The 71334-nt window shown below is 31.1% G+C and overlaps 5 protein-coding genes, 1 long non-coding RNA gene and 2 pseudogenes across 14 annotated transcripts in view; 2 read left to right on the forward strand and 6 right to left on the reverse strand.

Moving 5' to 3' along the window:
• The first annotated feature begins 3145 nt into the window (after positions 1-3145).
• Positions 3146-6406, forward strand: LOC111288041 (uncharacterized). Its single transcript, XR_016329167.1, has 4 exons — positions 3146-3979; positions 4319-4646; positions 5967-6007; positions 6131-6406. It is a non-coding gene; the product is annotated as an uncharacterized LOC111288041 (long non-coding RNA).
• A 2527-nt stretch (positions 6407-8933) lies between these two features.
• On the reverse strand, positions 8934-14057 carry LOC111288048 (short-chain dehydrogenase TIC 32, chloroplastic-like). The gene is made up of 8 exons (XM_022878800.2): positions 13825-14057; positions 12393-12624; positions 12071-12150; positions 11481-11634; positions 10923-11001; positions 10155-10239; positions 9903-9949; positions 8934-9371 (listed from the first exon to the last, which is right to left on the reverse strand). Exons 1-8 carry the CDS (start codon positions 13928-13930, stop codon positions 9213-9215), a joined length of 942 nt encoding a protein of 313 aa, XP_022734535.1. The 5' UTR covers positions 13931-14057; the 3' UTR covers positions 8934-9212.
• A 29253-nt stretch (positions 14058-43310) lies between these two features.
• On the reverse strand, positions 43311-44415 carry LOC111288059 (uncharacterized). The gene has a single exon (XM_022878819.2). The coding sequence runs from the start codon at positions 44219-44221 to the stop codon at positions 43481-43483; it is 741 nt and encodes a 246-aa protein (XP_022734554.1). The 5' UTR covers positions 44222-44415; the 3' UTR covers positions 43311-43480.
• A 921-nt stretch (positions 44416-45336) lies between these two features.
• On the reverse strand, positions 45337-51119 carry LOC111281037 (uncharacterized). Of its 4 annotated transcripts, none has more exons than XM_022868614.2 (10): positions 50881-51119; positions 49270-49443; positions 49035-49171; positions 48799-48843; positions 48657-48710; positions 48336-48440; positions 48014-48217; positions 47713-47798; positions 45952-46994; positions 45337-45857 (listed from the first exon to the last, which is right to left on the reverse strand). In XM_022868614.2, exons 2-10 carry the CDS (start codon positions 49406-49408, stop codon positions 45664-45666), a joined length of 2007 nt encoding a protein of 668 aa, XP_022724349.2. In that variant the 5' UTR covers positions 49409-49443; positions 50881-51119; the 3' UTR covers positions 45337-45663. The 4 variants fall into 4 exon arrangements, with proteins under 4 accessions (XP_022724349.2, XP_022724340.2, XP_089602514.1 ...); XM_022868605.2 differs by having other exon boundaries at positions 49270-49811; XM_089746388.1 differs by lacking the exon at positions 48336-48440.
• Positions 51120-52337: 1218 nt separating this feature from the next.
• LOC111288069 (kinesin-like protein KIN-10C) lies at positions 52338-57153 on the reverse strand. Of its 3 annotated transcripts, none has more exons than XM_089746390.1 (18): positions 56858-57153; positions 56594-56759; positions 56286-56489; positions 56013-56193; positions 55705-55910; positions 55350-55594; positions 55183-55237; positions 54942-54989; positions 54709-54756; positions 54493-54540; positions 54157-54246; positions 54001-54085; positions 53610-53902; positions 53475-53521; positions 53169-53190; positions 53009-53077; positions 52871-52909; positions 52338-52697 (listed from the first exon to the last, which is right to left on the reverse strand). In XM_089746390.1, the coding sequence occupies exons 1-18, from the start codon at positions 57025-57027 to the stop codon at positions 52653-52655; spliced, it is 2061 nt and encodes a 686-aa protein (XP_089602516.1). In that variant the 5' UTR covers positions 57028-57153; the 3' UTR covers positions 52338-52652. The 3 variants fall into 3 exon arrangements, with proteins under 3 accessions (XP_089602516.1, XP_089602515.1, XP_089602517.1); XM_089746389.1 differs by having other exon boundaries at positions 54709-54777; XM_089746391.1 differs by lacking the exon at positions 54709-54756.
• A 1736-nt stretch (positions 57154-58889) lies between these two features.
• On the reverse strand, positions 58890-63195 carry LOC111281068 (uncharacterized; annotated as a pseudogene). The gene is made up of 3 exons (XR_016329168.1): positions 60574-63195; positions 59747-59885; positions 58890-59500 (listed from the first exon to the last, which is right to left on the reverse strand). The product of XR_016329168.1 is annotated as an uncharacterized LOC111281068 (transcript).
• Positions 63196-67186: 3991 nt separating this feature from the next.
• LOC111281114 (large ribosomal subunit protein eL36y-like) lies at positions 67187-68895 on the forward strand. 2 transcript variants are annotated; one of them, XM_022868739.2, is made up of 4 exons: positions 67187-67309; positions 68044-68147; positions 68390-68589; positions 68681-68895. In XM_022868739.2, the coding sequence occupies exons 2-4, from the start codon at positions 68046-68048 to the stop codon at positions 68712-68714; spliced, it is 336 nt and encodes a 111-aa protein (XP_022724474.1). In that variant the 5' UTR covers positions 67187-67309; positions 68044-68045; the 3' UTR covers positions 68715-68895. The 2 variants fall into 2 exon arrangements, with proteins under 2 accessions (XP_022724474.1, XP_022724480.1); XM_022868745.2 differs by having other exon boundaries at positions 67271-67309; positions 68041-68147.
• A 103-nt stretch (positions 68896-68998) lies between these two features.
• Positions 68999-71334, reverse strand: part of LOC111281077 (uncharacterized) — a 5644-nt pseudogene continuing 3308 nt past the window's right edge. The window contains exons 7-10 of the transcript XR_016329169.1: positions 71268-71334; positions 71054-71168; positions 70432-70963; positions 68999-69689 (exon numbers count right to left, since the gene is read on the reverse strand). The exon at positions 71268-71334 is cut by the window's right edge and continues 9 nt beyond it. The product of XR_016329169.1 is annotated as an uncharacterized LOC111281077 (transcript). The remainder of the gene's footprint in view (positions 69690-70431; positions 70964-71053; positions 71169-71267) is intronic.

Genomic DNA, 71334 nt, shown 5'->3' on the forward strand with positions numbered 1-71334 from the left:
CTAGATTTACTAATAAGTTATCATCGATTTATTGTCATTACTGATTTAGAATAAAATTATAATTGAGTTAGCATTAAGTTATCAATAAATTACAACTAAGTTAACACTAATTTATTATTATAATTGATTTATTACTAGGTTTTGACATTACTTTTGCTAGTAACCAAAGTTCAACCCCTAAATTAGTGACATTACTTTTGATAAAAAAGCTTATAATAGATTGATAATTAAGTTATCATTGATTTATTATTATGTTATTAGGTATTTATTATTAAATTATCAATGATTTATTATTAAATTATGAATGATTTATTATTAAATTATCAATGATTTACTACTAAGTTATTGATAGTTTATACTAAGGTATTGATAATTTATTATAAAGTTATAACTAATTTATTATGAAGTTATTGATCATTTGCTACAAAATTATCAATGATTAATTAATTTACTACTAAATTATCATTGACATGTAACTAAATTATAAGTGGTTTATTAGTACGTTATTAGTAATTTACTAATAAATTCAATGATCTACTATTATATTATTATGCATTTACTAATTATCATTAATTTATTACTAACTTTTCAATAATTATATATTAAGTTATCAGTTATTTATTGTTAAGTTATCATTGAATTACTACAAGTTATTTATGATTTACTATTAATTTATCAATTAATTATAATATATGAGAGAATTTTTAAATATAATAACATTATCATTTCATTCGTTCAATCATTGGTAACTTAAAGTATAAAAAAATATTATCACTAATTAACAAATAAGTTATCACTTACTTATTATTATATCTTATCACTAATTTATTATTAAATAATCATCAATTTATAACTACGTTATGAATGATTTACTACTAAGTTGTTAATAACTTATTATTAAGTTATTGATGATTTATTATAAAATTATTATTGATTTAATGTGAAGTAATTGATGATTTATTATAAAAGTTATTAATAATTAGCTAATCTATAACTAAATTATCATTGATTTATAGCTAAGTTATCAAGATTTACTATTACATTATTAGTGATTTACAACTAAGTTACCAATGATTTACTACTAAATTATCAATGATTTATTACTATACTGTTATGCATTTGCTACTATGTTGTCATTGATTTACTTCTGAATTTCAGTGATTAACTACTAAATTATTATTGATTTATTGCTAAGTTATTTATGATTTAATACTAAGTTTATAATTTAATTACCATTAAACTAAAATAGATTTACTATTAAGTTATCACTAATTTACTCATAAATTTTCATTGATTTACTACTAAATTATCAATGATTAATTATTAAGTTACCAATTTTTTATTATCTTTGATTTACGACTATGCTATTATGCATTTACAACTATGTTATAATTGATTTATTATTAAGTTATTATGCATTTACTATTATATTATTATTGATTTACTACTAAGTTATTAATTATTTGCTACTAAATTATCATTAATATGTTATTAAGTTATCACTAATTTACTATACTAAATTATCATTGATTAACCATTAATTTATCAATGATTACTATTAAGTTATATTAATTTACTTTTAATTTTTAATTTTTAATTACTACTAAATTATAAATTATTTACTACTAAATTATCATTAGTTTATTATTAAGTTATTTATGATTTATTACTAAATTTGTCAATTAATTACTATTTTATGTCAAGTTGACTTTTTTTATTAAATGTTTTAACTTTGACACATATTATTTTAAATATTTTAATAAATTAAAATTTACAAACATATATTTAGAAACTACTTCATTTAAAGCTTTTAAAATATATTTTTTCAAAATTTTATCAATAATAAATATAAAATAATAGGTGATTAAAGTTGAAAAAATTGACCAACAAAAATAAAAATGTGACAATTTTATTGAGATAGAATGAGTATTAAATTAAATATTATTTACTATTAAGTTATTATTAGTTTAATATTAAGTTATCATTGATTTATTACTAAATTATCACTTATGTTTTATTAAGTTATCATTAATTTACTATTATATTGTTATGCATTTATAATTATGTATAAATAATTTATTATTAAGTTATTTATTATTATATTATTATATATTTACTATTATGTTATCAATTATGTTATCACTTGCATATAACTATCTTATCAATTTATTACTATTAAATTATTATTTATTTACTATTAAATTATTATTAATTTATTATTAAATTATCCATAATTTACTTAGGGTTGGCAACGGATCGGGTTAGGGTGGGTTTTTGCTCGCTCCGAACTCGATTTGACTTTGTAATCATAAAACCCAACTCGACCCGAATTTTTTTTTATTTTTTTTCATACCCAAATCTGACCTGACTTAACATTGTATAAATCTTATCTGACTCGATCTGAACTTAATAAAATATTATTTTTTTAAATATAAAATTTTATTTTTAAATATAAAATATATAATTATATAAATATATACATAAATAAAAAATTAAATAAATAATTAAAAAAATAATTTTTATATAATATCGGGTCAAATCAAATCGGGTTTGCCTAAAATTCGAATCTGACCCGATCTCAATTTTTTAATAATATTTGACCCGATCTGATCTGAAACCTGATTTAAAAAAAAAATCGATCCTATAAAGTCAAGTCGGGTCGGAATACCAGGAATGGGTTGAGCTGTAAATCCTAAATTTACTATGCAATAATCATTGATTTAGTATAAAACTATTATTAATTTTATCTAAATTATCACTAATTTATAGTAAAATTATAAAAAAATTACTACTATATTATTATATATTTACTATTAATTATAATTAACTTATCATTAAATCCTCTACAATTAGTTTAATTGTGTAAACATATTAATATGTGTTATGTGTTACAAATACTAAAATATTCATATGTAGAAAAATTATTTTAAGCCTTCTTACGATGTTGCTTACGTTAAGCAGGGCATAAATGATTTAATCAAGAAAAATTATTTTAATAAAAAAATAAATAAAAAATAGATAATATTTTAATTTACTAAAAATTTAAATAAAAATAAATAGAGATAATTTAATAAATTATCATATTTTATATATAATATAAATATATATTAAATATCTTTTTAATTATAAAATTTTTTATTCAAATAAGTTATAAAATCTAAAATATATATGTGTGTATTTTAAAGATTTAGTTAAAGGATCCCGAAGGATTCTGAAACTGATAAAATTTTTTTTATCATTTTCATATCTGTACTACTATACATAAAAAGGATCCCGAAGGATTCTGAAGCTGCCATGTATCAGTTTTTGGGTTAGTTTTTCATTGTTTTTTCTCCCATTCTGAACCTGCCATGTTTTTTCTCCTTTCGGTTTTTGGAGTTAGGTTGTAAAGATATCAAAAGTTAGGTGGCATTCACGAAGGGTATCAAAAGGTCATATGGCATTCATGGAGGATATCAAAGGATCAGATAACATTCATGGAAGAAATCACGCCTCAAAATTCATGTGAACCCAAAAATCCCAGATCCCCAAAACCTCTCTGTTTTACTTAGTATTGTTTTTTTTTTCCTTTTGCACTTTTTTCTTGACAAGATTTTTTAAGCCTTCGGGTTTAGGAAATTTAGATGAAAAAAATGTCTTTTTGTCAAGAATGGTGGTGGAAAAAGACTTTTAGGTGGCATTGAAATTGGCAGGAAATGGTGGGTTCAGTGGGAGGTCTTGGCTGGTGACAATTATGGTGCTAGGATTTTGGGATACAAGTGATGCGTATATGGTATTGATAGTGTGTTGTTTGGAGAGATAAGACGTTGCAGGGTATTCGGGTCTTGGTGGACGGATAAGGAATGTTCTTGCTTTAATTGGGTTCTGAAGTGATCCATACACTCCCTAATTCAACTTCTCATAAAGGGCTTTCTTTGGCTTTTTAGATAACCCACAAATTGTTCCATTTTTTTTTTTTCACTTGAAGGATCACAAACAGGTAAGAATTTTATTCTACTTGAACGTATCCTTTGTGTCCCTTTTTTGATGATTTGTATTGATTGTGATTGAATTTATTCATCTTAAATGAGGGGACTTTAAAAAGAATTGTTCTTTCTTTTGTGGTGAAACGGAGTTCGTTTTTGCTTGGAAAACAATAGTTTCATTAGTGAAAAATACAGCTTTTTTATGCTTATATGGAAAACCAGTGATTTTGCCGTTAGTTTTTTGTTTGAAGTAGTGATTTTTATGTTTATAGCAGGAATATATTGCAGCCTGGAGAGTTTAATTGTCTAATTTGGTAGATTTCCTGATTTGGAATTATCTTTGTTTATGCAAGGGAGATTTTATATAAATGGCGACAACACAAGATATAGGCGTTGTAGCAGCAATTAATCTGCTCAGTGCATTTTTATTCTTTCTAGCGTTTTCCATATTAAAGCTTCAACCTTTCAATGATATGGTTTACTTTCCTAAATGGTATCTCAAGGGTTTAAGAAGCAGTCTTTCCAGGTTTGGAGCATTTGTGAGGAAATTTGTTAATTTGGATTTTCGTTCATACTTGAGGTTCTTGAATTGGATGCCAGAGGCATTGAGAATGCCAGAACTTGAGCTTCTTGAACATGCCGGATTGGTTTGGCTGTTTATTTGTGCGTTTGTTTGATAGGGTATGCTGGAGGCTCTCTCAATTTCTTAACCATTCATGTTTTGCTTTACCTTTATTGCTTTGTTGCTTATGCACTAAATGGAAGTCTTACTTTGCATATGCTTTTTATTTTTTTGCCCCCATTTAACTGATCTTAGTAAGTTCAAGGGTTTATATATATTTTTAATTTTTTTTCTTCTTTTCTTGGTTAAGATGAGGAAATTTTTATGAAATGTTAGGCAATTAATCACCGTTTTAGTCTCTGCTGGTGAAGAACTTTGACAGCTTTCCCTAAATGTAGTTTTTTCTTGCAATGGGAATGTAGTTTTTGAAAAAGCAGAAGTGTTGTTCTAATATTGGGTTCGATAGTTGATTATCCATCTTGATCAGCATCCCACCCTCTTTCCAATATGTTATTATTAGATTAACTAGCATTTGTTTACTTATACCCACTATGTGCAAACACAATAGAATTATGTCAATATCCTGTGTTTTATTACAGTTCCCTTCATTAAAATTTGACAAAAATGCTCCAATTTCCACCTTCAACTTGACCAGCCCTGTCAATAAAGTTGAACTTGAAACCCCATATGAAGGAATCCTATACAAATTAAAGGTGGATCTCACTTTTATGAGAGGAGAATGGTGACAAAAAAAGTCTTGATTAGTAGTATTTCTCAATTGTTGATGGGTCATAACTATTGATTTCTTCTTTCCTTTTTTGCATGGTCGTAGAAACTATAAGAAATGGTCAATGGTGGGGGCTCTATAATTGCAATATTTGGTACTGTTGTCGATGGAACTCTGTTTTCAGCCATGCTCGAAAACGAAATCTTCAACCTCTTCAAGTTGTGATAAGCCATTGATCTCTTTATAACTTCATGATTCTACCTTTTTATTTTGCTTTTTGCTCAAATCAATGTATATTCAGATTACCGTGGAACAACAGTTAAGCAACCAATGTTTCTTCATTTTAGTACAATAGGGAGATAATAAATATTTCATTTCTTCTAAAAATTTAATGCAGGTATTTCTAAATATCATCATAAAAAATTGTAGTTTGATAGATTCTGACTTTTTCCTTTTGCTGGAAAAGATGGTTTTGAAATGTGCAACCCTTTGAATCTGGTAATTAGTTGACTTCTAGAATTCCATGTACTTATTTTTAAAAGAAGAAAAGTCAATGATGTCTTTGAATTTTTCTTTTTGGTTCAATGATGTCAAAGGTTATAATAGAGTAAATGATGTTGGAGTTCATGGGAAGTGATTTATTGTTGCATTTGGTAGCTATAAGGGTCTTTCAACACTATTCGTTAATTTTGATGGATCAATTGGCTTGCAGGAACATCAACAAAGGCATTAAAAAAAGGCATGCTGAAAAAGGTACTTTTGTAATTCATAGTTTCATATTGATGATGTGCTGAGAATCTTGATTTTTGTATATTTGTTTCTCCATTCCATTGTGATTTTGGAGAATGGGTAAACAACTTAGTTTTGCTTTTATAGGAGATCATGAAAAAGCGGTGATTAAAAAACTACAGTTGTTGAAAGGATCCGAGATGTGAACATAGTGCCTAAGCACCGATTAATGGGTAATTTTTTTTATCCTATTGTTTTATTTTTTCAGATGAATTTGTGGTATGTGTTAAGTCGAATAAAAGTGGTATTCTGTTTCTCGATTATTGAATGAAGTAGGAATGATTGGTAGCTATTTAATTAAATAGTGTCTTTTTGGTGTTTTTTGGGCATCAATAAATAATGAAGTTAGTGTCTTTGTACTAAGATTTGTCATCGTCTGACATACTATCCAAAAGGGATTAGTAATTTAACTTCTCCCTTGAGATTAAGTGATATCACAATGAGAGCAGATTGTAACAATGCTGATCAATTCAGTATTGAAGATCTAGAAAACTTGTACCTCCCTCATGTTAACCATATATATTGCACTAACTTCTAATTCAATCAAAAAATTAATTCAATAAAATACTAAAAATTAATATAACAAATTGGGCAAAGCTGAGCTTTGATCACTAGTATGTTATGATTCATTGACTTATTGAGTAATAAAAAAATTAATTTAATAATCTTAAGATCTATATGAAATATTAATCGATTCATTTATCTTATTTTTGTATATATATAATTAATTTTATCAATTGAGTTAATTTTTTATCTTAATTGTAAGACTATATAAATAAATATATTTTATTTCACAATCTCATACTTCAAATTTTTTATCATGTGCCTAACGAGTTCAATTGTAAATTTTCTTTTCTTTATGAATTGAAGAATTGGTAGGACATGCATGATTGGCATGTAGTATATTATTAATAGAAGTCGGACAAATTAAAAAATCGCTTTTAATTTGTTTGGAGTTCACACTTTTATACATGTATATCATAGATGATATATGTATTTATGTATAATAATAAACATATTAAAAAAAGTACAAATAATTATTAATAGATACTTTCATGATTAGACTAAAAATCAATGATCATATATTTAAATAATATAAAAAAAACAATATAAAATAAATTATAACATTATTGTTTCAAAGAATATAATAATTGATTAGAGAACTAACAAAGCTTTGATTATTCAATAAAATGGTCATAATTAATCATATGATTAAAATATTTTTCTCTATCAAAACGCAAAAATATGCTAGAGCATTCTTAATTGAAAAAAAAATTATATTATTCAAGAAAAATCATCAAATATATTGATAATAGAGTTTTTAAATTTTACAAATGAAGCTAGTAGCATGAGATATACCTTTTAGGCTTTACAATATATTAAAAAAAGTTAATTGAAAAAAAAAGTGAATTATGTGTTAATTTTTTAACCCGTTTGTAAAGTTAAAAATATTTAACTAACAATATATTAAATACTTTCTCTTTTTTAAGATTAATGTTTCTTAACAATATTAACTTTAGTTTTATAAAAATATATTAAATACAAAATATTTGAAATTAAAAATAAAAAAATATATGGATAAATCGAAATTAACTTAAGTGTAGTATAAAATCAATTTATAGAAGACAAAATAAAAATTAAGTTTAGTAGCAATTCAAAGGTAAGGAAGATTATGTTCATAAAGCAAAGATTTATTTAGATATTATAATATTAAGATGCGATTGCATAGAGTGATTAAAAATATTGTAGTAAAAAAAATCAACCATGATAATCATTAAACATATAAATGTATATTTATTATAAAAAAAAAAATTCAAACATACAAACTTACCATAATATGAATATTACTTTTTCTCAATAGGATAATTTAATTAATAATTTTATATAAACTTTAATTTTAATTGATATAAATAAAATAAATAAAAATATTAATATATTTAAGGACTCATGATATGTATTATTAAAGAAGGTAAAGAGTAAATTAGATTATATCTTGAAAAATGAAAATTATCTATTTTACTTAAGATAAAGTTAAATATTTTTGGGGCATACACTTTATGATTTAATAATTTAGATTAAAACAATGACTAATTGATCAATAGAGGAAAGATTTTGTTTATATTTTATTCAATATCATGAATTCATAGTATGTCATAGCCCATAGGATCATAAATGTGTGTTATATGAATTTGATTGAATTATTGCTTATGACAATGAACAAAAAAGAATTCTAAAAAAAGAATAAATTTGAGTTAATTTTGATAAAACATCCATCATATCCCACAATTAAAATTTTAATACAGTTTAATTTGATATAAATTTTATTTGTAAAATTTTAATTGATTTAAATTTAAATAATTAACGAATAAAAAGTTATATATTTAATGATAAATAATTTTTATTAAATAAATAAAAAATACTAGAAATTGAAAGGTAAATTTGTTATTTTTAAAAATTTATAAAAGTATTTATATTATTCATTTTCAATTCTTTTTTATTTAAATTTAAATAACTAACTAATAAAAATTATATATTTAATATTAAATCATCTTTATTAAATAAATAAAAACTGCTAGAAATTTAAAAGTAAATTTATTATTTCTCAAAATTCATAAGGATTTTTATATGTTCACTTTTAATATTTTTGGAATTCACATATATATATATATATATATACTTGGGCACCCAAACCAAAAGCTTCTTGACCTAGTAAGAGCCACTGTATCATCCGTAGAAAGTCAACATGGCAAATAGGTGTAGGTCATAAATACTGCGTATATTGTATGGGGAGATGCTGCCACTCGGAAAGCAGGTAGAACAATTCCTGTTCGCAGAATCTTTGCTCAAAAATCCCAAAAAAATAGGCTTTAAGTTTACTAGATGTGCATCGTCAAGTAAAATGAACTTCAAGTTCAAGCCCCTTAATTAATTGATTTCATGTTTGTTATTTAATAGAAGCCACATTCAACTCTTTATTAACGTTTACAATATTGATGGAGAATCAGAAGACCCTTGCCAAACCATGCTATAGCAGGCTATCAGCAATGTAATCACAGAACTACAACAGATTGTGCAAAAATTATTAGTTTCCTTGTAAACAGCTTGGCGGGAAGAGCATATTACTTGAGAAAAATGTACATAAATTTGGCTCTGGTATCGGCTGGTTTGCTCATTTAACCATCTTCATGCTGAAATCCCAGAGTTTCTTCGCCAACTCCATATCCCTGCCATATGCACTTGCTTGGCCTATATTACTGTCCTTGAAATATTCACCAGTTCTACCCTTTACTTGTGGATGCAATGCCACGTAGCATGTTGTTGCAGCTCCCTATAATCAGATAAAGGACATAACAAGAAATGTGTTCTCATGTTAAAAAAAACGGATTCCAGCGTTTCAGTGGATTTGAATGAAATTCTATTGCCTTTCAAAAAAAAAAAAAAAAAATATATATATATATATATATATATATATTTCAGTGGATTTCCCCACGGTTAGATTGACAAATATATTTCACACGTTTATGTAACAAAATCAAGGGCAGCAATACAAATAACAGGATTTACAGACATGCTATATATGATAGTGAGCATGTAATAGCATATTATTCTAATATATGAACCCAACAACCAATAACTGGAAATAATGGAAAGTAAAGCTTCATGACAAAATATTATAGTCTTACTTTCATTGTTTATTGCATGAGGTCCATGAGATTAAACTAAACTCTCACTTCAATTTACTACATGAAAGATTATCAAATATTTTGATACTGCATAGTAAATAATAGACTGAAGAATTTATTAGAATTAGTTGCCAATGCATGATCTGAATTGGTTATGCTACGTGAAGAGAGCTCACCTGCTGGACGCTTTTAAGTGCAATCCTACCAAAGATATTAACAAGGCCTGCATCAAGGCCAAAACAAATGTGAGATGCACTCTGCATAAAGTGCAACTATGTCAATAATGTGAAATTCCTTTCAACAAGAGAATTTCATACAACCGGATTATTTGTCTTTCAGCTATTCTAACAGAGGAGAATCATAGTTTTTTCACAACAGGTAACCACTGCCCAATTATAACTAAGAAATTATAGTCATAATAAAATTACCACCAAAAACACCCATATGGCGGAAAATATTGGTGGCAATTGTTCCTGGGTGAAGTGAATTTGCAGTTATATCCACTCCATCTTCCTGCTCAATCAAATGAACATCATTATGCAAAATTCACTTGGCAAGACGTAAATATCATTGAGTGCTGAGCATGAACAAACATCCTGGCAGATAACATGGCATGTTATCATTAACTTACAAGCATCTCAATAAAATATTTGATCTGTTTCAAAAGGAATTTCAACTGTACAAAAGATAGACACAGACAAGTGTAGGCAATCAGAAGAATGACAAAGAAAAGGGCCACAAATTCAAGTATTCAACAACTCAGACTTGGCTTACACGTTGTTACCCCTCCAATAGACAGCCAAGGTCCAAGTTCAACTTCCTGCTCCACCTTGAACTCATCCAAATATACCGAAAAAGGGCTCGGTGTTCAGGTGCTTAGAAGACAAATATTTGATAAAGCACTTATAACATAGAGCCAGGCACCACGAGTTTACCACATTTAGTGCAAAAGATTTGTCCTTTCAAATTGAATTTTGAAAAAAAAAAGAAAAAAAGACATTGCAAGTAGAAGTTGCGGGAACAAGTTCATGACAGGCATAGTGGCTTAGTCACAAGCCAAGATTTGAAATTGACAATAACTTTTGCAATTACAAAAAATAGGTCATTCTAATTTTTTTTAATTGATTAAAAAATGTCCAATCACCAGCAATTTTACTACTGATAAAATTTTCAATGCCATGGAAAAGATCACATACCTTTAGACGTTTTGCTAGTTCATTAGCATGCAGAATATTAGCAAGCTTTGATTGGCCATATGCAGCCAAACTGCTGTACCTGTACATTACCAAATTGAAACAGATGACAAAACCTAACTTTATTCTGCTTGATGGAACTACTGCATCGAAGAGTTGTGCTTGGTTACAAAAATAGGCATCCAAATCAAAGATAACCGTAAAGTCGCAGTATCTTAGAATAAGCATAAAAACATTTCGCATTTAAGAATGACTTAATGTCAAAGAAGCAAATGCTAAATGACATTGATATTAGTATGCTATTGTGAGAAGCATTAAATGTATGTTAACTGAGGGAATAGTCAGCCTGTAAAGGTTTATAATTTATGGCAATCTGTCACTACTGAAAAAATCTGTTGACAACAGCAAGTTTAAGAGCCAATGGTCAACAACTTTTTCAAGAACACACATGTATTTTTTTCAAAAAGACATCTCAAAATTTGTTTTTCCTCAGGATTGCTAATTATTGAATTGTAATAAGGGCATAATTCAATGCAATTCAGAGAGGGTGTTTGGTGTTACCCTGACTCATCATTAATTTTGTCAAAACGAATTCCTTCCTTATATGTGTAACGGTGAGCTTCTGAAGAGACATTTATAATTCTTCCTTCTTTTTTACTTGCACGTGCAGTTTTCTTCATAGTGTCCAGCAAGAGATTCGTCAAAAGAAAATGACCTGTGTAGAGCATTCAAAAGTTTAGAACAGAGCTTTACTGATGGATCAGAGAAACAGAAGAACGATGTCATAATTCTCTGTTTCTTTTCTCCCTTTCCTGAATTGGGCAATCAACCATAACCAAACTCTATCCAATAGGAAAAGCAAACAGCATCTGTTGTGGTAGCAAGCAAGCTATTGTGTAGATTTAGAATTTAGACAATGTAAAGTAAGATGGCAAAAACCATCTTTATCCCAGATCTTCTAATTCCACTATCACTATGAAAATGAGCTGCTTACCTAAAATCCAAAAGAAGCAATAAATACAGTTAGATATTATCAATTTCCATTCCAGAGTTGTCTGTTGATGCTTCAAAATGCAAGAAATAAAAAAAAAGGGAGCTTGTAATTGATGTTTTAAATGAATGCCATTTGGATCAATTTTATGCTAACATACCTATGTGGTTGGTTGCAAACTGTAGCTCTATGTTTTCCTTTGAAAGCATGAAAGGAGTTGCCATAATTCCTGCATTATTACTGACAAAAAAGAAAAACAAAATTACACTCTTCTTGTGTGATTCCCTTGTACTTAGCATGCCTACAAAGACACTATGGAAGGAAATTGTTTATCATGTATACATTGCTAAGCAGACAGGGAATTGGAGATTGTAATCATAAAATTACACATTAATGCAAAGAGATGACTATCATACTTAGTCACTATTCTGGCTGGGAAATGATATTTAAAAGCCTTCCCACTCTTATGCTAGTTTGCTTACATAAGGAGATTCAGTGGGCGACCTGAGGAGCAGAAATCTGAAGCAAATTTCCTCACAGATGCCATTGAACTGAGGTCCAATTCCATTGCATCAAGTTTAGCTGATGGAATTTCCTTGACAATTGTTTCTTTAACATCTCTACCAGCAGCCCTATTTCTGACCCCCATAATTACATGAACACCATGCAGAGCAAGAACACGTGCAGTTTCAGTGCCAATACCGCTGGATGCTCCTATAATCACATTGGCCATGAAAGAGAAACTTTGCTTGTTAAAAAACATAGAAAATTTTTTAAGCAAACAACTTATGCAATGTGTACATGATTATGATTAAGTACCTACCAAGTCAAAGCCAAGACAATAAATCATGGAACATGCCTAACAAACCAAAGCATTTTTTCAGTCCTCACATCTAAATGGCAAGTTCATACTTGCTGATATCCCCAAGCAAGATTACAAAAAAAGCAGCACCATATTTAGTCTCATGACTCATTCCAAAGTTTGAGAAATGTGCACCCAAAAATCCTTCGGGTGCATCCCTAAAATACTGATGTGCTGTCATGAAAGCAATATTTTTTATTACTAGATAACCAAACAAATCAGCGAGGAACAAATTATTGTCTTTGTACTTTACTTCATTATTTATGTCCATAGTCTGAATATGCCAGTGAACTTAGGCGGTCAAATCTCTGGCCAAGCATGGCAAAGACAGGCATTTGGGTCACATTTCAGTGTAGATAGCAGGGGTTTGAAAATGGGAAGGGAATCTTTTCATTGTTTAGCCTACTCATAAGAGGAAGCAGAAGGCACAACCAACATTAAAGGTAGCTGTGAACACTTGAATTCATCTGACAGATGCCTCTAATGGCAATTTCCCCCAGTTTGGATATTAGAATATTTACCAATGGCTACTGAACAAGAATATGGCATCATCATTGAATTATAACATACTAAACGTATAATAATTAAAAAAAAAAGGGAATATTTTCCATTTGTTTATTGCTAAGAAAATTACACCCCCATCTCCATATCGTTTCACTGTTCATGCAGGAATAGAGTAAGGAGCGCGGCCGAAGACAAATATACAAACAAACACAAAATAGGCGGTGGCTACAACTAGTTATTAATCAGAACAAAAACCATAGATTTCTACTTCTCATATTCTCTATCAACATCAAATACATATTCAAAAGTCAAAAAGTAAAAAGCTTCTAAGAAATCTTAATCAGAATTCAGTTAATATCATCAGAGAACTTACAGGAAAATTACCTAATGGAGATATAGAAAATGCCACACTACAACTCTAAATTCACATACTATATAAAAAAAAATGATGGAGATGTGACACTACATACAAACAAGAACATGACAAAAGAATTCACTCATTGCGTGCAAAATTCAAGAAACCAAGCAAGACTCAGATATTGAAAGACCTGTAACAATGGCAGTGAGACCAGAGCCATCAATCCCCTGTGTAACTTCCTCTGCAGTGGAAGATGAAGAGAACCCAGATGACCCTTTTCTGCTAAACAGCCACATGTTTCCAAATACACTGCAAGAGTAGCAGACTCCCTTGCCTCTCTAAAATAAGGAAATGTTAACACACTGCAAGAAATCCCCAGATCAAAGCATTATCCTTTAGAATACAGAGACTTGAAGTATGAAAACAAGAATGGGGGTGACACCTTTAGATAGTGAAACGTAAAGTCCATATTTTGCCAAGCGAGCCAGATGTCCATTATCTTCGGACCCCACAACAACTGGCTTTCCAAATTTATCACAAAACGGCTGCGCTTTATGTGAAAATCCCCCATAGTATTGGTTTGTTATGTGAAATGTGATTAAATGGATTTTAGTTTGGCTATATTCGTTGGGAGGTTATTCGCTGCAATTGAAGGTTTAAATAGCTGAAAATAATTGATACCGAAAAAAGGCGTCGGTGGTTGTTAAGTTCTAATATTAATTATTAAGGTTAAATGTTTAATTTGAAATTAAATATTTGTTTGCTCAATTTAAGATTAAATATTTTAATTTATATAAATAAAAATTAAATATTTTTTATTTATAATGATATAAAAAATTTTTTAAACAAAAACTATTCTGTAAATGATATACACCATTAAGTTTAAAAATCATTACAAATAATTATGACATGAAAAAGCTCTTGCTTTTTTTTTTTTTCCTAAGTTTATTTCATTACCGTTCATTTCTTCTTTATACTTTCTATTGGAAACTTAGAGAGCTTAGGATTTACGAGTTGCAAATCTGCAACCACTCTATTTTCTTCTCGTTTATTAGCGTAAAAAGTTGAAAAATATATTTTTCAAAATAGCATCCGAACACAATATTTTCTTCAAAGATGAGTTCATTTGCAACGTAAATTCAATGTTAGTAAAAATTTTATGTTTTTTTTATGCTCTAATTTGGGTCAAGATTTTTTAAAATTTGTTTTTCAAAATATTAAAATTACAAGATTTTTAGAGGAGGGTCTTATAATATAAATACATAGAAGTTAATTTTAACTAATTACCTTATAAAATATAGGACTTTGAAAGAGATTTTCTATTACCACAATAGAAAGTAGTTAGGAATACTTCATAGATGAATAGTAATCTCGATATAGACGAATAGTAATCTCGATAAAAGATTTTATGGATACCCACATTATCTGATAAATTTATTAATAAAATGTTATAATGTATAGATCTATAGATCTATCACTAGGTATAGATTTAAAGAGTCGTCATAAATATTTTTTGTTTATGTATGATTTGCTATCTAACTAAATTTGTCTGATTTTAAAGAGAAATATAATATTTGACTTAGATATCTTTAAACGATAGATTCTAGTCTACGAAACCAAATTAAAGTTCGAGAGTACGGCTGTACATGAGAAAAGTTATAATACCCTTATAGCGCCCACTCATAAGATGGTATCAGTTTGATTTCAAGTTATTCAAGCCTTAAAACATTTTTATAGTTTACCGAATAATTTAATTATTAAAAATTAATCTTAAAATTACTCTAGTTATTTGGTAGCAATTAAGATAATTTTCTTACCTTAGAAATATTCATAAAAATTAGTGTCTCACTCTAAAAAAGCTCCGTCATTGAATTCATTTAATTTTTGTAAAAACTTTTATTTATGATAACGAGATTTAGAACTAGAACTTTGGTATCGAAAATATTTATCTAAATTCTTAATATGTTGGTAAAATTTAGAAAAGATTTTTTCATATAAGAATTTATATAAAGGTTGTTATTTACAACGCTCTTAGTAATTTCATTATCGGAGATTCAAAATTTAATTTTTATAAAAATTATTTATTTTTAGACATATCTTCTAATATGTTAATAAGATTTTTTGTCAAATATTACCTTCCAATATATTGGTAAGATTTTATGAAAAATTATTTTTTTTTAAATTTAATAATAATGAGATTCTTCAATATGTTGCTAAAATTTTATTTTCCTAAAACCATAAATCCTCCAACAATCTTATAAAAAAAATTATATTATGAAATTCTTCATAATTTGGTAAAATTTAAAAAATTATGATCCCATAAAAATCCTTCAATAATTTGATATGACTAATGAATTTATTTTGAAGACTTTTTTTTTCTTTTAGAAGAAAAAAACAAAAAAATTATAAAAATATCTTGCAAAAATAAACCTTTTTATCTTTTTCTCACCATAATAATTCAAGCAAAAATTTAAAATAAATAATAAAACCAAACAAAAAAAATCTAAAATAAAACTAGAAAAAGAAAATAACATAAAATCAAAAATCAAAGGAAAAAGAAAAAAAAAAGAAACATGTATTGTAGATCGAGTCAGAAGCAACCAGGCACGCGAGTCGTCGTGGGTTCGCCACGAGTCATAACCTTCTCTAAAATGATGTTCTTTTAGTGTTGTATAAAAGCCAAAATCCTTTGTATTTTCCTTAAATCTGTCTTCTTTTCTTTCTTTCTCTCTCTAGCTCAATTTTTTTTAGACTTTTCTTTGAAACCCCAAACGAATTAAACTGACCATTCTAAACCTAGATTTCAGTGTCAGGAAATTCAATTGTCTATTGAAAAATTTAAACTTTCCCAAAAAACTTCAAGAACCCATATTTTGACCATTGTGAAATCCTTTCAGCCATTGTGTATATTGCTAGAAAACTTAAATTTTCACTGAAAAGTTCAAACACGAAACCCAAAAATTCACCCTAATTCCGAAAATTCAAACAATTTAACTAAAACCTGGAAATAAAAAATCAAGAAAATTCCCAATAACAGAACCTAAAAATCAACCCCAAACTCTTGAAAATAATTCAACAATTCCAAAGTCTTAGAAACTTTAGAAAAACTTTAAGATCATATAAAAAAACTAGATTAAAAAAAATCTCAAAATTCAAACCCTGAAAAATTTCCAACATAAAATATTGAACTAAAGCTCAAAAATCAGAATCTATAAATCAAAATAAAAAAATTCCCAGAACTAAAAACTAAATCCAAAAAACTATTATTGCGGGTTTTATTTATGCTTTTTGTCTCTCGTTCCTCCCCATTGTGTTGTTTTTTTGTTTGTTTTATAGGGATTTTAATCCCTTTAATTTGGAAAATTCAACTGAATATGGGATTTCTATGATTTTATTTGATTTGCTTTTTTGTGAAATATTTTTCTATGATTTGGCTTTGCATGAATTAATCCCCCAAGCTTTCCATAAATGTTTTGATCATTAAGCCTTAAAGATTGAATCCAGGAACCAAATCTTGGTGGAAAATCCCATGTTTTTGTTTTTGGGTTTTTTTACTTTTTCTCTTTTTTTTTTTTTTCAACCTTTGACTAAAAAGTAAAATTAAAACTAAAATCAAATTAAAATTTTTGGGCTTTTTTCCCATTAGGCCTAAATCTTTCCAATCAGGCCCAATTTATAGTCGAAGGCTTATTTCAATTTCAAAAAATTTTCCTAGATAAAATAAGGTGTCTACAATTACCCATTTTTGTGCATTTTTTGTAAAACAAAAATTTTACAAAGATTAAAAAGCATCCATTTTGTTTGAGTCAAGAGAATTTGAAAATTCACAAAAAACTCTCAACTTGAAATCCAGAGGTTCACAATTGGGAAATTCAAGTGTTTGTCATTAAATTCAAAAGTTCACAAAATTTAAAAGATTCACAAGGTTTGATAACAAGAACTGAAAGATTCTAACACTTCAAGATTCATAAAAGATTCAAAAATTCACAAAGTACTCAAGATTTGTTAAGATTTAGTGATTTAATAATTCGCCAAATGATTCAAGTTTCACTAAGATTTAAAAATTCATAAAAGATTCAAGTTTCACAAAAAATCAAAATTCACAAAAGATTCAAGATTCCAAAAGGTTTCAAGAATCGCAAAGATTCTAAAATTTTCAAAGATTCCAAGATTTGCAAAGTTTTTAAGATTCAAGATTCTCACAGATTTCAAGATTTGTGAAGGTTCTCAAATTCACAAAAGATTTCAAGATTCGTAAAACATTTCAAGATTCTCAGAGGTTTCAATATTCGTAAAAACTTCAAGATTCACAACATTTCAAAGATTAGCAAAGATTTCAAATTCGCAAGAATTTTAGATTTGCAAGAATTCAAATTTGTAAGATTTTTAGTTTCGCAAGAATCCATATTTGTAAGAATTCAAAGATTCGCAAGACTTTCGAGTTAGCAAGAATTTCAGATTTGCAAGAATTTTAGTTTTAAAAATTTTTTCAAATTTGAAAGAATGTGATTCTCAAGAATTTTAGGTTCGTTTCATATTTGTAAGAATTTTAGATTCATAAAAATATGATTTTCAAGAGTTTTAAGTTCACATTGTAAAGATTCACAATTGTAATTTTTAGGAATCCACAACCAAAAATTTTAAATTCACATACAAGATTCAAAGATTCACATTCAAAAATTTTTGTTAGTCATACGCATCAAAAAATTAAAGTTTCAAATTTGAAAAATTCATGGATTCACATTAAAGATTTCAAAGATCACATCCAAAATACAAAAATTTTCATTCAAAAATTGTAGAGATTCACATCCAAAAATTAAATAATTTCATTAAAAAAACATAAGGATTTACATCCAAAATTTAAAAAATTCACATTAAAAAAACTTTAGCGTTTCACATCCAAAATTTCGAAAGTTCTCATTTAAAAAACTTTGTAATTTCACATCCAGAGGTCTTATAAATCATGGCTATTTTTGAAAAAAGGCTTGTTTAAACCAAAATTCTATAACTTTAAAAGTTTGAAATGTTTTCTTTGTCCAAAAAAATCTTATCATGAAAGATTTTCTTCATTCAAGGATGAAAAAGTCAAACATTTTATCCCATTTCAATCAAAATCTTCTATGCAATAAAAGTTATGATAATAGTGCAAATGCCTTTTAAATGATGCAAATACAACAATCTAGATTATCACTAAATGATGCAAATGCATGTCGTAAACAATAATACAAATGCCACATCATGATTTAAATGCATGCCCCAACCATCATGCCAATGTAATTTTTAAAATAAAGATTCAAATATTCATTAAATTATGTACAAGTACTTGTTCAAACAACAATGTAAACACCGTGTAAGTAATGGAAATGTCTTTAAATCAATGTCATGAAATTTTAACTGTGGTAATAAGGTTTTCAAGACTCCATCATCTCATATATTCCTTCTTGACTACTCAGCCTAACTATCTCAAAACAAATTCCATCAACTGTCATAACGTATTGGTCCTAAGACTCGATCGCTAAATGTAAAAATTAAAAATTATGAAAATATGAAAAGTCGCCACCATTTTTTTAGGGTATAATTGATTATCCAAAAATTTTATCTTTTTAATAAAATAATAAAATAGGTTTAAAGTTTATTAAAAAAATAGTTTTGGTTTACAAAAACGTGATTGAGTTTGGGAGTTGGCTACGCGTAAGGAATGATTAGCACCCTCACAGCACCCATAAACTCAATTAATCATGCATTATTTGTAACTTAGGACAAAAATGGTTTTTTTTATATGAAATTTAATTATAATTCCTTTCATTTTAAAGAAATAAAATCAATTAACAAATCTTTATTTAGAAATATTATGAAAAATTTTATATTAAAGAAATATTTTTAAATTTTTTGACATAAAAGCAGAATTAAAATATAGTTTTTTCATCTAAGATTTATTGCAATATTCCTTTAAAAATAATAAAATGACACTCATTGTAAATGATAATCATTGATGACTCTTCAACATCTAAGTAGAGTATCAATAATTAGATTTCAGAAAATACTATTTTATTTTATTTGTTTAAAACTAATTTTTTACAGAACTTTTTATGCAAAAAAAAAAATGAAAAATGAAAAAATTAATATTAAACATCAATAATTAAAATAAACATATATGTGTATAATAGGTGTAAACATTAACTTAAAAATGAGATATATGCAAATGATGATAAAATACGAATTTTAGAAATCAAATTTTTTTAAATAGAAAGAGACCACATGGACTCTCCAACATTTAGGTAGAGTTTAAGTGTGACTATTTATATTTAAAATTTTATTTTATTATTTTATTATTCTTTATTTAATTTTATTATTATTATTGTTTATGAATTATATGAAATTTTTAATAAAATAAAATTTTTTAAATACCCTATCATTTAAACGACATTCATGGAATAGATTATTTCACGAAAAATTTCTATATAAGTCCTTGAATATAAGATGATTTTGGGGTTTTGGATAGGTTTAAGGATTTGAGTTCCACTTAGGATTTAGAGTTTCAAGTTTCATTTACGGTTTTGATTTTAGGGTTTCATTTAGAGTTTTAATTTTAAAGTTTTGATTTTAGGGTTTTAGTAGTTTATGAACCTCTCCAAAAATCTCCAACATCTAGGTAGACTTTTCATAGCAAATTTGATTTTATAATTTCCAAAAATTAATTTTTATATCTTTATATCTTTATATATTTTTTCTTTTTTCCTTTTCTCTTTTTTTTATTAAGATTTTGTTATTATTTATTTATATACCTTTATTATTATTTATTAGTTTCTCATTTTTAATTTTTAATTTTTAATATTTTAAAGTCTTTTTTTTAAATCAAATTTCTTTTCCTAAGATTTAATTCCCCAACAATTAAACAGAATTAATCTTTTAAAATTCGATTTTGAATCCTTCTAATATTTAGGCAGAGATTTAAATTTTTTTTTATTTTCATTATTATATATTTATTATATTTTAAGAGATTTAAAAATAAATGCAAATAATATGTAAAATGCATTAATATAATTAATGATAACATAAGCATGTCAATTAATAACATAATACATATATAAAACCATTAAACAACGGAGATTAAGCATAAGTTAAAATAATCCTATATTAGCAACAACAATACTAATAAATAATAATAACAATAATAATATAAAAAGCTATTTATTCATATGATCTAAGTTTTTAGCATTACGCATTATTTGGATTTTATGTTTACTAGTTATCATTATTATTATATATATAAAAAATGCAGACCCACGTTGATCCTCATGCAAACTCATGCATTTCCCTATTGGGAGCTCATTGCTCTCTTCATTTTTCCTTTTTGTTTCTTTCGGAAACAGAGGCCTAAACCTGAACAACAAAAGGCTAAGAACCAAGACTAAGAATAGACCCCAAACAACCTAAATTGAATTGGGAGATCAAGTTTTATTGTTTTTTTGTTTTCCAGAATAAAGTATGAAATCCTTCACAAACAGACTTGCACCAGGAAATAAAAAAAGCAAACATTGTACTCTTTCAAAAGGCGGACCTTAAGATTCCCAAATCATGCAAAGAGAGGATAAAATAAAAGCTAGATGGCAAAACGAAATGAAACTCAAAAAGCCTCTCTATTTTCTTTACTTTTTCAGTCACGAACCATCAGTTTTTTTTGCTTCCAAGTAGTTTCCATTTTGACTCCACGCAAGAAAAGAAAAGAAGAAAAAAACAAAAATTTTGGTAGCTTGGTTTATTTTCCAGTTACATTATGCATGCTTTTATATGCATCAGTCAAAACGCAAAACAACATGAACCAGAGAAAGAAAAAAAAATGAAGGCGATAAGCATGTGGTTACCTTCCTTAATTTCTGTTCCCTGCTTCAGAAAAAACGATTTTGCTGATGCTGATGGTTGGGGTCAAAATTTCCTCCTCGTTGTTTTGTTTTCAGGATGTCCGAGCCCTCCTTCTTTTACTGGATTTTTTCCTTATTTTTTTTGAGGTTTTTTTCTCTGCTTCTGCTGGTATTGTTTTCTTGTTTCTGCCAGCTTCACCCTTCACATTTTCTTCTCTGCTGCCATTGTTGTTCAGCTTTGTTTACAGTTTTCTGCTTGTTTTGTTTTCTGGTGCGCCCAGTTTATTTGTTCCAACTCACCCCAAATGCCTTCCTCCTCCTTCTTTTTATTGCCTTCGCATCCTTTTTTCTACTTCAATTTTCCAATCCTTTTTTCGCCAGCTGCGTGCCCTTCTGGTATAGTGCCTATTGCTTGGTTTTTTCTGATATTTCTGCCTTGCTCTTTTTGCGCTATGAGTTTTCACATTTTTCTTCTGTGTTTTCTTGCATTTTTTTTTTTTTTTTTTTGCTGCGTCTTCTCACTGCATGTGTTTTCCGCCGGTTCTTTTTTCTTTTTTCTACTTTCTTTTCCTTTTCTTATTTGCTGCCCTTTCTCCACGTTCTCCTCAGCTTCTCCTCATGCCACTTCTCCACCAGCAGTTTTTTCATGCCGTTTCTTCCTCAAGCCCCCACGTCGACCAAAAAAAATGCAAGCTTCAACAGACCATTTTCATGCACGTATTGTGCTTGCTCATTAGCCTATGCATGCCCAGTTCATGCAAGGTTTTTAAATTTCCTTTGGCAAGCCTTTGCCATTAACTTGGGCTAAATGGTCACATTGTCCTGCAAAAATATTAAACCAGATGGGCCTCTTGGGCTTTAATTATGGGCCTGCTTATAGGCTCCCTTTTTGGCCAATTTAAGCCGAGCTCTTATATTTTTATTTTAAATTTTATTATTATATATTTTGGTTTAATGGCCAATAATAGCTCTTTAAGAATAGGTCTTTATCGGGCCTTTTATCAGGCAATTTTGGGTCTTATACTAAGCATTTAAAAATGATCCATGTATTGAGCTTGAAAAACGAAGATCAAGCTAAATTGCAAAAACAAGCTCGGATAAAAAGGTAAAGTCTTTCGGGCAAAATTAGATATTTATATCAACTAATCTATATTATTTTTCTCATTTGGTCACAACTCACTAGTTATATTGATCAATCCATATTCATCACTAGATCATCTCATTTGACTTTTTCAAATAATCTTATAACATTTCTTTCATTTTTTTATTTTCTTCTTAACCTTGTCATTCTGGCTTTTTCTTCAAACGAATAAAAAAATCTTTTATGAACATTATCACTCACTTATTATTATTCTAATTCATGATAAATAAAATTCAATCATATGTTTTTTTAAGTCATTCAAAGAATGCACATTTAGTAAAGAACAAAAAAAATGAGTATTATCTAAAGGAAGTTTGGTAAAAAACAATCAAAGATGAGCAAATTATTGTAACTATTCAAATGGATATCAACATCTGGAATAATGATTGCTTAAACAATTTTAAACTCTAACTTGTAATTTTTTCTCAAAAACACATTTTATTGATATTCTCGATCTTTGAGCCAATCATTATTTTTATCACTATGATCCTCAAATAAAGCTGATTTTTCAAGTCTTTATTTTTACTTAAATCATACTTTTGGGTTTTTAGTTTAAGTCTTCATTTTCTTTTTTTTCTTTTTTGCTTTGCTTTTTGCTTACACATCTTTTTTTCAACTTTTCTTCTCATTATGACATTTTGATCAAAATCCTAAGCAATCTAATTACAAACATGTCTTAGTTCAATTCGTGATTTTTTAATTCGAGCATTTACATTTGATCAAAATAGATATTTTAAGATATGTAATGTAGGCTAAGGTAAAAAAAGGTTATGAAAGAAATGGATAAAATAAGCCCAAAATATATTTGAAAGGTAATCAAACTAATGATCTTTTTTTTCCATACAAAGCACATTAACATTTTGCCCCATTAATTTCTTATTCTTTTTTCTTTTTTTTCATTTTTCCCTTTTTTCTTTTCATTTTTTTATTTTTCACTTTTCATTATTTTTCAAGAAAGATTTAAATATAAAAAGGGTTTTGCCTTTAAAATCATTAAGGATCTTCACTTTTTTTTTTTTTGTGAACAAGCTTCTCAAACTTTACCTTCCCCAATGTAGGGGTGATCCTTGGTTAGAGTTTCTTGAAAGAAAATATCAATGGGCTTAAATGGGGTAGCAAAGTATAATTTTGCTATTTGTGTGAAAGGTAGAAGAAAGATGATCATTTCTCATTTTAAACATAAATACTCTGAATAAAGAACATTTATTAACCAAAAACAAAGATCATATAATGCATCAGTTTCATTTTCAATGAGAGAAATTTTTTGCCAGATTTGTTTTCTTTTATTCAACAATCTTAATATATTAACAATCTCAATTTATCAATTATATCAACATGAATGATGTTTTCAAATCAAATCCTGAATTGTTATTATGATTGTCTGAACATTCATTATTTAACATCCAGGAATGGATATAGGAAAAGATATGAGAAGGTAAAAACATATAATGATGATTCACATGAAAGAGAAAGTGTCCTAAAAATATACCATATCAACCATTTTTATTAAAATGATGAAAAATAAAATGAAATCCTAGTACATACAAGATATCATTATTCTAAAAAATTTTTAAAATGACAAATAGTTCCAGTAAGTCTTTTTGCATCCTTCCTAAAATTATACCCTTGGGTGATCGGGCAAAAGATCTTTATTGAATTCAATTCCCTTAATTTGTTGAAGTTCACCAAACTTATTCGAATTACACTTTACACCTTGTGCTTGAAAGTAAGGTAGGTTTTTATAGAGTGACCCATATTACCATTATGGTAATCACACTTAGCATTAACATTGTACCATTTGAGATAAGGTGACTTCAATGGTTCTAAATGAATTGGAGATACCAAGTTTGTCTTTACTAGTTCTAAAAATAGCTTGATGTAGGTTTTGGGTATAAGATCAATGTAAACTCTCTCTTGGTTGTGTTTAGATCTTTTCAAACCACTCACTTGGTTGTTAGGCTTTGAAACTAGTATAATGGCAAAGCAAAGTCCATATACAAGTGTTTAAAAGATCGGTTAGTAAGTGAGTGCGTAAGCTGGTTATGGAATAGGTTGGTAAGGGAATTATGTAATACTATAATAGTGATTTAGTAAGTAGGATGAACAAGTTATGGATATAGAGCATAATTTTTAAATTGTTACCCCTCAAAACTCATAACTTGGGCTTCAACTTTTACCTTTTTTGGGCTCCTCTCATTTTTTGGTACTATTGACCTCTTTGTCTTTAAGTTTGTCACTCTTGATGGTATTTTCAATAATCTCTCTCAAGATCACCATGTCAACAAAGTTTTTTTGTTGTGTTCCCTATTATCTTCTATATAATATGATGCCTTTAAGGTGCTAACAAATAGTACTATAGTCTCATTCTCAGTCAATAAAGGTTGAACTTGAATATCCCTCCACCCATTGACCATATTTTTTGAAGGATTCTGTTGCCTTCTTCTCTATGTTTTGTAAAGAAAATATATCAAGAGTCAAGTTTATGATATGCCGATATTGGGTAATAAAAGACTGAGCAAGCTCCTTCTAAGAGTGAATACAAGTTTTATTTAATTGGACATACCACTTCGCAACTGAGTTAGTAAGGCTATCTTAGAACACATGCATCAATAATTTTTCATCATTAGTGTAAATAACCATTTTTTAACAGTACATAGTAACATGAGCTATTGGACATTTTGTACCATTACACTTTTCAAACTCAAAAACTGTAAATTTTGATAGGATTGTAACATTTAAGACCAAACAAAGGTCGGCTAGATCCATGAAGCCATAAAAGTCTATACCCTTAACGACTCATAATCTCTTTTCTAGTAGGTTTATCTTCTGTTGAGACTTTGAGTCCTTTAAACTTTTAACTACCTTCAGTTTCAGCTTCTTCTTCTTTTTTGATCTAAACTAGAGCTGGTTCAATTGCCTTTTTCATGAGGACAGGATTAATAAAACTTTGAAATTACCTTTGAGTCGACACAGAAGGCATATCGGGATAGGTATATCTTGTAAGGAATATAAATGGTTGTGAAAAAATTTCTTGAGTGAACTAGCCTGATATGGACCATAGCTGAAAGGATACAGAGAATCAGTAACATCCTACGACATATGGTCTTTAAGGCTAGCATCTTTTTTTATAGTCTTCCCTTTGTTTAGCTTGCTAAGTGCCTTAAAGATTTTTTTAAACTTTCCATTGAGCTCTTCTTAGGCTCTTTTTATTTTTTCAAAGTTGTTCATGTTCTATTGTTCCATTATTCTAGCTTGAGCTTGGGTGTTATATTGATGGTGAATTAGTCAAACTATCCTTGAACCATGATTTATCATACTTATGGTACATATTTAGAGTGATGTTTATGAAACCTTCCAATTATGCATGAAAATGAATACAAGAATGCATGAATACAACAAGGAGGATTTACCATGTAACAATTGTTAACAAAGAAAATCTTTATTGAATTAATAGTTATTTCTAATCAAATTCAATATTACATCCATGAAAAGTCTAGAATTTATTGAGGAAAAATCCCTGATTTGTCGATATTGACATTGCACTTCATTAAGGAAATCCAGTAGTTCTTGGTCATGTGCTCCCACTAGTGGCACCCTTGTCTTTCATTCTTTAACTTTTTTTACTATGTCCTTAGCTTTGTAAGTAGCCACAATGATTTGGTCAAGCAAGTACTCTAACTAGTTATGCTTTCTCACATATACCTCATTTACTTGCATACATTTTTCATTCACAGCCCCCATTTGTGTTTCAATTTCAATCACAACCCCATTTAACATTTAGATATGCTTTTGTGCCTCAGAGAGTGCCTTCTTACTTTCTTGTAGCTTTACTTGAAATAATCTATTTTTTTAAAAAAGTTGGGCTAGTTCTTGAATGGTGGATGACTGTATTGTGTTAAGATTAGCAAACAAACATTTTCATTCATCTTTTTCTTATTTGAGACTTGTGTTTCCCTTTTTAGCCTTTTGTTTGTGAGTTTAACTTTTCAGACTCCTTTTTCAAGCTAATAGAAAATTTTGCTAGGCTCTCCATAGATGTAACTAAGATTTTTCTTATTAAAAATTATTTGTGGCAATTACTCTTTATGATAAATCTAATGATGTAAATGCATGCATAATAAAAGAAAAGGGTTAGTATACACATAATATATACAAAGAACAATATATAAATGTCCCATCATATGTCTTATTTAGAATTCTCTAACATAAAGGAAGGTAAAACTCTAACCTAGGTTTGCATCCTTAGGGTTTATTTACATGCAAGGTTCAAAGGTTTAACAGTCTAAAGGTTTCCAAATTTTTTCTCATATTATTATCTATTATAGACTTGTAAGGCATCCAAATCTTCGCCCATATAAGCTATAAACAAAAATGGTTCAATTTGAGTGACATAATAAAAGAAAAGGGTTAGTATACACATAATATATACAAAAAACAATATATAAATGTCCCATCATATGTCTTGTTTAGAATTCTCTAACACAAAGGAAGGCAAAGCTCTAACCTAGGTTTGCATCCTTAGGGTTTATTTCCAAGCAAGGTCTAAAGGTTTAACAGTCTAAAGGTTTCCAAATTTTTTCTTATATTATTATCCATTATAGAGTTGTAAGGCATCCAAATCTTCGCCCATCATAAGCTACAAACAAAAATGGTTCAATTTGAATGGGAGTATTTCACTATTCTATGTAGAAACATAAAATCTCACGAAGACATAGGTACTTGACTCTCTCCTAAGGGATGGAGCTCGGTGTAGAGCTCATGTTTGCACATGTAAATGAATGACAAATATGATTAAAAAGATAAATAAATAGAACCCAAACAAGAAGACAAATTCTTAAATTTATTAAGTTAGGCATGGATAATAAGAAGTCATTTATTGGCCTAATGCTCGGCTATTCCCAATAGAGTCATAAAACTATTATAACGTATAAATTTGTAGACCCATCGCTAGACATAGATTTAAAAAGTCGCTACCAATTTTTTTTTTTTTGTTTAGGTGTGATTGGCTACCTAATTGAATCTATCCCATTTTAAAGAGAAGTCTCAAGTTTAATTTAGATATCTTTAAATGATAGATTCTAGTCTATGAAACTATATTAAGGTCTAGGAGTACAATTAAGCATGAAAAATGTTATAGCACCTTCATAGTGTCCACCCAAATAATGGTTCCAATTTGATTCAAGTTGTCCAAGCCGTAAAACATATTTATAGTTTACTAAATAATTTAATTACTGAAAATTGATCTTAAAATTACTCTAATAGTTTGATAGCAAATAAGATAATTTTCTCACCTTAAGGGTATTCATGGAGATTAATATCCTACTCTAAAGAGGCTCTGTTATCGAATTTGTTTAATTTGGGTAAAAACTTTTATTTGTGATAACGAGATTTAGAGCTTTGGTATTGAAAATTCTTGTAAAAAATTCTTTTCTAAATTTTCTAATATTTAGAAAAATTTAGAAAAGATTTTCTCACATAAAAATTTACATAAAGATTACTATTTGCAATACTCTTAGTAATTTCATCATCGTAGATTCAAAATCTAATTTTTATAAAAATAATTTTTTTTAGAATTATCTTTTAATATATTAGTAAGATTTTTTGTCAAAAATTATCCTATAATATGTTGATAGGATTTTATGAAAAACTATTTTTTCTTTTTTTTCCAAAACTTAATAATCATAAGGTTCTCCAATATATTAGCAAAACCTTATTTTCCTAAAACCATGAGCCCTCCAATATTCTTATAAAAAATATTATATTATGAAATTCTCCAATAATTTGATAGAATTTAAAAAAAAATTCTAACCCCATGAAATTTCTCTAATAATTTCATAAGATTCATGAATCTATTTTGAAAATCTTTTTTTTTCTTTTTAAAAAAAATCAAAAAAATAAAAAAAAATATCTTACAAAAATAAAGTATTTTTTTTCTTTTTCTCACCATATTAATTTAATCAACAATTTAAACTAAATAATAACAAACCCAAAAAAATCTAGAATAAAACAAAAAAATAACATAAAATCAAAACTAAAAAATGAAAAGAAAAAAAAAAGAAACATATGCTACGAGTCAAGTTAGAAGTGAGTAGGCGTGGGGTTGCCACTCAAGTTAAAGCCTTCTCCAAAATGGTGTTGTTTCAATGTTGTATAAAAACCAAAATCCTTTGTTTTTTCCTTAGACCTGACTTCTTTTCTCTCACACACTCTCTCTAGCTAAAATTTCCTCTGATTTCTCTCTAAAAACTTCAAACAAAAAATTTACTCGGCCTTCTTAAATCAAAATTCCTATGCCAAAAAATTCAACCGACAATCAAAAATTTTAAATTTTCTTAAAAAATTTCAAGAACCCAAATTTTAACCATTGTGAAACCCTTTCGACCGCTATGTATATTTTTAGAAAACTTAAATTTTTGTCAACAAATTCAAACAAGAAACCCATAAATACAATCTAATTCCATAAACTCAAACAATTAAACTAAAACCTATAAATTTAAAAAATACATATAGAAAATTCCCAATAATAGAACCTAGAAATCAACCCCAAATTCCTAAAAATAATTTAACAATTTCAAAGTCCTAGAAACTTCAGAAAAACTTTAAGATCAAATCAGAAAACCAAATTCAAGAACAATCCTAGAATCCAAACCTTGAAAAATTCCCAACAACAAAAGATTGAACTAGAATTCAAAAATCTAAATCCAAAAATCAAAATAAAAAACTTTCTAAACTAAAAACTAAACCCAAAAAACTATGATTGCTAGAATTTGTTTATGCCTTTTATCTCTCTTTCCTCCATTCTTTTGTTGCTTTTTGTTCATCTTATAGGGGTTTAATCCCTTTAATTTGAAAAATTCAACCAAATCTGGATTTTTATGATTTTATTTGATTTGATTTTTTATGAATTAGTTTTTTATGATTTGGTTTTGCATGATCAAGCCCCCAAACTCTTATAAATGCATTGATCATTAAGCCCTAAAGATTAAATTTGGGATCCAATAGAAAATCCCACATTTTTGTTTTTAAGTTTTCTAATTTTTTCTCCTTTTTTTTTTTTTTTAGCTTTGACTAAAAAGTAAAATTAAACAAAAAAACAAATTAAAATCCAAATCAAATAAAAATTTTTGGGCTTTCATCCCATTGGGCATGATGCCTAAAGCTTTCTAAGCAAGCCCAATTTATAGTTAAAGGCTCATTTCAGTTTCAAAAAATTTTTCTAAACAAAATGGGGTGTTTACATAAAATAAATTGTAATAAAATTTATATTTTTTAACTAAATTTGTTGATAATACTTTGGTGTGATTGCAAGGCATTATTTGTGAATTTCATTTATGGCATGATCCTAAAATTTTTGATAGAGCAAAAGAGATTATTCTAGAACTAAAAAAATAGAAAATTTTTTATATGATCATGTTCAAAGTTTGAAATATGAAGTTTCAAAGTTAAAGAAAAATATTGTTGAAGCTGATGTTATTGTAGAGATTATGTAGCTAAAGAGAGAATTTGGTATTTTGATGTTGAAATTGAAATAAAGTAGTAAAACTGCTAGTGGTGGACATGGTAGAGATGGCAACTAAAAAATAATTATTTTCAATGCCAAAAAGGAAGGAAATTTAGCTTGTATGCTTGATAGTGGGTTAAAGATGTGAATGATATTTGAGATATAAACGTTGGTTAAATCTCTTATTATATCAATGCCAATTGAATCAATGTTATTAGCTATGAATTTGAACTTTTTGGTATTTTATGTTTCTTTGGATGATAGAAAATGATTGTATTTATAGAAGCAATAAAAAATAGTTGCATTTATAAAAGTAATCTAATAATGAAAATGAGTACATTTGTAATATGTTTAACTTGCAATATGTTATGAGTAAAGAAATCTAATAACGATAATGGTTGCATTAAAAATAGAATTAGAATTAGAAAATGGTTGTCAGCAATTTGTTAATGAAAATGAGTACATAAAATTGTTATGTTTCATAAATAAACAATTTGATAATAGTTAATATTTAGTCAATAAATATCCTTTTACACATAACATTCAGTTAATAAAACATTCAAATAAAAGAAGGCTGAATAGAAATTGTTCTTAAAATAGTAACAAAAAACATTAATACAACATAAAAACCAAATATTCTAGAAGGAACGGTCAATAAAAAGTTACAACTGGTCAGATTTTTTATTTTCTTTTATTTCTTTCAAAAGCTATAAATTGACTTTCTTGAGTAGCAGTTACATCCTCAACAATCTTTCTTTTACCTCTACTTATCTCAACTACTATCATTTTTTGACTTGGCAATCCAAGCTATTAGACTACATTTATTAAGTCATAATAGGTAATATTTTATAAAAAAAAAGCATAAATATAAATGTTTGATCAAACATCACTCATATTTAAGATTTATCTCTTTATTTTTAAGTTTGTATATAATTCATAACCTTACATATCTTTTGTCTTGCTTCTAGTTGAACATCCTACAGTGTTTTTGTCATTGCAACTTTCAATACTATTTGCTAAAATGGCTCTTTTCCCTTGGTTGTTGTAGAAGACTTGGACTTTAATAAGGGATTTGGCTTTTCACCAATCATCCTATGAAGTCTCCCATCCTTACTTGCAAAACATCTTTTACTAGATGTTGTTGGCCTTTTGGACTTAAGTTTTGTATTTTCAATGGTAATAGTAGCAATAGCATTAATTGTATTTGAAACTAGATTTGAAACATGTGCAAATGCAGTTGCTATTACAAATGCAAAACCAAATATATTAGCTAAAGCAAATGCAACTGCCAAACCAGATCTAGATGCAGAAGCAAAAGCTAAAGCATAAGCACCATAAGCAATAGCAGAAGCAGTAGCATGGTTGCTTGGACCATTTGTAGTTTTAATAAGATCTATAGTTGTATTTCATGTACTTGATGCACCTTGATTCATGTTTTGGTCTTCAAATCTTAGCACATAAGAACTTTGCTGTCATGAAAAGAAAAATAAAATTGAGTTGATGGGTTAGGGTTTGTACATTTAATAGTCAAATTTAATAATAATAAATAAAAATAAAATAATATGAAATTACCTCTTTGCTTCTCATTAGATAGCCTTTTTTGTTGTGATATGGTTGATGACATAGTTTATATGTCATTGTGATGCCTTTCCTCGATAGATTTATATTATTAGACTTGTTTTTCTTGGACTCATCATGATCTTTTCTTCTATAGGATTTGGGCTTGCCTAATATCTTTCTAAACTTTAGAGGCAAAACCTTTTCTTCTATCATTGGTGTCGTAATGGTTTTTGGGACCGCTAGATGAATTTAGAAAAAAAAAAAAATGGAGTCACTACCAATCTTTTTTTAGGGTGTGATTGGCCACCTAAAAAATTTATCCTCTAATAAAACAATAAAGACATATTTAAAGTTTCATTAAAAGAATAGTTTTAGTCTATGAAAAATAGATTAAGTTCAATAGTCGGTTACATGTGAAGAAGGATTAGCACCCCCACGACGCCCGTTAAAAACGGTACCAATTAATTATGTATTATCTTTAATATTAACAAAAATGGTCTTGGTCTTGGTATTTAAAAATTAATTTCCCTATATATATTTTTTATTATTATTGTTTTTTTAAAACAATTTTATTATTTTTAGTAAACTTGAAAATAAATAAGAACCTTATATTGAAAAATTCTTAAAAATATCATAATACATTGGTAATATTAAAATGAACCATCTCACCTGAGAAATTTTTAAGAATACGAAATTCTCGAAAATCTTATCTTCAACGGTTCATATTCATTTCCAATAGTTATTTAAAAACATAAAGTAGTAAGTAATTTTAAAATAAATAATATTTTTTTGGGACTTATTTTTTAAAAATGAGAAATCTTTATAAAAAATTAATCTAAATGCTCCAATACTCTGGTTACATTTTAAATAGATTTTCTTACCTAAAGATTTCTAAAGAATCACTACTCAGATTTCTTTAGTATCTTATCCTCGGAGATTTTTTTTTGTTTTCAAAAAATTTTTAAAAATCATGTAATAGTATAATAATCCACAAATACATTTATTTTTTTAGAAAGCATTTTCCTATTTATTAAGAAAAAAGAAGTGGTTATAAAATGGAAAATTTTCATATTGAAAAGAAACTTCTAAATATTCCAATACTTTGATAATTTTTAGAAGACTTTTCTCACTTAGAGAATTCTTTAGAATCATTACTCGGACTTCTCGGAGTCCCATCATCAAAAAAAATTTTATTAAAAAAAATATGTAATGCAAACAATAGAGTAGAATATGAACATGAAAAATATATTCATTAGAAACATTCTCTAATTATCATCAAAAATTTGAAAGGAACAGAAGAAATAAAATAGAATTATATAATATGAACAATCATGCATACAAGACAATATATTGATTATGCCTTAATAATCTTAATTATTTCTCAATTAACAGTTTCAGAAAGAACAAAGTAAATAAAATTTATTAAAAATTTTCTTAGATATCCCGATACTTTGATGGTATTTTAGAAAAAATTTTTTACCTAGATATTTCTTAGAAATTTTTACTTGGACTTCCTTATAATCCCATCCTTGAAAAATTTTATTCATTTTCTTCTTCCCTACTTAGTTATATTTTAAAACTTTGATCATATTAATTTCATTACCTAAAGAAATCAATATATATTATTAATAACATCTATTAAAATTTTAGAAAAAATACAAATGAAACTTTTTTTGTATTGAATATTTTCCTAAATACTCTATTACTTTAGCGGTATTTTTGAAAAATATCCTTACCTAGACATTCTAGAGAATCTCTACTTGACTTCTCTAAAATATCATCCTTAAAAAAATTCATTCATATCATTATTACACTACAGGAGTTTTGGTTTTTAGTGACATTTTTTTAACGTTTAGTGGCGTTTAGAAATGCCACAAAAAGATTTGCAACATTTGTGAAAAATGTCACGCAAAGTACCAACTATTCGCACGTTGCAGTAAATAGCGACGTTTTAGAAAAAACTCCTTAATATTAACGATGTTTATATATATATTTTTAATACAAACAAATCTTTTGCATGTCGAAAGGTAAGGGCTTAAAGCTTAAAAGATGACATTTTTAGGAAGCAAAAGCATGCCATTGTCGAAGGCCACTGGTTCAGGCCTTCAGCTCACAAAGCTCCCTCCTTTCATCACCTAGGATCGGCACCATGGTTCCCTCAAACTTTCAGCCATGAGCTTTCCCCATTCCCACAAAAAAAAAAAAAAAAACTCAAGCTTCATGCAAGAAAAATAACAGGAATGCTGGCTGGAACCAGCAAAGGAAAGAACTTCACAAATAAGGGGAAAAAAACAGCCAAACCGTGACTGTCTATGGGAAATCAGGTGGCACAGTTTGGACACTCCCACCTGGTTTTCATGTTTTATTCATCCTAGCTTAAACTAACTAAAAACCATTCATGGAAGATAGAAGAGCATGGACTTTGAAGCAAAGACATAAAGGCAAAAGTGATGCTATATGGAGGGCCGAACAGCCGCTGCCAGGAGAAGAAATAGTAGCTGTTCGACTATTCCAAATGGAGTCCAACTGAAAAAAAAAATAAAACAAAAACATGGAACAAGTAAAGCTTGAAACTTTATCAACCAACACCAAACATAAAGCATGGAAAGAATGAACAAGAATGCTATGCAATAAAGGTCATGAAAAATGCAAAAATGGAGTAAAAGCAAACGCCAAAAATAGCAAACAACTATCCCTTTTACAAGGGCTGCTCACATTCGTAAAATTTTCTATTTTTTGCTCCTCTCTTTTTTTTTGTGTTTTTGCTTTACCTTTTTTTTTTTTCTACCAGAAGCTTCCTTCTATGTTTTTTTCTTCGAAACCCCTCAACCTCCTTAACGGTCAGGTCAGAAAGAAAAAAAAAATCTTGATCTCGATAAACATGGACCCATCCAAAGGTCAAAGCTTGCTCTTTTATTCCTTCAAAGGGCCCATCTTTGACCATTGGATCAGGATCAAATAAAAATCTAATGGTCTATATTAATTACTGCAAAGATGATATTTTTATGCCCTCCAAATATGTGAAAAGACTATTTTACCCTTAGTTGTAAAGTTTTTGGTATTTAGGTCTTTTCCTTAGAAATCAAGATTCTCGGGGTCATTTTTGAGACTTTAAAATACCAAAAATCATGAAATATTATAATATTATGATATGAAAATTTTCATGAAATTTTGAGCTCGAAAGGTTAAATTACGAAAATACCCTTATGAGGGTATTTTTGTAATTTCATACTTTTCGGGGTACTGTTATAATTTCAAATGCATCAAAAATCATGAAGTATTATAAAATTAGGATCTGAAAAGTTTCATGAAATTTTAAGCTCATAAAGGCCAAATTATGAAAATACTCCTCAAAGGGTATTTTGGTAATTTCACACTTCTTGGGATACTACTATGATTTCGAACTCACCAAAAATCACGAAATGTTACAAAAGAGAGATCTGTAAAGTTTCACCTAATTTTGACAAGTCAAATTACAAAAATACTTTTATAAGAGTATTTTGATAATTTCACACTTTTCGAGATATTGTTATGATTTTAAATACATCAAAAATCATGAAATATTATATAATTAAGGTCTGAAAGGTTTCATGAAAATATGAGCTCAAAAAGATCAAATTATAAAATACCCTTATAAAGGGTATTTTGGTAATTTGGCCTTTCTTAAGGCACAATGAAAATGTTAGTGTTTTAAAAAAAATCTCAAATTCAATTTAATAACACCTTGATTTTAATGAGGTTTTGAAATTTTAAAATTAACCTGAACTCTATTCATTTTGATCAAATTTTACATAATTTAACTTTGTTTGACACGCTTTGACCCAAGTTGACTTTGGGTTTTGAATTGATAAATTTATGAGGTTTTTACGAGTCTTAAATGGTCATCGTAAATGGTCTTGGCTTTTTTATTAGCAAATGAGTCTCGAAGCAATCATGTTGAAAAATATTTCAAACAAAATTTGGTGTCTACGCTTGGTTTAGCCCAATCCTTTCTCCTAGGCATAGGTTGTAAAGCATTACTATAAGTTTACAAATACACCTTCTTATACCAACTAAACACAAAATTGTCAACTTGTTCACCTAGATCTCTAATTGCATACATGGCATATGCACATAAGATACTAAAAAGTTTGTACATTTTACAACTATATGTGTTCTCACCAAGTTGAACAATGAACTTATCTAGACCTAAATCTATTTCATATCTACCATCTCCATTAAATGCAACTACACGTTTTGATGTTATCGATGCATTTTTTTCTATGATTTTTATAATGTTAAAAGCAATTACACCACTTCACCAAGAACATTATTTTCTCTTATTCCCAATTATTACCACTAGATTTTTTTTAAGTCTTCAAATAAAAAAATCATTGATTTTTTCCTTGCATCTAGCAATGTCCCATTAAATGCTTCACATAAATTATTGTCAACCAATTCACATATAGAGTCTATGTTGAAGAATACTCTACACCATTGTTAAGGTGGGGGTTTTATTATGTCAGCAGTTACAGTATCATCCTTTTTTTTACAATTTTATCATATTTTCTTCAAATTCTTTGACTATTGAAGACTTAGCAGTTGTCCAAAAAGCTCTTTTCATCTCCTCACCCTTATGTTCTCTCTTAGCCCATTTCACATATATATTCCTAGCACAAAATCTATACTTAGCATCTGAAAGCAATTCTACAATTGTATTATCAAAACCCTACAATTGATATGAAAATAATTAGTCATTAGTTTAACTTAAGTACATCATTTGAGTACATAATTTAATTTAAATAAATATCTAAATATTTACCTTTTGTTGATTTGTCATGATTGTCTAACCTATTCCATTTTCTAAAAACATGATGTCTAATTTCAACAATTCAAGAAACCATTTTCAAGAAGTTGTGCATTTCACTTCCACCAAAGCCTAAGCCACTAGAAACATTTGATTGTTTCCATCTCTACCAACAGCATATAGGAACTTACCCTTTATCAAGCTATTTAGCCAACAGTCATCTAGTCCCAAAAAAGCCTACTACAATCACTCTCCAAACATTTTTTAAATGCATCAAAACATATATAGTATCTTTGAAATATAGGTAGAGAGTTTGGCAATGGCCTATGAACTTACATCTTCACTATGCTGCCTCCATCCCACAAAAATCCAAACTTATCCTTATAATTGCTAATCATTCTATCGACTACCTCTTTTTTTAGCCTTTTTTAAGCCTTTTTTTATCATGATAATATTCACCATAGTATCAAATTCTTTACTAACTAACTCCTACACTTCTGTATTCTTAATAAAATGATCCTTCATAAATTTGTCTGTGTACAACTTGGTCAAAATAGCTTGACTCATCCTAGGGTTTTTAAAAGCCTTGTTGCATCATGAGTGTTATTGTAAATCTTCACTTGAAATAACTGTAACTTTCTGTCATAAGCTATATAAATTATCCAAAGATATTATTTTACAGCACATTTACCTCTAACAAAATTCTTATGGTTCTTAGCCCAAATAATGCCCCTATTTGTTCTAATAGAAAGTAAAGAAACAATATATTTAAATTATTTTGAATTTTCAAACAACATGCTTAACTCAATGTAAGGGGTTTTTACATTGGGATTCTACATTGAAAACTTACTTCTCATCCTAGTAGTATCATCAACTATTTCCTTCTCATCACTAACAGGCTCACCATACTCATTAGAGTTATAGTACTAACTCTCATATCCTTCATCAACATCATCAATATTGTCTTTAACTATTAAGGTTGAATCTGGTTTCATTCTTTTGTTATTATCAACTTCATCCCTAACCATATTCACACTAATTTATACTCCCTTATCCACTTCATTTTTCCTACCTTTGGCCTTTTCTAACATAGCTTTCAGTTTAGATTTAGTAGCAAGTATTTCTTCATCATCATTACTACTTAAATACTAAATTTGTATAAAGTAAGTATGATCTTCCCTTTCACTGCTATTTTTATAACTTGCATCTTTAACTTCTACCCTAGCCACATCTTTATTTTCTATTCTTGCTACCCTATCCCAATATTCATTTCCTATCCTCGCTGCCTAAACCACTTCTTCATTTCTTACCCTTGCTACTTCAACTATATCTTCATTTTCTACCCTTGTTTCTTCAATTGCATCTTGATTTTCCACCTCTTCATTCCCTACTACCTTAGCAACATCTTTTACTTCAGGTCCTGTTAATAATCAAGAGCTAAAACAGCTTCATCTGTACTATGTATTATATATACATCAACTATACCAAGATCTACCATATACCTAATCATATCAAAAGTGCTTCTATCATCATTTACCATAATCAACCCATCATCTAGTGTTTTTTTAGGTTTCAAATATAATATCTGACTAATATTCATATAGTTAGCCTTATTACAAATGTCTAATAACTCAAAGTAAGATATCTTATTAGGATTAACTATCAAGTTTCTACTATCTCATTTATATACATAAGATTATGACCATCACCAACAAAAGCCTCAACATAGTGAAATCGTATAATACAATAATCAAAACTCATAAGCAAAACCAAAAAAATTAAATTTTATCACTATATAATTTATTTACTATAAATTTATTATACTACTAATCTATCCTAAACATATTAAAATGAATATATAATATTCAAATGAATAATTAACACAAATTCAAGCAATGAAGAACAATAGAACACAAAGCCACAAATGCCTAATTATGAAAAACAATAGAACCAAAAATGCTTAAATATTATTCACCTCACACAAATTTATTAACAAAATAATGAAAACTAACCTTCAAAATTTCTCTTTTTCGGAGCTCAATACGATTGCAAATAACTCACCAAATTTGAAAACAAAATCAACGATTGAACAATGCAAGTCTTTGAACAAAATCAACGATTGAACTAAATGATTGGAACATAATCAATGATTGAAATAGAAAAGATATTTAGGGTTAACAATTAACCCTACACCCAAATGTTGTCTGGGTGATTCAAGATAGAGCAGATCTACTCTAAGTTTGGGTTTTTTTGGATTTTTTGGTTTTTTTTTTGTTAATAACTTTTCATTTGATAATTTTTTGACTAAATACTAAAAAAAAATCCAAATCAGCATTAAAGTATTAAATCAATTGGCTTTTAATCTTTTTATGTGTTATTACTGTGCGTATTTTTCACAACAAATTTTTTGTTGAAAAAAATCTTACATTATTACAAGTTAATAACGTTTTATCTTTATTTATATAAATTAAAATATTTAATCCTGAATTGAGTAATTATGTAAATATTTAATTTTAAATTGAGTATTTAGCCATTATTAAGTAATGCAAATTGCCTTTTTTTTTTTGGCTACAATAGTCAATTGACATTAGCTAACTTGTCCCATTTCTTATTGAACTAGTCATTTATGGCATGCGTTTTGCGTTACACTTACATGTTAATTATTTTATATTTATTAAATAATTTATATTTAATAAATTTTGCTTAAAATTTTCTTGATAACTTATTAATGTTAATTTCTTTACTAAATGAGTTGTTTGCAAACAAGGCAATAATAAAGTGTACTCATATTTTGGTAGTGAAAAAATTAATTTAATTTAACTTTGGATTTGATTTCAAATATTTATAATTTGTTTATTATACCTAAAGTTCATCGCATGTAGATCATCAAAACTAACTTACAAAAGAAATTTATTGAACATAATCAAAATATTAAGTATTTTTTATCATTTAAGAACTATAAAAATAAAAGAACTTCAAATCATAATTAATTTTTTTTCAAAAATATTCAAAAGCTAGATGTATTGAAGATCAATGATTTTCATTCTTCAATCTATTTGTTTTCCAGCGTATTGACCAGCTGTTATCTCAGCATGTATTACATTATCCCCAAAATGTTAGCATACCATTATTGTTCCATTTGCATTAAACCATTTAATGGGTCCAAATTCCTTAAAAATTAATATAATTGGACAATGAACTTTCAAGAATCAAGATCAAATAGTAAAAAGCTACAATAAATAATATAAAAATAAAAAATTGAAGCGTAGCCAAAATTAAGCGGAAATGATTAATAGAAAATTGGTATAATCCTAAAGAATGATATATCTTTTAGATTATTTAAATAATGATGACATTACTCCTCAAAAAAAAATAATAAAAAAATGATTTTTTTTGAATAAATAAGTAAAAAACTTAAATTTAGCCAAAATTAAGTGGAAACTAGTAGCACTATAATATTGATAATTTGATAAAGTTGATTAACCCAGTTTAATAGGTTGGCGGAAAAGATTGTTTACAATATTGGCAATTTGATAAGTTGATTAGCCTAATTTAATAAGTTTTGATAAAATTTCATTGCTATTGAATAAATCTTAATAATAATAATATATAAATTATTTAAAATGAAAGTTTAAAAATATTATAAACAGCCATGTTTATTTCGTCAATTTAAAGTTTTTCTATTTTCACGCCTTTATATGTTATTATAAAAAAAAGATTTGGTAAAATGATATTAAAAAAGTTTATCAACTCAAAAATTAAATTAGCATGTCTATAATCAGTTATAATATGAATATAAAGATTATGAAATGATTAATAAAAGAATTTTAAAAAAGTTGTATTAATAGTGAGCTCAATTTCTCAACAAAAAGAAAAATAAAATTGTGGGGTTTTTATTTGAAGAAAAATGGGAAATCACGACCTTTCATAGGAAAAGAATGCCTAAAGCCTCTGATCCAGGTGAGGAAGGAGGGAAGCCCAAAGATAATCAAAAGTTGGGAAACTCTACCCTTCCATCCAAAGTTCGAACCATAACGAACGCCACGTGTCAACTGCTCACCAAATTCCTAACTCCGAACAGCACAACACAGAAACAGTGTTCTGCTTTGTCTTTATTCTTCCATTTCACTTCCATATCTCAATCTCTTCCATTGAAAGGTACACTCTTTATTCTCTCTTTCAACTTGTATTAGTTTCTTGAATTTTTTTTAACTTGAATTCTCTAATTAATCAAGCCACCTAAATTTGATTAAAAATGTTTCCAAAGATTAACAATTCCATAGCTTTTTGTCCAATTTAAATCCTCGGTAGATTGGAAATGGGATTCTGAAGGTTTATTCTGAAACTATGTCATGTTCTAGAGAAAAATTGAAGATATAGAGAATTGATGACTGTTCATGTCAGTCTAACTAGGTAATAATTAATGTTAGAGATTATGTTCGATAAATTGAAGATATAGAGAATTGATGACTGCTCATGTCAGTCTAACTAGATAATAATTAATGTTAGAGATTATGTTCGATATTTTGTAGATGTATAAATTTTATACATTATCATTAAATTAGATGATATTATTTTATTAATGAATAAATATTTGTTCTTAAAATAAATATATAAAAATTAATATTTTTAAAAAATTTATTTATTAATAAAGTGATATCATCTGATTCATTTAATTAATGAGATGATATCATCTTACTCATTGACATTATATAAAATTTATACATTTATAATACATCAAATATAAATCCTTAATGATAATAAATAAGAAATCCCTTTGTTTGGACATGTATCATTGTCTAGGGACCTAAACCAATCAATTGCTTAATTTCCAACTTTTGTTATTTTCTGACTATGGGATTTATCTACCAAAATTCAGGCACGGTATCTGTTAGTGCATTGTCCACATTTTTATGCTTTGCAGACTCAAAGGGAGTTGGGAGTGCAAAAAAATAGCAGAAAAGGTATTGATGTAAACTATAATAGGGTTGGCATTCTTCGTTCCTTCCTCTCTGTATGGGTTCATTTGAACATTCATAAGTACGTGATATGAAACATGCATTCAAGGCCTGCAGTTGCACTCATCTGTGGGCTGTGATCATAATCTCAATCAACACACACATTTACTGTCTTAATTACAGTTTTATTCCCAAGCAAGAAATATGGTGGTTTCTTCTTTGCTCTTTCTCTCTCTTCTTTTTTAAAATGGTTTGGCGATGGTATAGATCCTGCAATGAAGGAGCAACTTGAAAGGTTTGTTGGATATTTTTGTTACTTTTAGATTTTATTGAACTGAAAGTAGGTGCACTCATCTGTTGCTCAAAGAGTACATTTTTGTACTTTAATTTATTCCTGAGCTTTAGGTTGAATATGGTAGCTCGTTCAGGAAACATCAGCATCCTCTGTGTGGGCCTTTGTATCTCTGTACTTGTATCCGTTTATTAGTTTATCAAAGTATTGATTTGTTTATTTATTCCTTCTAGGGCGATGGAGGACCATGCAGAAAGGATGCAAGAAATTTTATCATTAGGCCATGAAAGACGAGTTGTAATGATGCCAATTAATGGCGATGGTCCCATTAGTAGATTAACCTTAATTTGCATTTGTTTGGGCATTCTTCAAAGTCTAGGCTCAACATTGAATAAGATGGGAATTGCTGAATTGGTGGTTGGTGAGGGGATGGGTACCAATATTTGAAATACTGTCTTTAGTTATTAGGCGTAAGAAAAGGGATTCCGAAGCTTGGAACTCAATCCTTCTTTGGATGTCTGCTACACGGATCATGTCTGCTAGCCCCTATTTCTGTCTGTTTGACAAGTTTAAAATGCTAGAGAATTTTCTCTATTAAAATACGTCATTCTTGACATGAACACCTTGGGATAGGGAGGGGCTTAAAATGCCAGATTGCCTGATTAACGCACGAGTTGTATGATGTCGATATGTATAAACAGGTTTGGCAGGAGGTAATAAACAAAGATAAATATCTTATTTTCAAGAACGGAGAGCAGTTTGACTGGGTTTAAAGATGATGCTAACACCAATTTGCTGCAGTAAGACTCTCAGCATTGTGCTCTGTATGGTCTGCAGGTGAGTGTATTTATTTGTTTTACCATCGCCAGTGTCTTTTTTTTAAGAATGTATGTTGGATATTCTTTTTATTTATTTATTTATTTTTCGAGAACAGAAAAGACGTCTCAAATTTTGAGAAACTTGTTCTTTATGTTTCCCTTGTTTGTGGCTTACACCCATTGTTACCATCGCAGAATAATACAATGTTAATACCACAACCCTCTTCTTCGAATTGTGGCTAGTGTTTTGTTCGTAGCATGGAGCTCTTATGTAGTGTTCCTGCAGCTCCCTCATTTGAGATCAATGCTGTAGATTGCTTTGTGATGTAACAGAGTTCTGAGATCCAACATCCAAAATGTAGGATTTGAAACTCTCTCCTTTCCTTATTTGTAACTTCTAGTTCTAATCAAGCAGAAATAGAATTTCAGCTGTAGGCCTGTGAGGAAGTAAGTTCACGCTTTTAAGTGATGAAATTTTCTTGGCATCAGGGTCTTTTCTTAGTGATTCTAACTTTTAGGTCTTGCTGCAGTCATTGCTGACCTTATCCTTTTCATCTTGGCGACGTTTTAAAAGTTTATTTACTGAGATTTCAAATCTCGGTCCCAATCGACTATGGCCATAGAATAGCAACCTGAATTGAATTTCGGAAAAGCTCTTCTTGAGAAAGAAAGAAAGAAAGAAAGAGGGGAAACGAAAATCCTTATGCCAGATTATGAAGACAATGGTGGGGTAAAAAGACATAAAAGGCAAAAACAGAAAAAGAAAAGTTTGAAACCTCAATCATGAAATCAAATTTACACAAACCAGACCACATTAACCTAGTGGGAAGGGAAGAAAGTATAACCTTTCATCTCTGTTCCCTTCTTTGGGTGCCAAGCTTAAGAGTAAAGGCTAAACGGGTAAGGAAAGAAAGCACCTAAGATCGGTTCAATCTTTCACCTTAAATTCAGAGTAATACATCTTAAAAGCTTTGGGTAGATAAACAGGCAACAAGAAACCAAATAGATTGAAGCACCAAAACGCCATATTAACCACAGCAAGGACCCTTCCAACGTACAGTCTCTTGGCAGATCCTGCATACTCGTGATCCACCTTTGAAAACTCGGACTTAAGCCAGTCCACGAGGGTAAAAATCCTCCGCGTATTGTAAAACACCGGAATATAAACACGAACTGGAATTGAAAACCTGTCTGAGAAGGCCACTCCTTCCATGAAAACTTGACTAGCCAGAAGAAAAACATGCGGTGCTGCTGCCTTTATTCCTTCTTTATCACCCTCAAGAATCCCTTCAAAGATGTAAGCCAAAGGGAGATAGAGGCCAATGATAGCACCGATGGTGACATACAAGCGAAGAATCTTGTTTCTTGGATCAAAAACCAAAGAATCTTTGGGAGGAATTTTCCGAGGGAAGGCAACTTTTAAAAGCAAGTACATGTAGATGACAGAAAAAAATACAAAAGCGAAGTCTTCAGGACTCACCATGCCACTTGCAGCAGTGATGATCATAACAGCAAGACAATTGAGTTGTCGAAGGGTGAGAAAACGGGTCTTCGATGGATTGGCAGGATCTGGAACGGGTTTACGAGGATTGGGGTGGGAGTTTTCTTGGTGTACTTCATCATTTGGCAGGCTAATGTCATTACAGGTTGGACCAACCCCTCCTGACATTTTCTCTTCGTTTTCCGAGTTTGTCTATGAATTGGATTTTTTTTGTTTCTAGAAACGAAAGAAAGTGAAAGGAAATTAAAGACTGAAATTTCCTCAAAATTTGCAGTCCAGAATAGAACGAGAGAAAAGGAAACCTGAGAAGTTTTTAGGTTGGAATTGTTCCTAGGAGAAACGGGGAGGGAAGAGGGAAATAGACGTGTAACTCTAGCAGCAAGTCAAAACCTATCAGAAGGGAGTTTTGAATAGGATTGAGCTTGAGGTGATGAGGATGGGCAGATGGCGATTGGAGAGGAGTTTAAGGTGGAGAGATTAAAAAAAAAAAAAAACCCGTGGCCCGGAAGAGAGAAGGGATTGTGTCTTTTGTGGTGTGTGGAAGTTATCTTGGCTTGGCGGTCAGATGATCGATAGTCAGATGTGGGAGCCAGGTTCAACGCCTTTGGATGCGATTCGGTGTTTCTACCTTGTGTAACGTACTATGTTTAAGTTCCAACTGCAGTGGCACGTGTCTTGCTGCATGGCATGTTGGGGAGGCAAACAAAACACCAGCCTTCTCCCAGGAATTGTCACTGCCAATTTCAATCGAATTTTTTTAACCTAACAGATTAAAATTATAAATAAAAAAGCACACAAAAAATTTAGTATAAAAATCAAAATTATTTTTGAAAATTATCAAAAAGGAAAAAGAAATATGTGCTTTGAATAATTTAAAAGAGTTATCCTCTCAAAAAGGATTATAAAAAAAAACAGTCTGTAGATTACTTAGGATTAAATAAAATTATTAATAACACTAATATGTTTCCAAACTGAATTAACATTGCTGAGAATTAATAACAAGAATTGGAGTCCATGAATCATTGGTCTGGACAAAAGTCTCAAGATCAATTCCAAAGCTCCATTGGGCTTTTGGCAAACCAATAAGTTCGGGCAAGTTTAAAAAGGTCATGCAAAAATATTAAAAAGTCCCAAAGATCCAAATGTTAAAAAGCTCGACATATCACAAGTTTCTCCTCATACTCCGCTTGTCTGTTATACGTTTTGTAGGAAGACGAGGAAAAAATCATACTAAGATGTTTGCACAGGATGGAAGTAAAAGAAAACAAAAGATGAACTTCCACTTCGACCCCAAAAAAGACCTTTGAAATAGCCAGAACCCCAATTTATTACAGCAAAAAATTTAGACAATTAAGCCAAAAAAGATTAACACAACAGAAAAAATTTTAGGACTAGTCAAACTGCTATATCACGTCAAGGAAAACGGACGGAATGAGAAACGTTTTCCGGCAAAACTTTTCTTCAATTTTCCGACAGAAGACCACTGGTAAAACTGGAACCTCTGGCTAAGAATTTAATGATGATCCACTAAACTGTGCATATCTCAACACTAAATATTCCCATCCATATCTCTCCGGCTCTTAGGTGGCAGATCTTTGTTTCGTAATGTATTACATCTTTGCAACCTTTTCAGGCTTCGTTCTGAACTTGCCTTTGGCAGCCCCACCAGTAGAAGCCTCAAAAGCCCCCACCTTATCCATCCACTTTTCTGACGAATCATTTTCAACCTCTGAGCACCCTGGCGGCTCCAGGTTCGGGGAGAGAACCAATGTCACATGTCCGCCTGCAATAGCTTCCTTCCACCCTACAAAGCCGATCACAGAGTTTATGAGAGACAAGTTAAAAAATGGACCCATAGCAATAGAGTTGATAAATATTTATCAAACATCCTAACTTACTCCGAGCAAGAAAGGCCTTGGCAACATTGCTGTCAAACTGCAAGCTTCCTGGTTGTACACTTTCCTCAAGTGTTGAAGAAAGATTCGTGCTTACCACACCATCGTTACGATCTGTTGCATATAACCTTAGACAGCTTTCATCAAAGGTCTGGACTCCATCCTTTTCAGCAATCACTTCCACTTCAAATTCTTTAACACCATTTTGGACTGGCAGTGAACTTTGTCCTTCACGTTGGCTCACTGGCCTCCAAAACTTAATGGTTGATCGGTTTGTAACACCCTGAACAGGATCAAGTTGGCTGAACTTCTCCTGAACATTGTTCTTCTTTGGTATTTGACACTCCGCCAGGCACCTGTGACAGGCTTCAGCTAGATTGTTTACCTCGAGATAGCTACAATTTCCAAGCATGACGGATATAGAGCCAATTAAAACCTCATGGTTCTTATTTTGATCCAGTTGATTTGTAGTTTGTTTCTCTTCTCTAATTCTCAAACTCTTCCCATCATATACTGCTTTAGATTTTCGGCTCCACATTTTATTACTATTACCCATTGCAGCAACCCTTTCCCTTTTTGTTCCATGTTTATTCATGCCTCCAAACTTAAGTCTATGGGAATTCTGACTGGCATGGAAATCATTAAGCACCCCTTTATGTGATTTAGGTGGAGTCTGCCATCGAGTAACAACAATACGCTGATGTCCACCAACTTGCTCCATTCGGCTTTCAACATTCTGACTGGTTCCTGAATCACAATATCCATTGCTAAAACCCATCTGAATTTCGTAATCTACATCCTCCTCAGGTTTGGAAATATGAATGGGTTCTACAGATGGGAGAACTTGATAAGTCGATATGACTGGGTTTTGTCCATCAGAATCGAAAGCAGCTAAAGTGCTGGATGTTTCAGCAGGAATGTTAACCTCCAATGAATCATCATTGTTCTGCTTATCTTCTTCCACCTCCCATTGTCTTTGTTCCTTTGCTTTCTGCTCCTTCTGCCTAAGCTTTTTCTGCTTCTTTCTCTCAAGAAGCTCAACTTGCCTACAGTGGAGTATCAGGAAATATTGCCTTCTATAAGATGTTGAAGAACTGTTTCTAAAGAACGACACGCAAGTCATTAACAATAAAACTAAACTTGGGAGTTAGGACCTACCTGTTAACACTGCCAAACCCTACCAAATGGTCAGTTTAGGAACTAAAAAGCCCAAGGTAAGACTGAACTTTAGAAGACTAGAACTGGCATGACAAATGCTAACATTTTTCTTCTCCAATGCTTGTTTCCCAAAGATGTTGATTGTTGACATAGAAAAATGGTTTCTACAATTTTAATTTTTTCATCCAGCACTTTTCAACCTTCAAATTATAATGATTAATTACTTTTCAAGAAATACACAAGAATTTTATACAGTATCTTCTTCCTTTTCTTTCTTCTATATCAGTTAGGGAGGAAAGATTTTCTGCTTTACATCTTTTGGAAGCAAATTCGTAATTATACCACATGCTGTTACTCCAAAGCTCATGGAAAAGAAGAAATTACTCAAGATTCTTTCCTGATCTTTTCCTCCTAGACATTACTCAAAGACAATTCATAGAGAATTACTTTTCCTTATGCTAGTTCACGAGTTTTAACACAATGAGAGGAATTTTTTTAGAAAAAGGGCAAGGATAGGATTTGAAAATGGTCCAACCTTTTTGCACAAGTCAAATATGACAATTTTAAAAATAACTTTGTTAGATATGGAGAATTAGTGATATGCACCTCTTCTGGGCAGCTTCTTCCTCTTCCACTAGCAACTTTTGGCATCTCAAAGCTTCAGCATCCTTATCTGCAAGCCATGCTTTAACCTGAATATGAAGCAGAGACTCTATTGATCATGAAATGATAAAGGGAAAATTATAAAAAGTTGACAAATTCATGTGCACACCTATCCTGCTATCCTACTTCTCGTCCCAATGGTTAGTAATTTAGCATAATACTTGTCCACCAAATTATTCATAAGTGTGTTCATGAAAACTTTAAGTAAATCAACCCTAGAAAGAACAGAGAAGAAAAAAGGTACCAATTTCTGTTCCACCAAGAAGCTGGTACAAGCAACCAAGTTTTTGGTTTCAAGACCAATCTTTCCTGCTTCCCCATCAAAAATGTATTTTTGAATTGAAACAGCCACACCAAAAAGGAAAGTCCTTTCACTTGCATCATCAAGGATACTAAATAACTCTTGTGAAGATACCGGAAACCTTGAAGGTCTGGCTTGGACGAGGTCCTGCAAAAAATAAGGACAATATGACATCCATAGAATAAGAATCCATAGAATAAGAATGTATTAGAATGTTTTTAGATCTATAGCACAACACCTAATAACAAGAAAATAAGTTCCTTACCAGAAGAGCAGAACCTGCCCTCAAACAAACTAGTGGCAAAGCAGAAAACCCTGGTCTCTTTAAAAGTGCTGTCAATGATTTTATAACTGAAGATCCAGGGACTTCCTAGAAGGTATGGTTAGAAAGAAAGCAATTGTTTAAAAGGACACAAGAACAAACAAAATCAATTATCCATGCAATATGTGCAAGTATAACCTAGTGAGAAAAAACCATTTCGATACAAGATAATACCACAAAAGTAACTAGTACAATATATAAACCAGATCCAGGTGTCACTTGAATGTTACTAAATGATGTATGTGAGAAAAAAAAAACAATTACCTCCAATGACACATCCTTGAATGATATGACTTCCTTTGCCTCATCCTCTGACAGCTGTAAGTAATATAAATGAGAATGACAAGAAAAGAGAGAGGATAACCTAAATGAATAAGCAAGAGAGGAAAGAGGGAGAGATAAATACCTTGTCCCAAAATGCTGCTAATAGATCCCTATTTTTGGCAGAGTCCTACAATATGTTAAACAACATCACTTAGAGGAGTCCTAAGAGATGTAAAAAACCAAAAGTAGCTAAGAAAATCTAAAATTTCCAAGTGGCTAGGATCTTAAAATGCATTAGAAGGAAAAGAAATTGCAGAAAAAACTCTCTAAAAATATCAACCTAATAGAATAATCATGTTTCAAAGACAGTAAGAAAACCTTATCAAGTTTTTTCAGCCTATGGTGTACACGTATATGCCTTCTATAGTTAATGGGTGAACAAAATTCTCGCGAACACTTATCACACTTTTGCATCTGCACCTTCAGAGGAGTGAGTAAAGGCCAGCCAGGGATATCTGTCAGAGATATAGGCAAGAAAATCAAGATATAATGTAGCATTAAATATAGTATTTTCCTATACAATGATTTGAACCATCAAATAATTTTAAAGTACCTTGATGATCTAAGGCATGGAGCAATTGAATCCATTGGACTGGGTTGTCCCCAGCCCTTGAGAAGGAAAGGAAAGATTCTTTTCCAATAGCTTGCCTGATGAAAGTGTCCAAAGAATCATTTGGCTCCTCCGATTTCATTACATGTGCAGAATTGCCAGCCTTGAGTTTTGCAACTGGCATTTATGTACACAAACAGAGCACAACCACTAACTCAAAGATGCCACTGCAACTAAACGGGCTCAAGGGGGGGGGGGGGGTGAGGGGAGGGGAAGAGAAGCAATAAAGATCTGAAAACAGCTTACTTTACATGACTTTGTTATTGAATCACAGTACTAGAAAATGATTCAGGAAAGAATGCTACTCCAAGCAATCTATATAATAGCCAGTAAATGACATAGATAGAAGGATTGTTAATTAACCAGATAATAGTACCACTCATTATCCAAAAATGCAGATTTTATTCTGCATCTAGTTCATTTTACTAAATCTGGAGCACTGAACAATGTTTTAAATGGATGCAACCCTCCAACCCCCTGTCCACCTGGAAAAAGAAGTGTCGAAATAAAATCATATTATCATGCGCCTTGAATGGACATCACTAGGTGTTCACATGTTAGCAATGCAACCAAACATCCTGAAGGATCAAAACACTACACACCCGCCTGCTACAAAAATCTTCAAAATAAGAAGTCAAGATGTGTCATCGACCATTATCTCACTCTAAAATACCTAATACACAAACATGTCTTGTGTGCCATTGTAGTAAACCTAGAGACAAATGCAATAACTTTATGGTCATGCTTACCATTTCTGAAATGAAAACCAAATGCAAAGATCTAATATAGAAATATCCTGAGTAAATTAAATTCATAAAGAGAGTGCATCTATTCTAGAGAACATTGAGGCCTGAGGACTTCTGATTGTAACACTTACGTCCAATCTGAAACCAAGCACTACTAACCATCCATAAAACAGCGGAGAACTTATGCCAACAATGCCAGCAAGTAAAATTTCTAGAACTAAAATACCAGCCATTTAGAACAAAGATTCATTAATGGAACTGACTACTTGTCCTATGGCAAAATATTTCACAGCAAAACAACTAAATAGTTAACCTACAAATTAACATTAAAGTCCATATGAAGGTAGCAAAATTTTAAATTTTAATTACAAGAAACGATTAACCATATCAAAATCCAATAACAACGATAATCAAAGATCGCAGAAGAACAGCGTCCTATCAACTCTGTCTACATATACAAAAATTAACTTTTTGAACCTTCATCTGTCCATTTGGAGCAAAAATAAACGTATTTTCTAAAACTTTCTTCTACTGAGCCACAATATAACCATTGAACTTAGTTTTGGATATTTTCAATCTTCACAGAACTAAAATTCAAATTCCGACTTTATAGTTCCATTTTTTCACAGCTTCCAGATAAAGTAACAAGTAACAACTAAATTCCATAAGAAAATAATAGATAAATTAAACAAAAAAAAAAGTGGTTAGGCCCTCACGCCACGTGATCTGCTATCAAGGCATGTTATTGAACGTAAAAAAACAAAAATAATATATAAGAAATAACAAGTGAAGTGATCGGCTAACGTACCCTTGAATGAGAGAGAGAGAGAGAGAGATCGGTTTCAGGAGTGACAAAATATTAAGCGATCACAAGGATTTAGAGTCGACGAGAAGAGGATTGGGAAGTGTTTGGCGGGAGGAAAACTCACCAAGAAAAAGCAAGGAAATGATCGGCCGAGAAAATTGTAGCGGAAGAAATAAAGGTTGTAAAGAGGGTGTAAGAGAACTATACAAGGTGGAAACCGGATTCCCGGAACCCTCTTCAGCAGGAAAACTATTAAAAAAATGGAAAATAAATATAAAGTAAAAATGAATATGTACATGATTCTGACGTGGGAGATTTTCGTCACAACGAGATGTTCAGGGATGTAAACTTAAGAAATGAAGCAGTCCAACTGCAAAGGCCCAAATCGAACTCTTTTTTTCCCTCTTCAAAGAAAGGCCCACTGATTATTGGGCTTTGCTACCTTCTACGAAAATAATCTGAAACTAAATTTCCTATGCAACATGAACGACCTCATTGCTTATTACAAAGGGTTTTTCTAACGATACCCTAAGGAAATTTTTTTTTAAGTCTCTAATTTACTTTTAAACTATTTTATTCAATTACATATTTGGTTGAAAATGATATTATATGTTTAAATTTTTTTTAATCTATAACTTTCAAATATCAACTCTAATGATGTCAACTAATTCAAAAAATAAATGATTAACTTTTTCAAAATTACTATATTAGTAATTTAATTTTTAACATATAAAAATTTATATAACATTAACTGTTATAAAAAATTTACTTTTAATGTACTAATTTTACTAAATTCAAAAAATAAATAATATAGCATTATTTGTTTTTTTTAAATATTATCTTAAAAACTTTTGATGATTCAGCAATGGTACTGAAATCCCTTGAGCTGTACATGAGAGTATAAGCTATTCTTTAATCTGTTGTGGTGGTAGAATAGGTATGAAGGTTGGGCGGACACGGTGAAGGCATATGTAACGGAAATGAAAACAAGATAAATCACAATTGTTGTCGTCACTCTTGATTTGCCTGATCAAGCAGGTAATACCGTGGCAAGTTAGTAATAACACTTTCACCCCTAACTCAGTATCCGTTAATCATTAAGTTGGCCACCAAGTCAACTAGTCCTATACTTAGACTAATATTTAGTAAGTCTTTAATAAAAAAAAATTGTTAGTAAATCAAACCGATAAGTCAGCACATATTCATTATAAAAAATAAAATTAAGATTACGTGTTTCATTCTAAACTTCTTACTTTCATTCCATTTATTTACTTTTTTTTCTCTTTTTCTTCTCGTTATATTTCTTTACCTATTATATTTTATTTATATAAATGATTGTTTAAAACGATATTCATGTCTCTCCCAGGGATCCGAAAGTGAAATGTTCTTTAGACCGTGTATGTGCGCACAAGACGAGCACAATTTTTTGAATATCTAACTGTGGAAGGATTGTTAGCCTGTGTGGAAGATGAACAAACTTTAATTTAAACTTAAAAATGAGAAAATTTTGAATACAAATCAAGAAAAAGTAACAGAATAAACATCTAACTACAATGCCAAACAATACTGTATTTTGGCCAAAAAAAAATGCATAACAGATCATTTTCAGGTCAGAAAGCAATCAAGAAAAAGAATATCTGAAAATCATATAGTTAAAAAAAAAAAAAAGGAAAAAAAAGAGGCAAATAAGACATTTGGCAACTTCAGGTTGCCTAGCAAGCTAACATATTTTCTCATTGGATATAGATTCTTCAGTATCCATCCTCTTTAAGAGGCTAATTGAAGAGACCTCCAATTTCCTTTGTCATCATTCCTTTGATCTGAAGATGAAATGAAAAAACCAATTGTATAAATTCAAGGTGCTGCAGGACTCAACTTGCAAACCAAAATTTGGGCACAAAACAACACCATAAAACATGCTTTGCATTGCAACTCAAGATAATAATCTATAAAGCCGCCTCAGAACATATATTGAAATAACAAAAACAGATACCTGCTTTGCTGAAAGTCCAATTTCCTTCAAATCATCAAGCTGTAAAATCAATTTTAGCTATTAGTCTAAGTTCTCAAAGGCAACCACTAAACTACTTAATAATATGGAAATTCTCTCCATGTTATTGATGGTGCTTACATTCTTAAAAGGTTCTGGTGATTCTTCACGAAGTTCAAGAATGTAAGTAGCTCTCTTCTCTCCAATTCCCTGAATAAAGTCATTTATTTACTTCAACTGTTACGACTTATTGACTTATGACAAAAGAAAATACTAAGAATGTTAGTCACATGCTCCTCACCTTTAATCTTTTCAAGTCTTCTCTGTTGGTAGGAAAACGAGGAAAAACAGAAGATCATTAGAGCCATGATGATGATTGCGAGGTCAAGATTATGATAAAGGAAAAAGCATTACTTCATGCATTACATCTATTATTCATTTCTACAAGTCATGCATTCGCATAGTTATTTATTCAGTTAGAATTACATTTTCCATTATGCTGCTTGGTTATTAAGGTTCCATCTTTCTATATTCTCTAGTGAAAGGAACAGAGTTTAAATTAGATATGAACCATAAATGCACCAAAAAATGTTGAAAGTGTACTTACTTGCTAGCTCTATTTAAGAATTTGATGTATTCATCAACGAGAGAGTTCTGCAATAGGGAAAGATGATTAACAAACCAGTCAAGTAATTAAAATTAAACACATAGGGAGATTTTAGTACGGTAGATTAGAATCAACCTTCATTTTAGAACTACGTGCACTGAATGCTTGCCAAGGACTGCAATTGATATCTGCAATTTCCAATTTATCATTAACTGGAAAACTGGGTTCAGGAGTTTTTGGCTCCAAAATTTCAGTAGAGACTTGACCATCAAATGAAACATCAGTCTTGGGTGGTATCTCTATGCATGACGGAGTTGATGAATAAAGCAATTTCAAACTGTTGGACAAATCTTGCAATCGTGCACTAATTGGTGGTGATTCATTCTTATTGACTAGGAAAAAGTTGTTCTCCCTATCCAATGGTTGATCTGTTCAAAAAAAGAAATGGAACAGTTCATGAATAATGTTTAATTACATGTCATATCTTTCTAATAAATCTGGGTTTTCGATTTGACATGCCGAGTACCTGCTTCAACAAAAGAAAGTGCCTTTGCATTGCTATTGATATTTGGGGTAGCTTCATCATGATTATCCGCATTAGTCACAACAACCTTAAAAATAAGTTAGCAACTTCAATAAATAATTGAGCTCCTCAAGCATACACAAAAAGAAGGTTAATCACCTTATCTAGCATCTTTGTTTCTTCTGTACTAAAAGCCTTAATTGGCAAGTCAGTTTCTTCTGCACCAAAAGCTTGCAAAGAGGAAGGTTCCTGAAAAAGGGAAAAAAATGAAACCATTAAACATGAGAAGAAGAAAAATAGAATTGCCATTGAAATACACCGGAGGTTATTGTAGTACTGTATAATCATTTCCGACTTTTTTTCTTCCATTCTGATATATACATTCTTTGAAGCAATCAGTGATGGTGTGCAAGAAATAAGATTTGACCTTGGTAACACTTTTGACTATAGTCTAAAAAACTAAAAGAGGGAGGATTAAAAAAAAAAAGAGTTTACCTGTACAAGAGGTACTGTTGCATCTGAAATAACTGAGGAGTTCTTTTCCTGCACATAACGATGGCAACTTCCCAATTATAAAAAGTTTCAGAGACTAATTTTCAGTCTAAGATAAATATTCATTATTCACCAGAAAGAATAACTCAATACCACCCTGTGCAAGGAAAAAAAAATAGTACAATACCACAACAAGTTATACAAAAAAGTTAAGTTTACCTCCATGGTATGTTCGATGGTTGAGTCAATTTCTAATGACAAGCTTTCCTGCATTAAAATGTTTGAGTCCTATTATAGGATGAACATACCATAATTGTTTCAGAGACTAATTTTCAGTCTAAGATAAATATTCATTATTCACCAGAAAGAATAACTCAATACCACCCTGTGCAAGGAAAAAAAAAAAGAATAGTACAATACCACAACAAGTTATACAGAAAAGTTAAGTTTACCTCGATGGTATGTTCAATGGTTGAGTCAATTTCTAATGACAAGCTTTCCTGCATTAAAATGTTTGAGTCCTATTATAGGATGAACCATAATTCTTTACATGATACTCAATGTGTTATTTTCTTTAACTTTATGCAAAAACTAAAAACATTGCATTTATTCATGCAAACTATGTAAACGAGATTGGAAGAATTGCCAGAATGCTTTATGCTTTATTTCCTGAGAAAATAGAAAATTGGATACCTCCTGAGATGCCTTCTTGGATTTGGTTGAATGACATGCTTCATCAAAAAGTTTCCTTCAAGTTTGAAAGAAAAAAAAATTATGGAACATTTTGCCATATAGAAACAGCAATAACAATGATGAAAATGTTATATTGCTTTACGCCAGTAGAAGCCGTCAATAAATACCTTCCTTTGATCGCAGAAGCCTTAACGTTGGCTTCGTTTTCTGGAAACCACACTCGTGTTCCAATCTGTTTTGTCACAGTGGCAGAAACACTCCCAGGTATACGGCTTTTGCATGAAGAAAGCACCATTGGTCTTACCTTGCTTTTGGTTTTCTTTGTAGAGTCGGGTATAATCCTGCTGGTGCCTTTACAAGAACGAGAAGCTAAATTTGCCATGTACAAGGAATCTTGACAAAAGGATGAATTCTGCACTCGAAAAAATTAAAAATCAACGTCAATTGAAATCAAACTTTAGAAAAATAAAAAATAAAAAAAATAACAAACTCTTGTAAAAAATCTGAAACCATTAACCTTACCAGGCAGGTGACCATCAAAATCTTGTTTGTCCCTCCCAATGAGTCGCGCAACATTCGAGTTAGCTTACTTTCACGATATGGCACATGGCTTTCATTGGCATTTAAAGCATAAACGACATTCTGTAAGGCATATATGGACTTATTAATTTTATTATTATCTAGAAGAATAACACCATCAGTGCTTTTCTTTCTGCCATCTTCATAACCTGGTAAATGCAAAACCAGTAAGGGGGTAAAAATGGATATTTTTAAGCCATAACAGAAAAAATACAGAAACAAAACAATTGACTATAATTAAAAATTGAAACCTGCCAAGTCAACAAGGTTCATCTTCCCAAGAGGAAGAGCATCAGACTTGTCGCCATGAAATACATGAATGATTAAGCCTTTGTGGCTTCTATGTTCAGCCATTATATTTTGAGGTTGTTTATATGAATTTTGACCGGAAAGATAGAGTTTCTGAAATTCTTGAATGGACTTCACAGGAACCTAGAAAAGAAATTAATCAATCAATGAAACAAAAGGTCAGATAAACAAACTAGAGAAGCTTGTGTTTTGAAACAATATAGATTATAACTTGCCTGAGAAAGTCCTTTAAGTTGAATTTTACCGCGAGCAACATCCTCCCATACCAAAACTTCATGCCTTTCTGGATCTAAAAGATCATAAGCATGGTCTCTCGAAATCTCATAACACGATATGGCAATCAACTTGCCACTTTCCTCTGCCATAAAAAGGATTTTTGTCATGGCTAGAACTGCTAAACCTGGTTCCTCCTCCGAACCCTTCAAAAAATTAAAATTTCTTCTCTTAATAATTACATTACCCTTTTTTTTTCTCAGAAAAAAAATGCATAAACTATTCCCGAGAGAAAAAAAAAATAACTGACCTGAATTAGAAAAGTCTTTCCGCTGCCTCTTGCTCCATAAGCAATAACAGTGGCATTATGGCCATTAAAAACATCTTCAATCAGTGGATTTACTTCTCTTGAAAAAATCAAAGAATTTCCCTCGTTTCGATCATAGCAATAATCCAATTCATATGAATCTTTACGACTGCAATTATTTTTATGAAAAGAAAGGTAAGTAAGCTTTCTTTTCTACCTTCCTTAAAATCAAGAACGATAAATTAAAACAAATTTATTCTTTATTACCTTGCGGATTGGTCTCCAAAAGAGACGGTGACGATCTCGGAGTCATCTCCCTTAGGCTTGTGAACCGAAATCCATTTTCCGGAAGCTTCGTTGGCGGACTCCGGTTCCTGATCTGTGAACCCTTTGATTTTAGCTATCACTCGAGCCTTTCGACCATGGTTCGGCCTCATACCAGAAGATTTTCTTCCTTGTTGAAACTTCTCTTTTTTTTCGAATTAGAATTCAACAGCAGAAATTTTGAGTCAAATTTCTGGCAATAGAGAGAGTAGCCACTATGAAAAATATAGCCGTTAGGTTTTATTTTGTTTTCAAATTGGTTGCCCTGGCGCTCCCCTTATAGGACTTTTCTCGTACGCTTTCATTGCTTAAACAACGCGTTTTATCCTACTTTAGACGAGTCAGGGCGACGTCGTCGTTTAGCGTCTGAAAATGGAAAAGACAAAATGACTGTCTTAATGTCTCCACATTTTTCTTCCTAACAAAGCTATGAATTATAATTGGTCAAATTTTCAATTTTATACCCTATAATGTACACAAGTATTATATTTATATACAGTATTTTGTTTTTATTTGTAGTTTATAATAAAATACATTAAAAAAAAAAAGAATCATTATCAATGGAACCTTCGTCTAGATTAATTACTTAGACTTTATCTAAACGTATAACGTTTGTTGAAGCAATGAAATGATACTGCTTATGACTGAGTAAAAAAATGCGCGAGTTCGTGGCCCTCTTTGCGTTCAAGTTTGATCATACCCTAATCCTTTACCAATGCATTGCAACATGAGCTTTTCTTCCTGCCGTTAATTTAACTTAATTAGTCCCCCTTTTGTTTGGCCTATTCAATGGGGGAAAAAACAACTCTTCATTTCCATGTCTAACAATTGGACTACAATGGCAGATTAAGTAACTTAGCATCCATTTTATGGGGATTGCAGTCGGTTATTTTCCCCCATCTAGGCTCATTTTCTACTTGACCTGTGTTTAGCTCTCAGGGTTCCGACGTAAAAAACGTTATGGGATGGGAAACGAGTACAAAGAATCAATGAATGTTGTTCATCACAAGCACCATTTTTAATCTTCTATGCATGTTATCTCTGAATTTACATCTTCAATCATCCCTATATGATATTTTGAGCACCATGTACCCAGATTCATCTTTCTCAAAAAGAGGCTCTATCAATTCATTTCAGCTTTTTTTGTTTTTACTTTTTTCCAATGATCCAACAAAAAACACACAATTAAACTTATGTGAGTTTTTTCTGTATTTCAATAAAATATTTAAATTACGATCATGGATACATTTTTTATCACATTACGTTTATCACGATTACGGATATAACGAATATCATCGCGATCATTATGATTATCGCGATTGTGATTTTTTTTCAAATTTGCACAACTTATTATAAAGCATAGTAATTATAATTATACTCATAAAAAAATTTTTCATGATTTTTAAAGTAATTAATGACACTTATTTTATTTATATAAAAAAATTATTTACAATTTTTTAATATTATAGTAAAATATTCACATTTAGAAAATTAACAACATACAAATATTAAAATAATAAAAATCATTAATAAAATCCAAATAAAAATAAAAATCAAAAATCAAATTAATATATTAATCATTTAATATTTTATTTTTTTCATCTAAATTATAATTTAATATACTTTTCAAATTTACATTAAACTCTTTCATCTCAAATTTTTCAATCAAATTTAATTCTCAAACTTTTTTAATTTTAACTAATTATTTCTTCCCAAAATTTTGTCCTTAAATTTATTAAAAAAAAAAAACTAATTTTTGTTTGATCAAGCATTGATCGAAAAAGAAAGAATATTCCAAATTAGCAAGATGTCGTTCTAAAAGTTGCCTCTCCTCTTTACTTTAGCCAAGGCTTACAACTGCCAGACTTACAACTGCCAGAGCTTTTCCAAAACTGATCCCAAAGAAATATGATTTGCAATTCCACCCATGTTTTTCTCATTTCCATGACTTTACCAAGCAACTTGTTAAAGATCATTTCAATCCTGCAATCGGTTTCCTTATTGACAGGTGCCCCATCAAGTTTATATAAAAGGCTATTATCTCGGACCTTATGAAGTGGAATAGAAAGTTGCCTAGTCAGAACTCAAAGATGATTGGCATGGATACCAATGATTACACTGCCACCAAGATTCACAACAGCAAGTTTATCCTTCTTACCCATCTACTGAGTATAAACTCCTCCTCCAAGTCGATTCCTCCCTTTTTCTTAAAAAAAACGGAAATAGCATTAATTGTGACCCGTTATTGCTGCTATTAGCTGCTAAGGAATTTTTTTGCGGCAACAATGAACTATTAAAGACGTGAATTTTCTTCACATCCAATATCAGTTGAATAGGGGTGGCGGTGGGTACCGATTCTGCTAAATAGCGGCCGCGATACCACTATTGTGCAGCTATTTGAATCCATGACTCCAACTAATCAAAAGTTCCATATGAAGAAGGTGAATAAGCACGGGGCACTGACAGTGTAGCAACCCTTTGGAAAGCAGCTTTATATTCTTCACTATGTTCTCTAGCCAAAGTCTCCTGTCGTTCCATTCTCTGTTTTGCCGGGCTCTCCATGATCCGATCTTTCTCCAGCATTAACTAAAGCAAAATTGAGAGACAAAGATGTGGAGGTTTAATTTCAAAAACTAGTTTGGAGAACAAGTTGCTTAGGAAACCAACCAGCAGAGAGACTCACATAAGGTGTACTAGGAAAACTCTTGCCTAAATATTCTCTAAACCATGTACAGTGCTATATATGCATTTATTTCATCAATTCGCAGTGGCTCCATTTATTAAACCATTACCACTAAGAAAATATATAGGAGAGAGCAATGGCTGTTAAACCTGATTACACTTGAAAGGCTTTCGATCAACAATGTGATAGAGCCAACCAGGTGCATACAGCCTCCGTGGATCTTTAAGCATCTTCTCCTCTGGTATACAAGTATACCTCATGCATCTCAGGCATAGTAGGCATGGCAAACTATTTAAAAGGAGAAAGCAAAATTTATCAATAGATAAAAAAATAACACCAAAAGGGAAGATAACTTGATTTGCAAGAATGGTGCAGCTAAAACTCTTTTTTTTTTTTTTTTTCATGTGCCCGTTAACTGTTATGTATTGGGAGAAACCAAAGGACCAGGCCGTACAACTAGCTTTAGAAAGGATGTTAACTCAAGCTCCAGGAGCCTATCATCTGTAAACAGAACTATAATTGAAATGGGTGATAAAATCTAACAATTCCAGAAAGAGTGACTTGAAAATGTCTTCCAAAGGTGTGGCTATTCATGGCAAGTAGTCATCCTAATTCAGCATTAAGCACAATTAATACAAAATAATAATAATAATAATAATAATAATAATAATAATGATAAAAATATAATAACTGATAGATTGGATATCTAAAATTAATAAAAAATCAAGACAAAATGTTGCAATTATTTGACAGAAATCAATTACTATAATTCACAAATATAATCTCATCCAGATGCTTTCAACATTAAGTGCTACTATCAGTGTAAATGTGACAAGATCTTCTACCATTTACAAAGAACATGCATTTTAAGTTTTGCACAGCTACTTGTATTCATAATTTCATATCAGACATCTGACCATAAAACATAACAAAATTCCTTTTGCTGTCTATGCCATTGTATTAGACATTGTTGCACCTAAAAATGTACTTTAGAGTTTAGATATCCATTAGACTACTCCAAATTCTAATTTTCCTTTTCTTTTTGGCCTTTAATGTCTCTTGAACCCCGCGCAGTTGCTCTTCAAGGTAAATGTCAAGCACCTAACCTTCTTCAAGGACAAGAAGAGTGCAGTTACAGCTGATTCTACTGACAGATAAGATTTAACTATGATGATGTGATCTTTGAGGTACTTCCTAAAAAAGCTTCACCTTAAAATCGAGCATTTAAATCTTCTATTACACCTTATGGGGACTCCGCAGATGCTGATTCCTCATTCTCTGTCATATGCTTCTTATCTCCCATCAGTTAGTTCATGTTCAACAGAAATCACGCATCTTGAGGTGCACTTATACTAACCATTCTTCTTTGAAATTAGAACTATACTTAATAACCACCATTGGAAGTTCCTTTGCCAGAATTCGCACCTTGCCATGAACAAGTCCTGCATAAGCATGAACCTTCCCCACTCGTCAAGCTTGTGAAGAATTACAACTGGACATAAACTTTCAAGTGAATGAATAAGTGGAAAAATATTTCAAAGTTTTCAATTAAGCTCATTGTTAAAGAACTAATCTCTAGGCTCCAGAAACAATTCATACCTTTGCTCTCTTAGAACATTTTTTTTATCTTACTCATGGCTCATATCCCATATTTCTTAGTTAAACAACATATAGCACAGCATGATTTAATACTACAAGTACTGCAATAAAACAATTACAACGCAGTTGAGGGACTTCTTCAGATGCCAGTAATATCACGATGTTTATATCAGATGAATTGATAGTATCATTCCTAACCAACAATAAGGCCAAACATTAATGGAAAAAATTAATTTGCCTGAAGCACCACAGAATTGATGACATCTGCATATCTGGCCGCCAAATTTAGTGACACGCACCTTGCAGGTGCAATAGCAAAGCACCTGATCCTCCTCCAGTCAATATTTCCCTGTTTATCCTGATGTCACACAACCACCAATGCCTACCTGGATGCTACACCTGACCCAAGAGAATGTCCTGCAAATGTCAAAGTATAATTTGGATACCTCTCCACCAATTCCTTCAAAACTTCACATTCTGCATCCAAAACCCATCCAGCAGCCTTAATAATTCATTATGAACATAGCCACCATCAAAATTCTTTTTCCCCATTTTATTATCCAAAATCACTTGGTAGTCACTCTCCTTTGCCAAATTAAGACCTCTAATGGCAAGGACCATATCAGCATGATCATGATCAAGTTAATATATATGACGGAGCCTGTCCTTGAGTGCCTTCATAAGTTTTGCTGAGAATCAATCAATCTGGATTGATCCCATAGCCTCCAGGGTGTTCCCAAAGGGGGTGTTAGAGATCTTCTTCATAACAGCTAGAATGTAGCAGCATAGTCAAGGGACAGGCTCAAATTCTTCAGCAGTTGCAAGGCCCAATGTTTCACTGTCATGGCCAGCAGTATGGAGGCATCTTTTCCACGCCCAGCGTGTCCATGCCAGACAGTAAACACATTCAAGAAGTAGATGGCCACATATAATTGACATTGATGCCTACCCCTTAAGTACGACAATGTAGATCATAAAACATGGATTATGCATGTAAATGGCGTAAAAACAAGGGAAATAGTCCATTGATGTAGGAAACACCATACAGGAACTTAGAATATGGAACTTGATTAATGATTTGAGAATTGGATGAGATACCAAAGTTCACATCTATTCAAGCAGCAGTGAGTAACCGAAGAAATTGGAGAAATCGAACAATGCACTTTGAAGAGAAGGAAATATAACTTGTTGAGTTTTTATTATATATATTTCAAAAATAAACAAAGTATTTGTGTCAGTATTCCAATTCAGTAAATTGATTGACAGACAATATGTAAACCAAGGACTCAATAGATCAAGTACAAAAAAATGATTAAAAGTATAGGATTTTGAACCGAAGAGAAGGAAATGATGAATAGGACTCAAGAGGATGATTTTCACTGTTCTTCTAGGATGCACTATCAACTGAACATATACCAAAAGAGATATCAAGAATGGATTCCAAAGCAGTCAAAACAGGAGCAAAGTCAATAAATTGGAATTGCTGAACAGCACAAAATGAGGAACAGTCAGAAATATGCTTCCCCACCTTGTGAAGGGTCAAACACAGCACTCACCAGAGATAGGAAACAATGGTTGTACAAAGAATTGCAACTCAAGGTGATTCATTAATTGATAGCCGATCTGGGTCTTCTACCAGTAGGGTTTCAATGTCATAAGCTGCTGAGTGATGACAATTTTATGACTAAAATATCAAGAAAGAGAAACCAAGAACCAGCAGAGAAAATAAAAAAGACCCAAAGTAATAGATTTCTGTCTGATCAACAAAAAAAGATTACAGCAAAAAAAAAGAAGAATTCATAGTCTAAAACAAATGGGATTCCAATATTCTAGTACCGTGGATTTGATTTTCCTCATATGGAAATCTTCTTTGAAAAGAAAATTATTAGAAACAAGTACTTTAGTCGATGGGGAGATGTTCTGAGATTGGGTTAATGCTGATATGCAGTATAAAGATTTAAATTGACAGGCAGAAGGAATTAGAATAAGACAAGGACGAAAATTTACCAGGTAACTACAAGTCAATGTCCAGTTAGACTTCGGTGTAGAAGTAGAAGGAAGGAAGGTAGACATTAGACATGTTGGATTCTTGATGCAATGCACAGTGAATGTGAACTTCTTTCCTTTTCTTTTCCCAAAATTTGAAACAAACTTGATATAATAAGATAAGATGAGAACTGTGAAGCGTAATCCATGAAATATGAACCTCCTATGTCTGGGAAATACTGAATCCTAGGGCACGTTGACCATGCTTTTACGTTCCGTTCTTGGGCTCTTAGGGAGCGTCATAAGAACTTTTTTTTTTGGAAGAACGTGATGTTGGGAAACAGGACTTGTCTTTGGTCGAGGCAAGTGAGAAAATATAAAGAGATTTGCTAGAACTGGACCCGTCCAGGTGTCACGGTCTACATGCTAGTCATAATTCTTTTTGAGTCCAATGATAGTTTTAATTTTAGTTGAATAGAGTCTAGGGGACCAGGTTTAGAGGTACACTGGAGGTTCATGTCGGCACTAACTTAGAACAATGGTGTAAACAATAATCAAGAATTTAAAAGTTCAGGCAAGATGTTTAAGTTCTGTAAAATTGAGCCAAGCCTATGAATAGGTGTTGGCAAGTGATGTGCAAGTATACAGTTGGACCAAGGCGAGAGCAATGATGATTGAAGTGTGGGCACACTAAAACACAATTACGAGAGAATCAAATTTGGGAGCTTTTAAAAGGTCTGGTACTCAGCATAATTTTAGCAAAGTTAAAAATTGTGTTATAGTATCAAATTCTCTAACATTAAGGATTGTATCTTATCTTTTAGAATTAAAGAATTTAAATCGGTATAATTTCTAAACTTTAAATATATTAAGGGGACCAATTATAAATAGAAAAATTTTCACTCTCATTGTACACACTAAAATCATTGAGTAAAATTTTTATTTTTGTGATATCTCTTTATTATTCTTGTTAGCCTTTCTTCAACCATTTATTGTGCCTTTTCTTTTACAATTTTATGGGCAGTTAAATCTCGCAGTCCTGAGTGCCCAAGCATCGTTTCTTGTGTTAAGTTGATTTAGGACACAAAAAAATTTATTCCTGTGTTTTAGAGTTACGCGAGCTTGAAACTTAAGTCTCGACCTCTAACAAGTGATATTAAAGCCTAGTTTAAGGTTGGTTTTAGAGTAGGTGGCAAAACTTGATACCAAAAGGTGTCAGAGACTTGTTCAGATCAGAGGTGGTGACCAGAGCCTTGGTTTAGAATGTGTAACAGGACCTTGGTGGTGACAAAAATAGCCAAAGTAGGCCTTGGTGCAGGTTAAGTACCTTGTATACGAGCATCCTAGTATGGTGTACAGGCATTATAGTGAATTATACAAGCATTCTACTATGTGTGTAGACATTTGAGTATACGGTACGGGTAATTTGCTGCATGGTATGGGTATCTTAAAAGGGTTAATGTGCTCGTGTGCTAGTGAAATGCTCTTGGTGTGCTAGGTGTGAACATGCTAGAGTGCAGAACAGGTGCAAGACAAATTGCTACTGTCTGCTGTGGGTGTGTTGGGCGTATTGTGCAGGTGTGCAAGTGTGCAGATTAGTGCCTGATCGAGAGGCTGGTATGTTTAGCCAATATGCAAACTAGTGCCTAACAGTGTGTGCTGTATTGGTGTGTTGTGCTAATAGACTAGTGTGTTAGTTTGTGGAAACTAGAATTGGATCGCTTGATTGCCTACTAAAGTTAAGGTAATCCTTTGGTTCATGCATTTGTGGTTTAATAGTTTTTGTATTTAGGGTTGTGGCATGGTTAGGAAAAATAGAATAGAAGGCCCAAATGAGGTGCACGAAGAGCACCCACTTACAAACAAGTGGAAAAAGGCTTTAGTAAGATATGTACCGATAGATACTTGATTAGCGAAGTGTGAAAAAGCCATTCTTCATATAACAGATTGATTTGAAGAGGTTGAAAGATCCTCAAATAAGGTAATAGAGAGGCTTATAGAGCATAATGAGGCGTTAGAGTCCATGGTGACAACCATGTAAAAAAAGCTAATCAGGCTTAATGTTGACCATGTTACATTGCGAGTTGTTATGGTTGCTGGTGCTAGATTGAAACCCAGAGTAGAGGTGCTTAAACATTTTATGGATGGTTTAAAGTTATAGGTAAAGGCCAAGCTGCAATATATAGGTGTGCCGAAGTTAAGTCGGATCATAGTTGTTGCTGAATTGATGACTCTGGTTGAGTGAACTAAGTCTCCAAGGCTGATGGGAAAAAGCTAGACTGGGGGAGACGCAAATGCTAGTTCTTCAAGAGAAAAAAAGGATGTAGGGAAACCCAGATTTTATAAGGTTGACAAACCTGCCAACATAGGCAAGGAGAAGAAGCTTTTAAGTTGTTATTTTGGTGTCAGTCCACATCGGGTTAAGGAGTGCTTGAAGCTTTTCAACCATCAAGTGGGTAAAAGGCTATCCGAAGACAAGAGTAGCAGTCATGAACAGCACTAGAAAGAGCCCAAAGATGAGCAACCAAGTTCTATTTAAGACTGTCGAGGCTTTGGGAACTCTCGAAGAGCTGATAAGAGAAAACCAATGGCAACCAAGTGCCACAATATGAGTCTTAAGGTACAGCCAAAGTCCTTACAAAATAGTGTGTTGCGAGCAACTTCTATGAAGCATAAAAAGCATCGATAGCCCGGGCAAAAAAAACCATTATATCAAAGTGCTGAGGAACATATGATCAAAAGCTACAGAAGCTAGCAGAGTACTTGTTCGGATATGGGATCAAAAAGTTGAAAAACTGGTTTACGAGATAGGAGTTAAAATTGGTGTGCAAGGCTGGCTTATCATTCCCTTAGCAACGAAAACGTTGCTAAAATAAGTGGAGGAGAATGTCATGATCAGTAAACTGGCCCAAACTCAAAGGTTTTCTTTGAGTCGAATGATAATTTTAGTTCTAGTGGGATATAGTTTAATAACCATAGGGAATAGATCTTAAGGTATATTGAAGATTCACGTCACTGGGAATTAGCCTAGAACAGTGGTGCGTGTAATAATCAAGATTCCAGAGAGTCGGGCAAGATGTTCAAGTTCGATAAAATTAAGCCAAGCCTATGGGTGAGCATTGGTGAAAGATGTACGGGCACATCGTTGGACCTAGGGGAAAGCACTAATAATTGAGATGTAAGCATGGGTTGAACCCAAGTGTGGGTACATTTGAACATAGTTCTTAGATGATTAGATTTGGGAGCTTCTAGATCTGCTTAACATAATTTTAACAAGTCAAAGATTGTGCTGCAGTATCAAATATCCTAGAATTAGAGATTATATCTTATCTTTTAAAATCAAGAGATTTAAATCAATGTAATTTCTAAAGTTTAGGAATATATATTGCAAGGGAGACTTAGCTATAAATCAAGAGTCCTCTATCTTCACTCTATCTTCATTGTACACACCAAAACAAATGAGTAAAATTTTTACTCTTACTTTAATTTTTTATTATTCTTGTTAGCCTTTTCTTCAATCACTTGTTGTCATTTCTTTAACCACTTGTTGAGTCTTTTGTTTTGTAAATTCTAGGCAGCCAAACCCTATAATCTTGAGTGCCTAAATATCATTTTTTATGTTCGATTGATTTAAGATATAGAAGAATTTATTCTTATAATCTAAAATAATACGAGCTTAGAACTTAAATTTCAATTTGTAATATAAAGATAAAAATTAATTTTATATTTGTGTGAGCTTAAAATTTAAATCATATCTTGTATCTTGTGAGACAAGGGCATTGTAATTCGCAACACACACATGGCTTGACAAGTATAAATTAAATTAGAGAGAGAGAGAGAGAGAGAGAGAGAGAGAGAGAGAGAGAGAGAGAGGCCCGTCACAGCACACATATCTCGGCAAGTATCTGTTTAAGATAAGCGTTCGCAATTAATAACAAAGTGATACACTTGGGTGGGCCAAGCCCGATATCAAAGCTCATTTGGTAAAAGTGCTTTGGGCTGAGCTTATCCCAAACCCAAAACCTAATTTTCACCCGAAAACCAATCCAGTACAACTATAAAAAAGAACACAAACCTCAAACCCTAATTATTCCCGTTTTACTCCGCCTCATATCTCCACGCAACAGGTACTTCTCTCTCGGTCTCTACCTTTAGCTACTTCCTTACACTTGAGAATATTTTTCTCTATTTGATTGCTTACTTGGGAACCAAACTGCCAAGCGGAATATCCAAGACTTTTGTGTCATATTGTTTAAGGTCTTAGGAAACTAAAAGGCTAAGCTCAACTATTTAGTAGCTTTAGCTGGTTTCATCGATTGCAGAGGATTTAAGTTGTGTTTATTAACTGATCTGCTTTGATCGGTGGGGTTCTTTTATGTGATGTGATATTGGCTGTTCAGATCCTATATCTGCCACTAGCTTTTATTATTTTATTTTTTTATGTTAATCTATATATTTTTGGTTTGGGTATGCAGATGCATCTTTTTTTAAATTCCATTTGTAAGTTTCTGCATTTAGTTTCGAAGCCCATTTTTAATTTTACTTGCAGAAAAACTGTCATGATTAATATTAACTATAGATCTTGCTCTTGAGATGTTTGGAGGCTCATATACACCTGTTCTTTGTCTTTGATTAACTGTTGATGCTAATATATTGTGAAATTTGAGAGTTTTTAAGAAGTAAAGAACAATAAATTAAAGGTTTGAGTCCGAGGTTAAAATCATATATTTTTCATCTCCTCTTTGAAGCAGGAGTTGAATTTGAGTGATCCATAATTTGGATTTGAAGGATTATTGAAATGCCACTAGAATGTTGTGTTGTTCATTCAATTTATATATGTGATTTTTTGTTACATAAGCAGGCATGGCTACCAAGCAGCCAAATACTGGCCTCTTTGTGGGACTGAACAAGGGCCACGTTGTAACCAAGAAGGAGTTGGCTCCACGTCCCTCTAATCGAAAGGGAGTAAGTACATCCTATGCTGATTAAGTTTAATGTAGAATAATAGTCGTTGGTTTTAGGTAATTGCCTTTTATTGAAAGAGAAAGGGAAACTACTTTTAAATTGCCATGTTAGATCTGTTGTTCATCTTTGTATTTATCTTTTGGAAGGGCATGTTTCAGCCTGGAGTTGTAGTTAATTGTATCCTTTTTTATAGTTGGTGTTTTCTTAGTGAAAATCAGTCCTGATTTCTCTATTTTATTCAGAAAACTAGCAAAAGAGTCCATTTTGTGAGGAACTTGATCAGGGAAGTTGCTGGGTTTGCACCTTATGAGAAGAGGATCACTGAGCTTCTGAAAGTTGGTAAGGACAAGCGAGCTCTCAAGGTAGCTAAAAGAAAGTTGGGAACTCACAAAAGGGCAAAGAAGAAGCGTGAGGAGATGTCTAGTGTTCTCCGCAAGATGAGGTAATATCTTATGTCCGAGACTGTTTTGAAGGGGCAATTTGCATTCTGAAAATGGTAGTAAATCTTTTCCTTGGTGTAATGTTCCTCGCAGGGCCCATCCTGGAGGTGGAGAAAAGAAGAAGTGAAGCTTATTTTGTTGATTTGCTCTCTGGTGACATGCTCGATGGTCTCATATAGGGGCTGTCAGAGATGTTTGTTTAGTATATGTTTTTATTTATTTTTATACTGTTTGAGATTAAAAACTATGCTTCGAAACAAGTTTTGTTTGAATTAATTGAGAAATTGGAAGTAGTATTGTCTTTAAAATTTGTGTTTTTTGAGAACCACGCTAAACTCACTGGCAAGCAGTTCCTAAGACATTTTTCAAGTAAAACTTTCGTTAAATTCATTGAAATGCAAAACAGGACGATAAGAAGAGAGAGCAGAAGAGCAGCAGCAATTTCATCAATTTATAGTTAGTACACTTGCTTTGACTAACATCATTGAATTGATAGCTCGGTGATTCCTAATATGAATTGACCAGAGGTCAGACAAATTACATACTTCTCAACTGCGAAATTTGTTTATTGGTGCCCAAGAAAGGGAAAAACGTAATCATGCGGGAGGGCTATGTTCTGAAACTCTGAGTGAGTTTCTCAACTGCTTCTCGACAATCTCCGGCAACCCGTTTTGCACCTTCTCTAAGGGTCGAACCAAATCCTGCCGTGCTTTGTTGCAACTCTTGTACTGATCCCCTTGCCTTCAACATCATCCCATCTTTCAATTCTTCTGCATTTGCAGCTGCCTTGGAGGCCCACTCCTTCAACACCGATATCAAGTACTGGATCCTTTGGACAATCTTATTGATGAACTCTCTAGATTTTCCTTGTACTTCACTTGCCAATACCTTGAGCTTCCGCACCAAAGTTTCACCCCTGCTAATAGATCCTTCGACTGCAACTTGCTTCCCTACATTTACCCATGTAACTCCTGCAACACTCTCTTCACGGAGGTCATTGTCAACAACCACTTTGATTCCTTGCCTCTCCCAGCGATCTCTAGCCTCCTCCAGGGCTTTTGCCTGTTCACTTGCTCTTGTTGCCTCATCCTCAGCCCAAGCTCTGAATTATAGAAAGCTTTGTAACATAAATAAGGAGTAATCAATTTTAAAAATCAAATGAGAAAAGCACAGATTAAACATTCCATCTCTCAGAAAATCTAACGGGGCAGATGAGATGACAGACAAACAAAAAAACAAAGGTGGAATCTCCAGGTGGGTATTACAGTAACCCAATGGAACAACAGCTAAAAGTAATCATGATTTATTCTTACAGAAAGGCAGATAAGAATTGCAGAAGTATTAATTTGATACCCATAGAGAAGAAAATTCATAATAAAAATCAAGCCAGGTCATCTTTCTCAACTCGATAACTTCATATAATATATTGGTTTAGCAGTTAGCAGCGGGTAAAACTTCTGCAGTTTGCATACAGATTTTGGAGAAACATACTATTGTAATTTAAACAAAAATAGAAATCATTAGACATGAACATCATGTCTGATGCATTGCTTCTCTATTCTGAAACAAGGTGACATATATTGATTGAGCAGATACATTGATTTGAAATCTGATAAATGCAAATTCTTGTGAAATGAACATTGGCCAAAATATCATCCTTACAATTATTTAGCTACAAGATACAAGAGAACATAAGCTATCTCATACTCTGTATCATTGAATATGTTATCCGGTAAATAAAGCATCTAATAGATATATTTGGAGAACCTTTTGTTATTCCTCCCTGTTAAGTTGTTGCAATATTGAGTTTAGAAACAACTTAATAACAAAGTTCACTTCCTTACCTGGCCATGGATAAGGCTTTCCTCTCTACCTCCAGCTCATGTTGCAACCTGACAATCTCCTGGCTTCCATCTTCTGTTTCTTTTAGTAGTTTGCTAATCCTTTCTTTCTCATATGATATCTCCACCTTCTTACTCATCAGGCATTCCAGCTGCTCCTCCACCTCATGCCTTAACCTTGAAAGAACTTCCATTTCTGAATCCATGGTAGCACGATCCTTCATTAAGGCAATATTCTCTTCCTCTCTCTCAGCTCTTAACCTTTCCATCTCACGCCTTACCTCTTCGGCCATTTTTTCCACAGCATCAATCTTTTCCCTTTCCATCAAAAGCACTTTCTCAAAACTAGCATTAACATCTTTCTCAACTTGAGCTACTAAAGCATTATGAGCAGATACTGCATTTTCTGCCATAGATTCTGCCTCAATACGTGCAAGCTCCTCACTTACAAGGTCAGAAGCTTCACCAGTTGCAAGAGCGACAGCAGCTTGAGCTTTTGTCACTGGCTTATTTGGCTGGAACAGTCTTGTACAACCTGTCCAGATAATGAAAATAACAAAGGCATATCAATCATCAAAGTCAAGATGAAACTTAGAGAAAGTAAGTACAATTGAACATGACTTACCAAAAGCTAGTGCTATTATTCCTTGTTCTCCAGCAGACAAATCAGCCACAAGTGCAGGCCATGCATCTGGACTTATCTTATCTATGTCTATAAAACCAGAAATTTGGTAGAGGATCTATACATAACCACAAAGGTAAAATCAGTACCAAATATACTAACTACATGCAACAAAGAAGATGAAATGGACAAAAAAACAAACTCAAACATAGGCAACCTTGCTGTCAGCTTCTGGGAGTTGTCTTTTCTCTAGGGCCATTTTCCAACTTACAAGATCCTGGCGT

The sequence above is a fragment of the Durio zibethinus genome, chromosome 17, assembly GCF_047325235.1.
Source record: "Durio zibethinus cultivar Kanyao isolate XHJ-2024 chromosome 17, ASM4732523v1, whole genome shotgun sequence".
In the NCBI taxonomy this organism is placed as follows: Eukaryota; Viridiplantae; Streptophyta; class Magnoliopsida; order Malvales; family Malvaceae; genus Durio; species Durio zibethinus.

Excerpts from the sequence above, each read along its gene's own strand:
- LOC111288069 (XM_089746389.1), bottom strand. The coding sequence starts at position 57,027 with ATGAGGCCGAACCATGGTCGAAAGGCTCGAGTGATAGCTAAAATCAAA. Across the intron at positions 56,194-56,285 it reads AACTTAAAGGACTTTCTCAG|GTTCCTGTGAAGTCCATTCA; the intron begins GCAAGTTATAAT and ends TTTCTTTTCTAG. Across the intron at positions 54,247-54,492 it reads CAACAGTACCTCTTGTACAG|GAACCTTCCTCTTTGCAAGC; the intron begins GTAAACTCTTTT and ends TCCCTTTTTCAG.
- LOC111288048 (XM_022878800.2), bottom strand. The coding sequence starts at position 13,930 with ATGTGGCTGTTTAGCAGAAAAGGGTCATCTGGGTTCTCTTCATCTTCC. Across the intron at positions 10,240-10,922 it reads AACTAGCAAAACGTCTAAAG|GAAGATGGAGTGGATATAAC; the intron begins GTATGTGATCTT and ends TTGATTGAGCAG. Across the intron at positions 9,372-9,902 it reads CACTTAAAAGCGTCCAGCAG|GGAGCTGCAACAACATGCTA; the intron begins GTGAGCTCTCTT and ends ATCTGATTATAG.
- LOC111288059 (XM_022878819.2), bottom strand. The coding sequence starts at position 44,221 with ATGTCAGGAGGGGTTGGTCCAACCTGTAATGACATTAGCCTGCCAAAT.
- LOC111281114 (XM_022868739.2), top strand. The coding sequence starts at position 68,046 with ATGGCTACCAAGCAGCCAAATACTGGCCTCTTTGTGGGACTGAACAAG. Across the intron at positions 68,148-68,389 it reads GTCCCTCTAATCGAAAGGGA|AAAACTAGCAAAAGAGTCCA; the intron begins GTAAGTACATCC and ends TATTTTATTCAG. Across the intron at positions 68,590-68,680 it reads AGTGTTCTCCGCAAGATGAG|GGCCCATCCTGGAGGTGGAG; the intron begins GTAATATCTTAT and ends TGTTCCTCGCAG.
- LOC111281037 (XM_022868605.2), bottom strand. The coding sequence starts at position 49,450 with ATGCCAGTTGCAAAACTCAAGGCTGGCAATTCTGCACATGTAATGAAA. Across the intron at positions 48,441-48,656 it reads TCAAGGATGTGTCATTGGAG|GAAGTCCCTGGATCTTCAGT; the intron begins GTAATTGTTTTT and ends CATACCTTCTAG. Across the intron at positions 45,858-45,951 it reads CAAGGCCTTTCTTGCTCGGA|GGTGGAAGGAAGCTATTGCA; the intron begins GTAAGTTAGGAT and ends TCGGCTTTGTAG.